The 52,935-nt window shown below is 45.7% G+C and overlaps 1 protein-coding gene across 2 annotated transcripts; it reads left to right on the forward strand.

Moving 5' to 3' along the window:
- The first annotated feature begins 3,721 nt into the window (after positions 1-3,721).
- On the forward strand, positions 3,722-52,295 carry CD276 (CD276 molecule). Of its 2 annotated transcripts, none has more exons than XM_083413193.1 (8): positions 3,722-4,053; positions 22,639-22,763; positions 30,299-30,649; positions 33,424-33,720; positions 43,574-43,714; positions 45,154-45,192; positions 48,500-48,535; positions 49,140-52,295. In XM_083413193.1, the coding sequence occupies exons 2-8, from the start codon at positions 22,715-22,717 to the stop codon at positions 49,160-49,162; spliced, it is 936 nt and encodes a 311-aa protein (XP_083269319.1). In that variant the 5' UTR covers positions 3,722-4,053; positions 22,639-22,714; the 3' UTR covers positions 49,163-52,295. The 2 variants fall into 2 exon arrangements, with proteins under 2 accessions (XP_083269319.1, XP_083269320.1); XM_083413194.1 differs by having other exon boundaries at positions 3,839-4,053; positions 45,158-45,192.
- Positions 52,296-52,935: the final 640 nt, after the last annotated feature.

Below are 52,935 nucleotides of genomic sequence, written 5' to 3' on the forward strand. Positions count from 1 at the left end.
ATGGTCACTAATGTTAAAAACAATATCACATCTCTGTAATCTACTAAAAAGCAAACAAACCTAGCACTGAAAAGATGTCAGCGATGGTGCCAGGTGGACCTCACTGGGGAGAGAATTCCACAAATGGGGAGCCACAATCTGGGAGCTTCTGCATGGAGCCCTTTCCCACCCCAGCATTACAGTAGACTGGCCTTTTGGTGAGCTTTGAGAAATGCTGTGTCTGAATAGCAAGCCACAGATTTCAGTAAAGCAAAGAGCTATCTGTGCAGTAGATGGGGATAAAGGGGCCTATTTTGATTCTGCATAGGTCAACTGGCAAAGAGGGGAACCACAGTCCAGCCAATGGGAGCCTCCGCAGGGAGGAATCCTTGTGAGATCATTTCAGAAAAAGGCCTTCCTTACTCACTCATCAGCAGGAGACAATAGCAGGCTAACAGCTTCTTTGTCTGCATACCAGGCTTCCTGCTTACTTTCTGCAGCTGTTCCTAGGAGACAGATTTTTCAGCAGCCTCCCTGTCCTCTCTTCCCAACCAGAAAAAGAAAATAATAAAAGGCATGAATAGGGTGTTTCAAAATCAGATCATCGCAAAATAATTATTTTATTTTATTTTATTAAATTGTGCAGCACATTCAGTTCTGCTCCCAGAATCACTACAGCAATGCCACAAATATATTCCACCGTGATTGTCTTTCTATTGCAAATCAGGGAAGGGCCAATTTTGACAGATCATGAGTTACAACAGCTCTGCAATGCAGACCCTTGTCATTCTCTCCATATTGCTGGTTCGTGAGCTTGAGAAACAGTGGTTTATTGTCTACTATACATTTTGAGAAGTGGTTTGTACATTTGCTCCTGATAGGTTCAGCCTCCTCTGAAGGGTTCCCAATGTGGGTGTGGCAGGCTTTGTCATCGTTTGGACACCAGCCACCATTTTGAATTAAGATGGCAGACTCAAGCATCACTATGGTGTGACTTTGCCTGATTTTTTGGGCACCATTTTGAATTCCAGCAAAATCACATGCATTTTCTTCAGGGCAAACATGTTTAACCTTTGTTACAGTAAAATCTGGGTGTGAGGCTGCTCTGCCACCCAGCTCGTCGGACTAAGTCCGTGGGTCCCTGCGGAGGAAAATGAGCTCAGACGGAGACAGGAGCAAACTGCAGAAGATCCAAGTTTATTGCACAACAGGTTGAAGGCGAGATTGAACAGCGAGAAAGGGGTGACATGAACTTTTGAAATTTCCCTCCATGTCCCAGAATACAGTACAAAATACATCCCAGTTACATCATGAATACATTAAGAAGAGGTTGGGTTACACAGATTACATCATGAATACATTAAGAAGAGGTTGGGTCACACAGGATTAACATATGGAGGAGGGAGGGGGGAATATGCAGAGCTGGAGATATGCGCAGATAAGCACATCCTGAGCACCGGTGATGAGAAGACAATGGTCCATGTATGCATGGTCTGCCACCTGGCCTTGCCCAGAGGAAAGGCTTGGCAGAGTGATTTGACAGGATTAGGGTCTTGACACCTTGCTTGAGGGATTATGGAGGACAGGGGAGGTGTCATGGAGTCCTAGAGAAATTGAGCAAATTGGCACATTGATTTTCTATGAATTTTATAGATCTTAGTCCCTTTTGACATTGACAATTGGAAATAAATGGATATATTGTAGCGAAGAAGGAGGTGAAGAAGACATGCCCCCCCTTCAGTATCACCTTGTAGCATTGAGTCGATACCATGTATCATACTGTTTCCTCTGACAATCCAATACAGAAAACTGTGGAAACTTCACAAATAATCACCAAAACTCAACGGCTTGACTGATTTCCTTGGTTCCAATGGCTAATGACTCCTCTGGAAAAGGGGAATCCAGGTCTCCCCCCGCCTCCATAATCCCTTAGGCATAAGGTCACATACTCCTTGCCCTTCCATAAAGTGCAACCTTAGCCTCACAATAGGAGGCAGAAAGCACATAACCCAGACAGAAATCTGGGACAGGATGGTGGATTGAATCCTGAAAGCCTTGCACCTAGGGAGCATGTGTAAACACATTTATTGTTCTTTGGGGAAGAGGGTACTTAAAAGGTGTTGGGACCTGGGCTAATTGACAGGGGTGGGTGATGGTCTCATGTTTCTACATGGCAAATACTCCTACTTTGTGACATATTTGTGATTGAACCCTGTTGCAACAAATAAAGATCAGGTCTACTGACCGCTGTTTTGCTTCTTTGACTTGGCTGGAGACACCTTCTTTTGCTGACCGGAGACACCCGCAGTGGTGGCACCCCGACAAGCTGGGCAGCGGAGGAAATTCGCACCCCAGGATTTTTCCTTATCAGGGCATATACGCTCATTTTCCTTTCAGAAGGAATGCACTCATACCATAAATTACAAACCGTCGAATCATGAAATAGACAATCGAATCAATTGCGAACTATCAAAGAGGAAGCGCAAATCAATAAATGCACATTAAACAAGAAACAGCCAATGGCAGACGAATGTACACAGCTATTGGGCTGGGAGTTCCATGTGGAAGACAAAACTCCATGTGGTTGAGGGAATGTTCTTTCATATGTGGTGGACTTGTAAAAGGGTAAAGGAGTATTGGGAAATGATCCATAATGAATTGAAAAAAATGTTTAAAAGTACTTTCCCTGAAAAACCAGAGTCCTTTCTGTTGGGGATAATTCTGACTGAAATCCGAAGGTGTCAAAAAAGGTTATCTATGTACGCCACTACTGTGTCCCATGTTTTGTTAGCTCAAAATGGAAAACAAGCCAGGTCCGAGCCAAAGAAGAATGGCAACTTAAGTTGACAGAATATGCGCAGCTTGCAGACTTAAGATACAGAATAAGAGAACAAGGAGAACATATGATTAGAGAAGATTGGAAAATGTTTACTGAATATATGGGAATTAACTGTGTGCAGCTGAAAACGCTGGCAGCATTAAGATAAATTCAACAGTGTAAATAAGTTTTGATGGATGTAAATAATGGAACGGTAGAGTTTCTGTAAAATATGCAGGGATTTATGATATGTAAAATGAACCATGGAAAGAGAAGAAGGGAAGTCATGGATATTTTAAGAATGTAAAAATGAGTACAGTATCTTAAATTGTAAAACAGAAAACTTAATAAAAATTATATACAAAAAAGAAGACGACATCATTCCAGTTGTCCTATCACGGGGCACCACCAGGGCCAGATTTAGGTTTGATGAGGCCCTGAGCTGAAGGTAATGGGGCCCTTTATATGTCCAGCTGTCCTTTGTCAACAACAAATTGTCACTGTTTTTTTGTGTTGAATATATGCTATATGGTAATTTACGGACCTAATAGGTATCTAAAGCCATTTGCACATGCAGAATGTTGGCACTCTATATATTGAAATGAGCAAACCAGGGATATTTTAGGGAGCAGGCGGGGCCCATGACTGACATCATAGGAGCCTACAACACAAAACACCGTTGCTGTATGTAGGTTTTATTTTATTTTATTTTAATCTTACATTTTGGAAATGCACATCCAGTTTTTTCTCCCTTTAAATTTTTTTGGGGGGTTTGCCAAGAGAGTGGGGCCCTAAGCTATAGCTTGTTTAGCTTACACGTAAATCTGGCACTGGACACTCCGTGGCATCTTCCAGCCTTGCAGCCGGTTGGACTAGATGACCCCCCGGAACCCCTTCCCATAATCGGATTCCCCGATTCCATTCGCACGGCGGCAGCCACATGGCGCTCCGGCCCCGAATCAACCCGGAAGCCAGGGGGGCTCGCGCTCCTCTCCCCGCCTCTCCCTGCCCAGGCTCGCTCCCGCGGCCTCCTCCTCCTCCTCCTTCCCCCGGCCGGGAGCCGCGCACCGACCTCTGCCCGCCGGAGGGAGCTGGGGGCGACGGGTGCTGGGGCGGGCCGGGTAGGAAGACGGTCCCGGGCCGGCGGCGAGACCCGCCCTGCGCCTAGGGCGCAGCAGAACCCAGGGCGAGCCGGAGAAACGGCGCGCCTTTGTCCGAAAGCGGAGTCGCTCCCGGGAAGGACGGACTCTGGCCGAGTAAGTGCCTGCTTGGCTGTTGGGCTGAATGGGGGGAGAGAGAGGGAGCGACACCCAGGCGAAAAGAGGCAGACAATCCGCCTTTTCTTTCCTTCTTTCGGCCCCTCTTCCCTTCCTCCAAAAGCGTTGCCAAAAGGATCTTGGATTCCTGCAAAACCTTTCGTTTTTTCTGGGCGTCCTCACTTGGACGCGCGCGCGCTCTTGCACTGAGTTGCCTTTTTAAAATGCTTTTAAAGATTTTCTATCTTTCTTTCTCTCTCTCTCTCTCCAGTGTGACCCACAGGGGTGCCAACTCGAATAAAATATTGGGGAGGGGGAGAGAAGAGAAGCCGTGCCCCACATATTGTAATCGATTACAAGGCGCACACTCCCATTGGAATGGCAGTGTCCATTAACTTGGGGGAGACCCCCCTCAAATATTTTATTGGGGGGGGGGGCAAAGGAACATTGGCCGCTAGGAATTGGCTCAGAGAGAGAGAGGGGGGGGGGTCTACAATGCTACCCATACCCAGAGCATACTCATTGAAGTGAAGGAACTTGGCAAAGTTAGGTTCCTTGATTTCAATAGTTCTACTTTAGGCAGGTCTTAGATGGGATGCCAGCCAGATTATGTTATATATGCCATTTGCCAGCTGCTTAGGATACCTCTTTAAAAAAGGAGAACTCTGTCATCTGTCAATGTCCTTAAATATTTTGCTTCTTCTGTGTTGATAAGGACTGTTCCGCCTCATCTTTTTTGTATCTTCTGGCCAACAGTTGAGATTGGCCAATACATAGTGGTTTGTTTGTAGTGCTTTATGTGATTGGTTGTATTGTTTATAAACCAATAAAGATTGAATTGGAAGGGGGGGGGGAGAGAGAATGGCCAATACAGAGGGCACTCCTATGCCTTCTTAAATTAACTCTGTAGGATACAGTTGGGTCTACTTCTGAGTAAAGTAGCTGTATTGTCCAGCCACCCTTCCCTTGTAGGTGAGTGGTGCTTTAGATCAAGAAAGATCTATCTCTTTGCCAGCATTGCTGCTCTGATCAATTATTTTTTAACAAACTAAAATGGACCTGTGGCACACAGGGATTGACTGAAAAGAAATGGTGGCAGTGCTGGTCGAAATATGGATTTGTGGTTTTGTGTTTGAACTATGAGTCCTTCCGGACGAGGTTTGCTGACTGATGGGGAAGTTAGATGACATTCTATCATGCAATAGTAATCTCATGCTTCCCAGAGCATCCCCCCATCTCGTCACTTCCCTTATCACAGAAGGTCTGAATATATATATATATATATATATATATGGAAGAAGGTTTGTTGTGCAAAAGCTCCAATTGTGCAACCTGAACATTTTTCTTTTTGGTGGGGTGGGGACTCTGCAATCATGTAGTCCAAGTGTTTCCTAAATTGTGGTACGGATTGTTGAACTGTTTCTTTAAATCTAAAGGTTCATCATTGTTTCACCCAATGTGTATACCTTTAAGGGGCCGGAGCAAGGGCCAGAGTAAACTAATGAGATCCAGCCTTGCAGCTGTGAGGCATAGCAGGTGCTGCTGAGTTGCATTGATTAAGCTGTGTTGGGAATTGGCCACAGTATATAAGGAGCAGCACCTAGCTCTGCCATTTTACCCTGGGGGATGGGTTGGTGGTTGGGTCATGTTTGTTTGTAGATGTATTTAGTGTTTAAGGAGTTTTTGTTTTTCTTATTAAAACCTTGTTTAAGTTATTTTTGAGTCCCTTCTTTTTAATGCAAGCTCTCCCCAGCAAGCTCTCTGCGCTACTATACTGCGAAAAGCCAACATCTTTGGTTATGGGCCCAGCTGCTGAGTGGATGACTGCATATTTTTGGACTCTGAGAAAGGTTTGAAAACTCCTTCTCCTGTTAGCGTAGTTTTTGTGGGTCTGGAAGAGTTTCAGAATGGTTGACCGGGTTCCTGAAGCGGAGAAGGCTCTAGTCTTCCCACAGCTAACAGATGAGAACTATAGTTTATGGTCTTTTCGGGTGGAGGCGCTTTTGACCTCTAGAGATGTATGGACCTATGTAACTAAAGACCCTCCTGACCCTGTAACTGATGCTTGGTCGAAAGGAGATGCAAAAGCCAGGGCGATAATTAATTTGGCAGTCAGCGACCAGCAAGTAGTTTATATAAGGAATAAGAAAACTGCCAAAGAAATGTGGGACAGTCTTGCAGCAGTGCATGTTAGAAAAGAGTCAGCATCTGCATTGACGTATTTCAAGCAGTTGTACCAGACGAAGTTGCAGCCCGGTGGTGATTTGGCAGCACACTTGAGACGTCTGGAGGCAATACGCTGCGAATTAATTCGAAGGGACATGGAGATACCTGATATTCAGTATGTTTTTATCATCCTTTGTTCCCTTAATGAGGACTTTGATGGTATAGCTAGCCAGATATCTGCCGTTCCACCAGCACAATTAACTGTGGAAGGGGTAACGGCAAGATTAATGGGCGAGCTGGACAGAAGGGAGGCTTGTGCCATAAGCACTCCTATTTCCAGAAGTAATGAGGGATGCCACATGCAAGCTGGTGGTGATACGACTGCGTTTAAAGCTGCAAAGCGTTGTTGGTTCTGCAATAAGCAGGGACATTTTGCAAAGGACTGCAGATTCAAAAGAAAGCAAGGTACTCCCAAGTCTGTTTCTGTTCATCGGTCACGGTCGTCAGCCCAGCAGCCGACATCGTACCGTAAAGACAGAAACGAGCCGCGAGCTTTTCATGCTCGGACAACAGGTCGTAAAATTAAAGGTGCCAAGTGGAATTATTTTATTGTTGACTCAGGTGCATCTCAGCATTTCTGCAACGATCGAAGCTTGTTTATTTCTTTCGAAGAGGAAATTGGTAATGTACATTTAGCCAATTCACAAGTCTTGCAGTCGCTTGGCAGGGGTACTGTTAAACTTGACTCTTTAAACATTACGATAGCTAACTGCATTTACTGCCCATCAGTGGACAATTTATTATCAGTAAGGTGTTTTGCTCGTCAAGGCATAACTGTGCGTTTCTTAAATTCAATGTGTGAGTTTTTTGAGGGGAACAAACGTCTATTGTATGCCCGGGAATCTGATGGTTTATATAGACTGTATTTTCGCACCTACTCCCAATCACCTATAAATTGCAGAGCAGCACAGTCAAGCCAGGGGTTGAGGAATGTAAGGCCACATTCCGGGTGTGTCCATGAGGCGCACAGAATTCTAGGACACCTGAATTTTGCTGATGTAATTAAGACAAAGAATATTGTTAATGGCCTCAACTTAAAACCATGTAAATTCTTTATGCAATGTCTATCCTGTTGCAAAAATAAGATCAAGGTTGCACGCAAGGGTAGGTGCTCAGATAGGAAAGTAACTGAGCCATTTGAGCGTGTACATTGTGATTTAGTTGGGCCACTCCCACCATCATTAGGAGGTTCTAAGTACTGGCTTACTCTAATAGACCAGTATAGTAGATATTGTTGGACTTATGCAATAGCTGAGAAATCCCAAGCATTTGAGAAGTACAAAGTTTTTTGCAACTGGGTAAAAACGCACTTTAACAAACCAATTAAGAACCTGTTTTCTGACCGGGGTGGGGAATTTGTTTCTGAGGATTTTGAGAAATTCCTGGAAGCGCAGGGGACTACTCATGAGTTATCTTGCCCCCGAAGTCCCTGGCAAAATGGGCTTGTTGAAGTTGTGCAGCGTGACCTGCAGGCAGGGGTTAAAACGTATCTGCATGATGCTAATCTGCCCAAAGATTTTTGGGCTGAAGCGCTCAATGCGTTTTGCTTTGTTAAAAATCGCAGTTATCATTCTGGTTTAGATGTCACCCCCTATGAGAAGTTGTTTAAAAAACGCCCTAATCTGAAATACCTACGCATTTGGGGTTCAGATGTAATTATGCATTATCCCGCTAAGCAGAAATTGGGTGAGCGTAGTGTTCAGGGAAAATTAATGGGCTACCAGCAGGGGGCGTACAGAATTTACATACCAGCAACTGGCAAATTTCATATTACCAGAAGCATGATACAAACTGTAAATTGGGATGGAGTTGCTGTTTTCCAAGATGCTGATGGCATAGATAATACTGAGGAAGAAGAGGAAGAGGAAGCAGGAGCAGCAGCAGCAGGAAATGGTGCTTCTGAGTTAATGGGAGAAGACAAAAAGCCTGTTGAATCTGATAATTTGTTTGATGATTTAAAGTTACAGGCACCCGAGGGGAGGTTAGATTCTCTTGAGTTTTCTGACCGTGAGCTTAACCTACAGGCATCTCTTCAGTCTGACAATGATGGTTTACAACCTGAAACTAGTAGTTCACTTAGTCCTGTTAAGTCTGAGGAGTCTGACTCTCCTTCCGGACTGAGACGTTCAGATAGAAAGAGGCAGAAGCCACAACGATTTGCAGATGAACATTTTAATACTGTGTATGCCAATAAGGCGGTTTTTGAGCCAAAAAGCTACAATGATGTTCAGAATTTACCTAAGCACCAAGCTGTAAATTGGTATAAAGCTATGAACTCTGAGATAGCTTCTTTAAAAGAGCATAACACTTGGTCTCTTGTACCACAAACCCCAGATATGAGACTTATAGATTCAAAATGGGTTTATAGAGCTAAAATGAATGACAAAAATGAAGTTGTAAGGTACAAGGCAAGATTAGTCGCTAGAGCTTTTCAGCAAATTCCAGGTGAAGATTACGATTTGTGTTAAAATAATTGCAGGGGAGTGTCTGGTATGGTGTTTTGTTATAATGGTTGTCCTTTTGAATGGAAGTCCCAGACACAAACCATTATTTGTCTCTCCACAACAGAGAGTGAATTATGTGCATGCGTACAGGCCACTCATGATATAGAATGGTATATGCAAGTATTTGCTGACCTACAGATGCAAGTAACACTACCAGTAAAAGTTTACCTTGATTCCCAGAGTGGACTCGCTATCCTATGTTCAGAAACCAATACGCAGCGCACTAGAGTCTTAAGATTACGTTTGCAGTTTGTAAAGAAACTAATTACTGATGAAACGGTTGCATTTGAATATATTCCAGGTAACAATCAAATTGCAGACATCTTTACTAAAGCACTTCCAAAGGTTACACATGAAAAACATGTACAAAGTATGCTGTATGTTTTTGTTCCACAATGATGAACCGCAGGGGAAATGTTGAACTGTTTCTTTAAATCTAAAGGTTCATCATTGTTTCACCCAATGTGTATACCTTTAAGGGGCCGGAGCAAGGGCCAGAGTAAACTAATGAGATCCAGCCTTGCAGCTGTGAGGCATAGCAGGTGCTGCTGAGTTGCATTGATTAAGCTGTGTTGGGAATTGGCCACAGTATATAAGGAGCAGCACCTAGCTCTGCCATTTTACCCTGGGGGATGGGTTGGTGGTTGGGTCATGTTTGTTTGTAGATGTATTTAGTGTTTAAGGAGTTTTTGTTTTTCTTATTAAAACCTTGTTTAAGTTATTTTTGAGTCCCTTCTTTTTAATGCAAGCTCTCCCCAGCAAGCTCTCTGCGCTACTATACTGCGAAAAGCCAACACGGATGCCCCCAAGCGTATGCAAAAGAGTTTTAAATGGTACAGGGTATTTGCCCCGAAGGGACGCGGGTGGCGCTGTGGGTAAAAGCCTCAGTGCCTAGGGCTTGCCGATCGAAAGGTCGGCGGTTCGAATCCCCGCGGCGGGGTGCGCTCCCGTTGTTCGGTCCCAGTGCCTGCCAACCTAGCAGTTCGAAAGCACTCCCGGGTGCAAGTAGATAAATAGGGACCGCTTACTAGTGGGAAGGTAAACGGCGTTTCCGTGTGCTGCGCTGGCTCGCCAGAGCAGTGATGTCACGCTGGCCACGTGACCCGGAAGTGTCTCCGGACAGCGCTGGCCCCCGGCCTCTTGAGTGAGATGGGCGCACAACCCTAGAGTCTGTCAAGACTGGCCCGTATGGGCAGGGGTACCTTTACCTTTGCCTTTATTTGCCCTAGTCTAGATAAAATAATGTCATTAAAACTACCCCCAAATTAACTTTGCTTGAGAAGGCGTATGCAGGTAAGACTAAACCTTCAAAAGACGTATGTAACTACCTCAAGTTTGGGAAAGATTGCTGTCGCTCTTTGGACTTTTGAAACAGGCGTCATTTGTTTCTGCATGGCAGGGATGTCCAACTGGTCGATCGTGATCTACTGGTCGATCATGGGGTGTCCCTGGTTGATCCCGGTCAATCGCTCCACAACTTTGATGAAGCTTCCCCCCTGAAAAGCTCAACAACTCTTGTCAATCCAATAGGTAGATCACTGCCAGTTTTTTTAAATAGTGGGAGTAGATTGCAGTCTCTTGAAAGTTGGACGTGCCTGCTGTATGGCATTTGCCAAGTTCTTCCCCATCCCCAGTTTGAGGATCTGAAACAAGTATGTCGTCACTTCTTGGGGATGACTAAACAACTGCTCATCAGTCGTTCCCAAGCTTTTATTTTTCCAGTTGCCGCTTGAAAATTGCTTAACAGTTTTTTAGCCTGTTGTAGCAATTGTAATGTGCTAGATGGTGTGGGATTTTAAAAATTGTTTGCTTCTTTTATTTTGAATTCCAGAGAATTTGGATCACAGTACAACAAAAATACAGTATAGGAAACAAAAGAAGCAGTAAGAATACAATTAAAAATCAGCAAGACTATTCAATCACAAATCCACAGAAATGCTATGGACCACATGAAGGAAGCTCACAGGCCACTGGTGGTTCATGGACCACAGTTTGGAAACCGCCGCTTTAAAACCTTTTTGACTTTAATCCCAACAGCCACACACGCCCCTAAACTGTGCACACATATTTTTGCAACCCCAACAAAGCATGCAAATTAAAGCTGCAGCCCTACACATAATTGTGTCTCATTAATTTCTGCTGATTTCAAGGTATTTATTTTTGCGTATATAGAGCATTTTCACCCCACCCTTCAGCTGAAAAGGCTCCCAGAGTGGCTTGCAGAAGATCAGTAACATACAAGTTTTTTTGCCCATAGGTTAGCGGTCTAAGAGATGCAACACAAAAGAAAAAGGGGATGGGGAGGGAAGAGGAAGATGAACAAACTCCAGTGGCAATTATTATGTGGCAGTTCTTATAAAAAGCCAGCTTGGGTGGAACAGTTCAGGAAGAAGAGAAGCCCCAATGGAATTGGCCCCCTAGCCTACTTGGTTGAGTGAGCTTCTCATTTTTTCTTCTTGCTACGGCCATGCAGAATGGCAGCTACCATTGTAGGTGTATGGAAGGACTTTGAGCTCAGTGTTTAAGCACCCACTTCACTTGCAGTCCTAGGTTAAATCCATTTCCTCAACTCCAAGAAGATAGTGCAGGTGTTGTGAACGACTTGCTTTGGCCAAAACATGGAAAAGATGTTGCTAACCAATACAGGGCATGGCATATATAGGATAACAAATTAGGATTAAATGCTAGTTTGGAGACCCTACAATTTTAAAAGGCCAAGGGTGTGACCACCTGCGCAATGGGTGGATGAACTATAATAAGAATAAGAATAAGAATAAGAATTAAAAAAAAATTATACCCTGCCCACCTGGCTGGGTTTCCCCAGCCACTCTGGGCGGCTCCCAACAGAATTAAAAGCACAATAAAACACCAGACATTAAAATCTTCGCTAAGCAGGGTTACCTTAGGATGTCTTCTAAAAGTCAGATAGTTGTTTATTTCCTTGACATCTAATGGGATGTCCCACAGGGTGGGCCCCACTTGTTTGCATCAAGCAAACGACAGAGAATGCCGGAGAGAATTTGAAGAGACGTCTATCCAAAGATGGACGTGAAACGCTGTCGAAGAGGAATAAATATGCTTCCCACATCTGAAACAGAGTCAGCGTTGCATAGTGGCTAGCTCAGTCTTCCCCATTCTGGTACCTCCCAAGTATTGTTGGACTTCCATCAGACCCAGCCAACAAGATCACTGGTTGAGGATGACGGGATTTGCAGTTGGAAACATCTGAAGGTACCTGAAGGGGGAACCCTGGGCTAGCAAGTGTATTGATGAGTGTGGTGTTGACAATGCTGTAGACGACAGACCTGAAGAACTGGGTACCACTTTGGAAGATGTTTCAGATGCTGCTCAATGGATTTAAGAGCTCTGTTGCTGGCTAATGCAATAGGCTGTACTGTTGGGAACCACAAGAGCTGGTTTGTGACCCCCCCAGTCCAGCCTACAGAGGAGAGCAACCAGCTCTTCACTTGGTTACAGTGATGAACACCCTTCCCCCCATTCAATTACTGATAGAAGCATCATATTTCGTTAGTATTTTGGAGAATCGGGCCTCGAGAGTGTAGTGCTGCCTGGAAGATGTAGATGGTTGCAAGAGTGCTGGGAAGTTTTAATTGTGGCCCTGGGCTTTCAGCCAGAGTCGTGGTGTTCCAGGATGACTGATGCTCAGGGCAAGTCAACATTAAATTGTGGGTGCTCTAGAAACAGTCTCCTCTCCCGCTTTAATAAAATGCCTTATACGAAGTCAGACCTCTGGCCCATCTACTCCACACCAGGCCTTAAGAACATTAGGCCAAATTCACCCCCCCCCAATCTTCTCTATCTGGACCTCTGATTAGGGCTTCACCCCTTCTTCCTAGGATAAACATTTCACCCTGAGAAATTTTGCACCCAAAGAGGTTCTCTGTGTGCGGATGGCCTGGCTGGAATGTATCCATGAACTCTGATAATCGGGGTGGATTTGATTTAAATCACGATTTAAATCACTAGTGACTCAGACTTGATTTAAATCATTTTCTCTTTTTACAGAAAGACCATTCTGCTGGTACAATCTTAATATTTACAACCAGATGAAGGTTTCATTTTTGGAATAATAAATTTTCAGAGTAGTTCTTATATCAAAAACTACTGATTTGGTTATACTATTAGAAATACATAGATAATTATGAAACTATTGTGAGGTTTAATAAGTTAACTGTTTATATTTGGACAACTTTTCTGCTATACTTTATTGGAAAGAGAAAAATAATCGTTTCCTGAATAACAGTTTCCTTAAAATCCAACTTAGACTGAGTTTCAGCACACATGAAAAACTTATTTCCTGATGAACAGCCTTTGGACTATAATGTAACTTAAATAGGAAACTTATCTTTAGAAAGATTTTTTCCTTCAAAAGCATTTTATTTTGAAAATCTGATTTAAATTTTTAAAAATCTGATTTTTTTAAATAAAAAAAAATCATTGATTTTTATCCAGCCTGCCAATAATAGAATAATAGAACTATGACGTTGGAAGGGACCACCTAAGGTCATCTGTTCAAACCCCCTGCAATGCAGGAATCTCAGCTAAAGCATCCATGACAGATGCCTCTTTGCTTGTTTGGATGAAGGCCAGAGGTTTATGTAAAACTGTACAGAGGTTTAATCTGTTGCTCCATGCACTTTCGCCTTTGGCCATGCCCGCCGCTGAACCCTGGAAATTTACTCAGAAGGCAACACAGCCCCCATTCTACAAATGTATTCCCACCAGTGGCTGTATAGAGTTTCAGGCTCTATAGAGTTTTCCCCATCTGTGGCTGGAGATGTGAGGCATTGACCCTGAAACCTTTTATAATAATAATAATTTGTTAATTATTCCCCGCCCATCAGGCTGGGCTTCCCCAGCCACTCTGGGTGGCTTCCAACAAAATATGAAAATACCGTAATACATCAAACATTAAAAGCTTTCCTAAACAGGGCTGCCTTCAGATGTCTTCTAAAAGTCTGGTAGTTGTTGTTCTCTTTGACATCTGGTGGGAGGGCGTTCCACAGGGTGGGTGCCACTACTGAGAAGGCCCTCTGCCTGGTTCCCTGTAGCTTTGCTTCTCGCAGCGAGGGAACTGCCAGAAGGCCCTCGGAGCTGGACCTCAGTGTCCGGGTAGAATGATGGGGGTGGAGATGCTCCTTCAGGTATACTGGACCGAGGCTGTTTAGGACTTTAAAGGTCAGCACCAACACTTTGAATTGTGCTCAGAAACGTACTGGGAGCCAATGCAGGTCTTTCAAGACCGGTGTTATGTGGTCTCGGCGGCCGCTCCCAGTCACCAGTCTAGCTGCAGCATTCTGGATTCTGCCCATCTTCTGCTACTCCCAAGAAGATCTGTGTCTGCAACAGGATTTTCCTTTGATTTGAGTAGTGCTGCTGCAGCTTCCTGCCTTGTTTCTTTCTCGAGTCCATCTCCTTGTCGGCTGAAAGAAACAGAACTTCCGCCACGTGCATGAAGGGAAGGAGTGAAGGAAGTTTGAAGGCACTTCCTCAGCTGAGTGGAACACAGCTGGGTGGGCAATGACAAAAATATAGCTGGCTTGGTAGGGAGTTCTCGCTCTTTTTGAGAAGGGACACCTGGGAGGATAGCTTCAAAGAGATCACTTGTTCTTTAGAGGTGGGGAACTTGTGGCTCTCCAGATGTTGTTGAGCTACTGTTCCCATCATCTCAGACCATTGGCCCTGCTGCCTGGGTCAGATGGGAACTGGAGTACAGCCAATCTCAATTTAGGGCCCTATTCAATTCAGCAAAGCCCAGTAACAAACTCACAAGAATGGATGCTTTTGAATTATGGTGCTGGAGGAGACTCTTGAGAGTCCCATGGACTGCAAGAAGATCAAACCTATCCATTCTTAAGGAAATCAGCCCTGAGTGCTCACTGGAAGGACAGATCCTGAAGCTGAGGCTCCAATACTTTGGCCACCTCATGCGAAGAGAAGACTCCCTAGAAAAGACCTTGTTGTTGGGAAAGATGGAGGGCACAAGGAGAAGGGGACGACAGAGGACGAGATGGTTGGACAGTGTTCTCGAAGCTACCAGCATGAGTCTGACCAAACTGCGGGAGGCAGTGGAAGACAGGAGTGCCTGGCGTTCTCTGGTCCATGGGGTCATGAAGAGTTGGACACGACTAAATGACTAAACAAGTAACAAACTCACAACCAGCGTAGGTATCATTCGGGTCCTTGGGCTAATGCCCCTGAAAAGCCCAGCAATTGCCTTCTCCTTCAGCTTGTTCTGTGCCCTGTCATTTTCTCACATTTTCAAGGCAAAATCGATTTGTGACTTTTCCAATAGGTTGCATCCCTATTTGTTTCCCTGGAGGATCTGAAGCACACACGCACAAATTCGATCTCTCCTTGCGGCTTTCAGTAGAAGCCTCCAGCAATAACTTCTTCCGCCTTTAAAAAAACCAAAAAACTGAAGACCAGTTCTTGGAGTTAGGTAATATGCTGTCTTATAATTTTATATAGCTGAATTTAATTCCTCACACCCCTCTGCTTTATGACCAGTTCTAGGAGAGCTTGGGACACGGGTTGAGTTGTGGGTTAAATCACAGAGCCTAGGGCTTGCCGATCAGAAGGTCGGCGGTTCGAATCCCCACGACGGGGTGAGCTCCCGTTGCTTGGGCCCTGCTCCTCCCAACCTAGCAGTTTGAAAGCACGTCAAAGTGCAAGTAGATAAATAGGTACCGCTCCAGCGGGAAGGTAAACGGCGTTTCCGTGCGCTGCTCTGGTTCACCAGAAGCAGCTTAGTCATGCTGGCCACATGACCTGGAAGCTGTACACCGGCTCCCTCAGCCAATAAAGCGAGATGAGCACCGCAACCCCAGAGTCATCTGCGACTGGACCTAATGGTCAGGGGTCCCTTTACCTTTACCTTTTTAGGAGAGCTTGCTGCCCTTTCCTTAGCCTTCTGGTTGTGTTGTCGGTAGAGTTACATGTCTAGTGTGTTGAGGGCATGGCGATGACTTCATCCAGCAACCCTCAAGCATTTCAGACTTGACAATTACAGTGGTGTGTTGGCGCGGAAAGGCAAAACCAGGAGAACTCTTGGAGGAAGAGGCTGCATCATCACATGGCTTAAAATACAAACACAGACAAGCTTTTATAAATAGATAGTTCCAGGGTTTATATAAAAATAAATACACACGCCACAATGAGAATGATAATTAGAGTGCCAGGAATTTGTGGGGAAAGGGCAGTGGCTAGAATTAGGCAAGTCTTTGATAGCTGTCTGTGTTTTGTAGAATGTCTAAGGCGTGGCTAGGCAAACTAAGGCCCGGGGGCCGGATCCAGCCTAATCGCCTTCTCAATCTGGCCCGCAGACAGTCCATGAATCAGCATGTTTTTACATAAGTAGAATGTGTGCTTTTATTTAAAATGCATCTTGGTCTGAAAGCAACATTGACCACCTTTCTTAGGTTTTAACATAATACCACCTACATTTCTTTAGGGGAAGATACCAGAATATACCTTGTAATTTAAAATTGCATACCTCTGGGTCTGATGCATTACTTCTTCTTTTTTATGTCCTGTTAATGTGCCTGTTTGCATAGCCCTGATTACTGGTTTGTATTAGCAAGTAAATTAATGATTTATTGGTTGAATGACAACAAGTATGCTAATTGAGACAACAGCTTCCACAATTTCTGGCATAGATGTTTAATGAAAGCCATACTCTTGATTTGCCATCTGGATCAACCCAGAGAATAAACTTGGGATTTTCTGTATTGGAAATACATCTAAAAAAGAAAAAAAAAATGTTTTAAGGTTTCTGTTACTGTATGTATTCTGTTTCTGATTTTTATTCTGTTTGGCTCAAGGCTAAAGCAGCTAAAGTTGATTGACATTCTATGCCCTTTTAAAATGTGGGGCTTTTTGGGGAGGGGTTGTTGTTTTTATATGCATTATATATTTTGTGGTTTTATATTTTGATTTTGTTCTGTGAACCACCATGGGAGTGCCCTGAGACATTACAGAAGAAAAGAAACTCTCATCCTGTATGATGGTAGCATTTGTGTGGCTGCTGGCCCATGAACTGGTCTGTGGTTTAGTCACAGAATCACAGAATTGTAGAGTTGGAATGACCCCAAGAGGAATCCCAACTAAAGAGTCCCTGACAGATGGCCGTACAATCTCAGTTTATAAACCCCAAGGAAGGAGAGTCCACAACCTCCCAAGGGAGACCGTTCCACTGTCAAACAGCTCTTACTGTCAGAAAGTTGTTCCTGGTGTTTAGTTAGAATCTCCTTTTTGTAATTTGAGCCCATAGATTCAGGTCCTAGTCTCCAGAGCAGGATAAAACAAGCCTGTTTTTCCACATGGCAGCCTTTTAGATATTTGGCTATCAGATCTCCTCTTAGTATTCTTTTTTCCAGGGTAAACATACCCAACTTCCTCAACCAATTTCTCATAAGGCTTGGTTTCCAGACCCTTGATAATCCTGGCCATCCTCCAAATGTAAATGTTCCGGCTTGTCAATAACCTTCTTGGATTTGTGGCACCCAGAACTGGACACAGGACTCCAGGTGTGGTCTGACCAAGATGGGATAGATAGGTACTATGTAATTCCCTTGATCTGGATACTAGACTTCTGTTGATTAGACCCCTAGAACCTTTTCACATGCACTACTGTCAAGCCAAGGGACACGGATGGCCCTGTGGGTTAAACCACAGAGCCTAGGACTTGCCGATCAGAAGGTCGGCGGTTCGAATCCCCGCAACAGGGTGAGCTCCTGTTGCTCGGTCCCTGCTCCTGCCAACCTAGCAGTTCGAAGGCACGTCAAAGTGCAAGTAGATAAATAGGTACCACTCCGGCGGGAAGGTATACGGCGTTTCCGTGCGCTGCTCTGGTTCGCCAGAAGCAGCTTAGTCATGCTGGCCACATGACCTGGAAGCTGTACGCCGGCTCCCTCGGCCAATAAAGCGAGATGAGCGCCACAACCCCAGAGTCGGCCACGACTGGACCTAATGGTCAGGGGTCCTTTTACCTTTACCTTACTGTCAAGCCAGGATTTCCTCATCCTATATTTGTGCATCTGATTTTTCCTTTGTAAGTATAACCTTTGTCCCGACTGAAATTCATTTTGTTAGTTCTCCATTCTGTTAAGGTGGTCTTGAATCCTCTCCCAGTTTGGTGCCACCCACAAATTTGATTAGCGTTTTACAAAAAAGCATTACAACGTTTGGGCAAATTGCAAGCTTTAAATTAAATAAAAATAAGACCAAGCTGTTAGTTAAAAATTTACCAAAACCAGACAAAACAGAACTATATCAGACCATAGAAATAGAGATTCATAAGAAAGTTAAATATCTAGGAATTTGGCTTACAACCAAGGATATTAATATTTTCAAAGACAATTATGAAAAGATTTGGAACGAAATAAAAAGGAATCTAGAGATATGGGGTAGAATGAATTTATAATTATTAGGAAGAATTGCAGCAATTAAGATGAACGCATTGCCAAAAATGTTGTTCTGGTTTCAGTCAATACAAAAAAGCATTGCACTGTAAACATCCGTAGAACTAGTGTGATATTGTTGTTGTTTAGTCGTTTAGTCGTGTCCGACTCTTCGTGACCCCCTGAACCAGAGCAGGCCAGGCACTCCTGTCTTCCACTGCCTCCCGTGGTTTGGTCAAACTCATGCTGGTAGGTTCGAGAACACTGTCCAACCATCTCGTCCTCTGCCGTCCCCTTCTCCTTGTGCCTTCCATCTTTCCCAACATCAGGGTCTTTTCCAGGGAGTCTTCTCTTCTCGTAAGATGGCCAAAGTATTGGAGCCTCAGCTTCAGGATCTGGCCTTCCAGTGAGCACTCAGGGCTGATTTCCTTAAGAAGGGATAGGTTTGATCTTCTTGCAGTCCATGGGACTCTCAAGAGTCTCCTCCAGCACCATAATTCAAAAGCATCAATTCTTCGGCCATCAGCCTTCTTTATGGTCCAGCTCTCACTTCCATACATCACTACTGGGAAAACCATAGCTTTAACTATATGGACTTTTGTTGGCAAGGTGATGTCTCTGCTTTTTAAGATGCTGTCTAGGTTTGTCATTGCTTTCTAGTGTGATATAATGGTTATTGAAGCATCAGACTAGAACCTGGGAGACCAGGGTTCATATCCCCACTCACTTATGAAGCTGACTGGGTGTCCTTGGGCTAGTCATTGCCTCTCAGCCTAACCTACCTCACAGGTTTGTCATGAGGATTACATGAGGAAGGGGGGGGGGACCAGGCATGACACCTTGAGCACCTTGGAGGAAAAAAGGTGGGCTATAAATGCAACAAACAAACAGATAATAAAATGCACATTAAAACAGTCCCTTCGGTCAGGCACACTGAGCATCCTTTGCAAATTGCACAGAACTGGGGGAACATTCCCAGCTGAGTTTCAGCAAGCGGAAGCCTGGCACACAACTTATTGTGAGACAAATGAATCTCCTCACTGTTTGGATGCTTCCTCCGCCGCCACAATATCCTCTCTGCCCCCCCCCCCCTTGAAGAAACCTCCACAGCAAATGGGAGGAAGAGCAGCCCAGCTGCAGCTACTTCCTGAGCTGGTAGCTCCTTCCATACTTTTCTGTCTCCAGAGCCCCCAGGAATAGGATGCCTGCAACTGTTTTCAAAAAGTATTTGCAGTGACAACTGGGTACAGTGGTATCTTGGGTTAAGAACTTAATTCGTTCTGGAGGTCCGTTCTTAACCTGAAACTATGGATGGATTTCCTCCTAAATTGATTTTAGAACTTTGAATTTATTGTTATTCACACTTTTATACTGTATTTTTTGCTGTTTTTTGTTGTATCACAATTAAGTGTTTTAAATTTGTTGTTAGCCGCTCTGAGCCCGGTTTTCTGAACCGGAAAGGGCAGGGTATAAATAATTTATTATTATTATTATTATTATTATTATTATTATTATTAACCCAAGGTACCACTTTAGCTAATGGGGCCTCCTGCTGCCGCCACACGATTTCTGTTCTCATCCTGAAGCAGCGTTCTTAACCCGAGGTACTATTTCTGGGTTAGCGGAGTCTGTAACCTGAAGTGTCTGTAACCCGAGGTACCACTGTATTAGACCCATCAAGGTCTGCTAAATAATGGCCAGGTATTTAAAGCACTATTTTAGTAGAACAAGGGGGGGGGGGGGAGAGAACGACTTTGGGGCTTTAAAAAGCCCAAGTTAGTTAACAGTTACCCCCCCCCCCAGTGTTGGAGTTGAATTCTCAAGCATTGTAAACCAGGGGTGCCCAAACTTTTTTCAAAGAGGGCCAGATTTGATGATGTGAACATGTGTGAGGGCTGACAAAGTTTTACAATTTTACCCAGAAGTTGTTGAGCTTTTTTAAGGATTTAACCCCAAAGTTGCTGAGCTTTTTAAAAACAATTTTACAGAACATATACTGTCACGGGGGCCTCATTAGGCCCCCATAACGGGCCTTGGCCATGCCTGTTGTAAACAATTCCATATAACTTAACAACATAATGCAAATACAAGATGTAAGTGGGAACATGGTCTAGAGAATGAATCATTCTTTCCATTTATCTCGGAAATTCAGGAAATAGCACGCATGCTTACAAATTCTGAAATGGAATGAAGAAAACAGGCACACCAAGGAAAGTAGTCTGTTTTCAAAAACTAGGCTTGGTTATAGTGCAGGGGAGGCGAAAATGTATTTTATTTAGATCTAGGGGTCTTTGGAGACCATATCAGAAGGTGGTGGCCTCTCTTTCCGAAGGTTCGTTGGCCATCTATCAGGGACTCCTTAGTTGTGATTCCTGCTTTGCAGTGGGTTGGACTAGATGACCCTTGGGTTCCCTTCCTGTCACGGCTGAAATGGCCGCTGTTTCTTTAATGCTTAAAAAAGCTGGGTCAGCATGAGTCAGCGGCCTGCACCGGGTTGTATATATAGAGTGAGAAATGTTGGGTTGGGTTGGTTGGTTGGTGAAAGCTGATAGTGGTGATGTGTGTACAGTTGGTCAGTCGCTTTTGCAGAAAGACTTTTAAGAATAAAAGCAGAAAGTACTCTGCAGGGATACTCTTCTGGTAGACTCTTTTATGCCGACAAGGGTCCGAGGACCAGGCTGAGGCAACAAAGGGACGTCAGAACCCTTTTGCTTTTTACAAACACTGACACTTCCAACTCTGCAGTTCTATGACTCTATCATTGGTATACTCCGTAAGCCATTTAAAAGCCTATTTTGGCATTAAGCAGGATAGAAATTCCATTAGTAGTAATAATGTGTGCCTTACTGGTCTTTTGGCAATCTCCGACACAGCCGACGGGTCTTGCAAAGAGAGACTTTGTTTTGAGCTGATGGACTATATGGAAATGGCGGAAATGACTGGCAGAATCCGAGACCAGGGAGAAGAGTCGATGGAGGAAGATTGGAAAAAATTTAAAGTGTATTTACAGAAATATTGCAAAATTAATGAATGTTAGAAGAATATTGGAATGAAGCTACATGGTTCTAGCAGAAGTGTTATTAAGAATTATATGAAAACTAATTATCAATGTGTCAAAGTGGAAAATTTAAGGTTAAATTATGTTAGGATAAATTAGAGAATAAAAATTGAAGAAGAGGGAAAGGATTTGTTGAACCAGCTAATTTGAACTAGAATACAAAAAGGGAGGTGCGAGGAAGTCGAGGAAATAAGTAAATGAAAGATATAGATCTGAAACGTGGATGCGTGTTTAAATGTCTCTGTTTTCTTTTTTGTTGTATTGTTGTATTGTATCTTTTTATTGTTGATGTATTGTCTGTTGAATTTATGTATTGTTTTTCTCTACTTTTCTTCTTTTTATAACTATAAAACACTTAATAAATATTATTTTTAAAAAAGAGAGACTTTGTTTTGTTTCAGAGTCCTTGTTTTGTATAGTGATGCTGACTTGGCAAGGCTTGGGATGCTGCAAGGCCACGTCTTCCACCACCCCTGACCATTGGCCCTGCTGGCTGTAGCTGATGAGAGTTAGATCCTGACAGTATCTGGAGGTCCACCGGCTTCCCAGCCCTACTTTGCAGAGAGAAGCTCCCTGCCCCAAAGAGATTCCAATCTAAAATCCGAAAGGGTCATTGGGACCGCAGAGGGATAAGCAGAGGCAGGATGTGTGATTATTAGTGGAAACATGATAAGAATTTGAGATTTTAGGATTTAAGGGTATAAGATTTAAGGTTTTTCTTTTTCTCTTTATATTAGATAGGAGTATGGTTAGTTTTTTAGATATTGATGGGAGGATAAGGTTTAAATGGATTAAGATAAATAAGAGAGTAAGCAGTGAAAGATGGAAAGAATTTGCTGATTTAATTATTAACTGGAATACAAAAAGGGAGGTGGGAGGAGGTCGAGGAAACAAGTCATGGAAGGATGGAATTGTGCAAAATGGAAGGGTTTTTTTTTCTTTAAATGTTTTTGTTTTTTCTCCTATTGGTGGGGTGGAGGTGTGGTTTTTATGTACTTTTTAATCTTTCTCTATCTTTGTTTCTCTTTTTATTTTTATTGTATTTTGTCCTTTTCAAATTTTTCTGTATTTGTTAAAATTGGAATAAATATCATTTAAAAAAAAAAAGGATGTGTGATTATTTCAGGAGTGCTGAAGCTGTGACCCTCCCTATGTTGTTGGACTACAACTCCTCTCATCCCTGACCATTGGACCTGCTGGCTTGGACCCTGGGGAGTTGGAGTCCAGCTGCATCACAGAGCGACAGGTTCCTCAGGTGTGCTTTGCCCCATCTTCTCTAGAAGTCCCTGAGGGTTATCAAAAGGACTAATCCAGAGATGGAATTGTCTTTTGAGGAGCTCATGGCTGATTTTTTTTGTTCCTTTTTTTCTCCTAGGAAGGTGTGAAGATTTGCTCTCCCTAAAATTGCATCCCAGCGCTCCGTCCCGAAGGGAACAAACATTGCAAGAAAGATGTGCTTCCAGTTGTGGATCGCTGGTCTTCTGCTGTCAGCCCTGGCTGGTAAGGAGTTGGGATGCTTGTGGGTTTCGCCTCTGCAAGATTCTGTCCTGCATTCAGGGGCCTCTGATTTTCAGGAGTGAGACCCAGACCTTTACACGTATTTCAAAATATTTCCAGGATTTTGCAGGCTGGAAGAGAGGGGAAATTGAGGTTTCCTGACCATGCCCTGCTCTCTTTAGTCTTAGGTTTGTCCGCTGGTTCACAGGTGGCCAGGGATGAGAGAATCTCTCATCTGAGACCCTGGACAATGGCTGCCAGAGTAAAAAGTACATTGGTACCTTGGTTCTCAAACGCTGAAAACCTGAAAGTAAGTGTTCCAGTTTTCGGACGTTTTTCCGAAACCGAACGTCCGATGCGGCTGTCGGCTATTGTTTCCGGGGCGCCTGCACCAATTGCCTTGGTTTTTGAACATTTTGGAAGTCAAAAAGACATCCGGAACAGATTAAGTTTGGTGCTTTTGTTTTGCTATTTATTTTGCGTTTTTGTTTTTGAGGCTTTTTTGGTTAATTTGTTTTTGTGACTGTGCGGAACCCACTTCAGCTACTGAGTGATTGATTGTATGACTGTGGAAATGGATAAAAAAACCCCATCCAAACAATGACCATCATCAGTGCAGGTAAGAATTTTTGTTTTTGTTTTTATCATCTACAATACTCTCTTATTTATTTTATAGTGCAGTACATTGATTATTGCTTTCATTTTATGGATCAATGGTCTCATTAGTCTTTATGTTAAATTGCTGTTTTAGGGGTTGTTTTTAAAAGTCTGGAACGGATTAATCCATTTTGAATTGCTTTCTGTGGGAAAGTGTGCCTTGGTTTTGGAACGCTTTGGTTCTGGAACAGACTTCTGGAACGGATTAAGTTTGAGAACCAAGGTACCACTGTACTGAGTTAGGTGGCTTATGAGCCTGATTCAGTGCAAAATAGCATCATACATTAACTCAGGACTGAGGAACTCCAGGCAAAGGTACTAAGTGTGGTTTGCAGCCTTCTGCACGCAGAGGAGATGCTCTAACCCAGGGGTCAGCAAACTTAACGCGCCTCGGGCCGGTGTCTCCAGCACCGATTGTGCGGCGGGCCGGTGGGCGGGGGAGCACATGCCCATACGTGTGTGCATATGCTATTTCCGGCGCAATTCTGGGTTGGAGGAGCACTGGAAATAGCTTGTGCGCATGTGCATGGGCCTCCTCTGACCCAGATGTGTACTGGAAATAATGCTTGCGCATGCACAAATAATGCTTGCGCATGTGCACAAGCTATTTCCGGTGCTCCTCCAACCCGGAAGTGGGCAGCCGCGCAGCGCATCGCCGGTAAGAGTGGGCGGTGGCAGTGGGTGGCGGGGGTCACCGCAGGCTGGATAAACGAGTCCCTTGGGCCTTATCTGGCCCGTGGGCCTTAGTTTGGGGACCCCTGCTCTAACCACTTAGCAACAGCCCATCCCTCATTTTCTCCCTGCCCAGGGAGGAAGGTTTTGCAGGTAGCTGAACAGAAAGCTCAGAAAGCCAAAGGGGCAGCCCTCTTCTCTGGAGTTTATGCTGGCTTGGGAGACATCTGGAGGCAGAGATTTAGGCGGAAGCAGGAGGGGCCGAGAGCGAGACTTGGCAACGTCCCCTGCATGCTCTCTGCTTGTACGCTGGTTTTGACCTTTAAAGCCCTTCACGGCCTAGGACCCTCGTACCTACGGGACTGCCTTTCCCGGTATGCCCCACGGAGAGCCTCAAGGTCCATAAATAGCAACACCCTAGAGGTCCCGGCCCCAAAGGAAATTAGATTAGCCTCAACCAGAGCCAGGGCCTTTTTAGCACTGGCTCCGTCCTGGTGGAACCCTCTGTCTCATGACACCAGGGCCCTGCGGGATCTGATTTCTTTCCGCAGGGCCTGTAAGACAGAGTTGTTCCGCCTGGCCTTTGGCTTGGAGTCAATCTGATTCCCTCCCCCTCTTTCTTTTTTCCTTTCTCATCCTGTGAAGAGGCTGCATCTTAATGTCTTAATGTTGTATTTTAATCTTGTTTTTTAAGTTGTATTTTAATCAACTTGTTTTTATTATTGGTTGTTAGCTGGTATTGGCTGGGCAGGGCGGGGTATAAATAAAATTTATTATTATTATTATTATTATTATTATTATTAAAAATCTGGCTTCACTTCGAGTCTCCGAGTCTCCCTTCTGACCTGCTGATGATCCAGCCCTGGCGCTCAGGGGTAGATCATCTGCTTTGTATGCAGAAGGCCCCAAGTCCGATCCCTGGAGATCTCCAGGTAGGGCTGGGGGAGACAGCCTTCCCGAACCCTGGAGAGATGCTGCCAGTCCGTGCAGGCAGCACTGAACCAGGTGGACCAATGGTCTGAGTCAGCAGAAGGCAGCTTCTGATATTCAGTTAGCTGTATGACTGGGTTTTTATGTAAATTGGGATCTGTCCGGGATTCACACACACAGGAGTAGCTGTACTCTGCAATGAGGTTCAGTCCTCAGATAGAGAACTGTTCCCCATCATTTTCTTTCATGATGCTCAGCATCTTGATAGATAATGCGCTGCTCAGGTTCCTTTTGCAGCGACTGGATTCATAAAATCAGAGCAAGGGTGACATCTAGTGTGCGAATGGAGGAACTTCCAGTCTCCCTCTCTTCCCGCTACATAATAAGGCGACTGGGGGAAGTCAAACTCCTCGGAATTGCTTAGAAACAATAACAAGCCTGTTTAGTAATAAGCACTATGGTTAGTCAGATGCCTGTGCTTCCTTCCTCGCAATCCTGCTCACCAGGCAACCTGAAAGGGTTCCCTGTAATTTCAGATTAATCAATCACGGTTTCTTAGAGAAATATTTCTTTATTTGGATGTATTTACATAGGCAGTTAAGGGATGCGGGTGGCGCTGTGGGTTAAACCACAGAGCCTAGGGCTTGCTGATCAGAAGGTTGGCGGTTCGAATCCCCGCAACGGGGTGAGCTCCCGTTGTTCGGTCCCAGCTCCTGTCAACCTAGCAGTTCGAAAGCACAAAAGCGCAAATAGATAAATAGGTACCGCTCTGGTGGGAAGGTAAACGGCATTTCTGTGCACTGCTCTGGTTTGCCAGAAGTGGCTTAGTCATGCTGGCCACATGACCCGGAAGCTGTACACCTGCTCCCTCAGCCAATAAAGCGAGATGAGCGCCGCAACCCCAGAGTTGGTCACGACTGGACCTAACGGTCAGGGGTCCCTTTACCTTTACATAGGCAGTTGCTTCTGAACTCATCAGTTTTGCTGGAGAACATGCCTCTGCTTTGGGTCATGCAGTGCATGATTAAACTATGGAATTAATTATCACAAGGTGCATTTCTCTTTCCAATGCAGCAATATCGGTCTTTTGGTCGTAATAAGGGCACAGAGAATCCATTTATGTTGTCCAGTTGTCAAATCCCATGTAGAGGGTATATAGTTCAAAATAAGAATATCCTCTGAAAATATTAGCTTTTTCGCACAGTCATATTTATATAATCCACTACATTCTCCCAAGACTTAGTTAGTGCAGGACATTGTAAAAACCTGTTTTAAAAAAGCATTCTTATTACAGCTCCAATAAAATGTTGTTTTAGACAGTCCTTTTCTATACAAACCTAGTGGAGTCCAATAATTCTACAAATTGTTTTTTGTTGTAGAAGTTATAATTTAAGGTCCAATTAAAACCATCGCCCATTGTCTAGGCAATCCTGGTTGACAGGTAAAGTATACATCCTTTGCTCCACCCACTTTCACCTCCGGCCCTGCCCACTCCCAGCATGTGGCCCCCAAAAGGTTGCCCAGAAAGAAATGCATCCTTTGTCCTGAAAAAGGTTCCTAGCCTCTGCTGCAGTGCTTTTACTCAGATGGCACAATTAGATGAATTCCCAGAGGATAGCTTTGTTGGTTAGAACATGGTGCTGATAACGCCAAGATTGCAGGTTCGATCCCCATATGGGACAGCTGAATAATAATAATAATAATAATAATAATAATAATAATAATAATAATTTATTATTTGTACCCCGCCCATCTGGCTGGGTTTCCCCAGCCACTCTGGGTGGCTTCCAACAAGGATGAAAAATACACTAAAATGTCACATATTAAAAACTTCCCTGAACAGGGCTGCCTTCAGATGTCTTCTGAATGTCAGGTAGTTGTTTATCGCTTTGACATCTGATGGGAGGGCGTTCCACAGGGCAGGTGCCACTACTGAGAAGGCCCTCTGCCTGGTTCCCTGTAACTTGGCTTCTCACAGCGAGGGAACCGCCAGAAGGCCCTCGGTGCTGGACCTCAGTGTCCGGGCAGAACGATGGAGGTGGAGACGCTCCTTCAGGTATACTGGACCGAGGCCGTTTAGGGCTTTAGAGGTCAGCACCAACACTTTGAATTGTGCTCGGAAACGTACTGGGAGCCAATGTAGGTCTTTCAAGACCGGTGTTATTTGCAGGGGGTTGGACTGGATGACCCTCAGGGTCTTTTTCAAGTCTGCAATTCTAGGATTCTAGGTCAGTGTATGGCTTTTAACCGCGATGGCTGAATAGAGACTCTGTGTACCACTGAACACCTGTTTCTCTGTGTGAGTGTGCATAGAGGGCAAGGTGGGATTCCTAGAGGACTCTGTTTGCCCCCAGTGGGAAACGGGATGGTGCCCTTGCACAGGCCTTCCATCGACCCAGCATATCTCTTCCTTAGTTTTTGTCTGGCACTGTCCTTTATTCAGGCTTCCTCTCCATCTGGTACAGAAAAGAGAGGGCAGATACATCCTGCAAAAGAAACCTCGAGCCTTTCCTTGTTGCTGTCACCCGTACTTGATTGATGGAAGGTGGCTGTGGGCTTTGCACCTGCAATTAATGCTATTGTCTGTCTAGTCCCCATGCTGATTCGTTAAAAAAAAAAAAACAGGAAAAAGTTGCAACACCTCCTGCTGGACAGCAGGGTGCAGCAGTGCTCCGCCATGGCTCCTGGCTCGTTTTGGTTTCAGTGCTGTGTTCTGGAGCTGAAAGGGTCATACTGTTTGCTCAATATCAATGCAAGCAGGTTTGGGAAGCCCAGATGATAAGACCCCCCTCTTGGGCTTACTGGTGTGGTCCAAAGGAATGCAGAGCAATGCATCTGGCACCAGCTTGAATCATAGAATTATAGAGTTGGAAGAGACCACAAGGGCCATCGAGTCCAACCCCCTGCCAAGCAGGAAACACCATCAGAGCATTCCTGACATATGGTTGTCAAGCCTCTGCTTAAAGACCTCCAAAGAAGGAGACTCCACCACACTCCTTGGCAGCAAATTCCACTGTCGAACAGCTCTTACTGTCAGGAAGTTCTTCCTAATGTTTAGGTGGAATCTTCTTTCTTGTAGTTCGGATCCATTGCTCCGTGTCCGCTTCTCTGGAGCAGCAGAAAACAACCTTTCTCCCTCCTCTATGTGACATCCTTTTATATATTTGAACATGGCTATCATATCACCCCTGAACCTCCTCTTCTCCAGGCTAAACATGCCCAGCTCCCTTAGCCGTTCCTCATAAGGCATCGTTTCCAGGCCTTTGACCATTTTGGTTGCCCTCCTCTGGACACGTTCCAGTTTGTCAGTGTCCTTCTTGAACTGTGGTGCCCAGAACTGGACACAGTACTCCAGGTGAGGTCTGACCAGAGCAGAATACAGTGGCACTATTACTTCCCTCGATCTAGATGCTATACTCCTATTGATGCAGCTCAGAATTGCATTGGCTTTTTTAGCTGCCGCGTCACACTGTTGGCTCATGTCAAGTTTGTGGTCAACCAAGACTCCTAGATCCTTTTCACATGTACTGCTCTCAAGCCAGGTGTCACCCAGCTTGGCTGCAGAAGTTGCCGGAAGGAGGCGTACGAGGCACCATCCAACTGTTTTAGAGACTCCACTATGGATTTGTGTAGGTCTTAATCCTTACCCTTTTCTTCTCCTGAATATATCTCACAAAGCAGCGGAGGTTTAGGACCAGAGTTTTCCTTCTCCTAGATGGACTACCTTCCCAGGTTCATGAGCCTCATCAGCCCCTCACTTGCCCCTGCAGCATGTGACCGTTGGATCTTGACCGTTGGACCTGCTATTGATCTTGTCCGCTTAATCCACTAGAGCAGGCACCCCCAAACTTAGCCCTCCAGATGTTTTGGGACTACAATCCCCATCGTCCCTGACCACTGGTACTGTTAGCTAGGGATGATGGGAGTTGTAGTCCCAAAACATTTGCAGGGCTGAGTTTGGGTATGCCTGCACTAGAGCCTGTCTTCACATTCAGAAGAAGTCCCTATCTCACCGAGGGCTGGAGACCCATTGGCCACCCTTAGCTGATTTTGCCATCCATTCCTGGGTGTGGCCGCTGTCGCATGCTGACAGCTTCTGGAAGCCACAGGCAAGAGCTGAGTGCAGGGTGGGGGACCAAAGGTGGACAAACCACCCCAGAAGGAGCACGATTGGGCTCCTTTGCTCTCCTTTGCCCCTCACCCTGCCAAGTGAGGATAATAATAATAATAATAATAATAATTTATACCCCACCCATCTGGGTGGCTCCCAACAGAATATTAAAAACACAATAAAACATCAAACCTTAAAAACTTCCCTAAACAGGGCTGCATTCAGATGTCTTTTAAAAGTAGGATAGTTGTTTATTTCCTTGACATCTGATGGGAGGGCATTCCACAGGGTGGGTGCCACCACCAAGAGGCCCTCTGCCTGGTTCCCTGTAACCTCACTTCTCGCAGGGAGGGAACTGCCAGAAGGCCCTCGGCGCTGGGCCTCAGGGTCCAGGCTGAATGATGGGGGTAGAGACACTTCTTCAGGTACAACTTTGGCTTGCGGAGTGAGTGCAAGCTGTGGTTGGCATCCAACAGCATACTGTGGTTTGCACAAACCAGGACGTAGCCAATACAGTGGTGCCTCGCAAGACGAAATTAATTCATTCCGCGAGTTTTTTCGTTATGCGAGTTTTTTCGTCTTGCGAAGCACCACTGCATTTAAAGACTGACAATGGCGGGGAGGGGCAGGGAGAAGCAGGACAGCTGCCGCAGCCGGTACCTCAGACTCACCCGCGCGTTGTGGCCACCGTGCGACACGGCTGCTGGAGGGCGGCGGGGCTCAGGAGCGCGACTCCAGGGAGAGAGAGGCGCTGGCGGCAACGGCTCCCTGAGGGGAGCGCGCGAGGGGGGTGGGCAGCGACACGAGGCAGCAACCGTCAGCGGGAAGGTGGGAGGGAGCCGGAGGAGCAGGGAAGCGAGCGTGCGTGCAGTGCGCGTCACCATGACACGAGAGGCAGGGCCGTTTCGTCTAGCGAAGCAAGTCCTTAGGGAAATCCGTCTTGCGAAGCACCTCAGAAAACGAAAAACCCTTTCGTCTTGCGAGTTTTTCGTCTTCCGAGGCATTCGTCTTGCGGGGTACCACTGTACAGTCAATTCAGCCAAGAGAGGAGGCCGTGAGCGAGGGCACGAGGCTTGTTCTAGGGCTTGGTGTTTGTGTGGCCTTTCCTTTTGCTGCCGAATTCTCACTGCTGTGTGTCTTCTCTCCCCGCTTGCCTCCTCACAACCAGGAGCTGTCGAAATCGTGGTCCCCGACGATCCGGTGGTCACCCTCTTTGGCCGCGACGCGACTTTGTGCTGCTCCTTCTCCCCAGACGCCAACTTCAGCCTGGATGAGCTCAGCCTCATCTGGCAGCTGACGGACACCAAGCGGCTGGTGCACAGCTTTGCGCAAGGCCAGGACCAACTGGCCAACCAAGGGAGGAGCTACACCAACCGCACGGCTCTCTTCTACGACCAGCTGCCCAGGGGCAACGTCTCTCTGCTGCTGCGCCGCGTCCGGATTGCGGATGAGGGAAGCTTCACGTGCTTCGTCAAAGTCCAGGGCTACAGCAGCGCGGCCGTCACGCTGCAGGTGGCAGGTGAGAGGGAGGGCAGCAGGGCTCCCCAGGGGCCATCGACCACCCTCCCTCAGGAAGTCCATAGGCCAGCGGTTCTCTTTTTTTATATATATAATATTTTATTAAGTTTTTTGCACAAAAAATAAGAGAAAAAACAACAGAAAAAACAGAAAAATACAAAATTACAAAAGCACAAAACACCAAAAGGCATAAAAAAAGAAAAAGAAAAAGAAATAATAACAGTTACATCTTCATAATATTTCTTGCATTTACTTATTTCCCCGACTTCCCCACACCTCCCTTCACTGTATTCCAAATCATATATTTAATCAGCAAATCCCTTCCCTCTTTCTTAATTGATCTTTGTCATAATTTTAGTATCTTAATATATCTTAATCTCCTTGGTATCTTGAAATATTGTATCTTTTAATTTTACAACTTTTTACTAATAACCTTTTACATTCAATCTGATGTCATTCTAACATTCATTGATCTTATAGTATTTCTGTAGATAATCTTTGAATTTCTTCCAATCTTCTTCCACCATCTCTTCTCCCTGGTCTCTGATTCTGCCAGTCATTTTGGCCAATTCCATATAGTCCATTACTTTCATCTGCCATTCTTCCAGAGTGGGTAACTCTTGTGTCTTCCAATGCTGTGCGATGAGTATTCTTGCTGCTGTTGTGGCATAGGTCAGCGGTTCTCAAGCTTTCCCCCCCGGGGACACCCTTTCAGAATAAACATTTGCTCATGACGCAACAACATTTCTGCCGATAAGAAATGCATTGTAAAAGAAGCAGAAACAGGCCCTAGCATTGCTCGATTTGTAACACAGGACACAACTACTTTATAATATGATCACGGGACATGTAGAAAGTATAAAACCATACAGCTACATATTCTGCAAATAAAAAATAATATTATTTGGATACTATACTGTACTATGCCCAGTATACCTGAAGGAGCGTCTCCACCCCCATCGTTCTGCCCGGACACTGAGGACCTCCTACGAGGGCCTTCTGGCGGTTCCCTCACTGTGAGAAATGAGGTTACAGAGAACCAGGCAGAGGGCCTCCTTTTTTAAAAATAATTTTTATTTACAGGCCAATCAAATCACATTAATTCCAAATCACATTAGTTCCAAATTATACAGCCAAATTTTTAAAATTTTGTTGAGGGTACCCATACTTCGAGCTGTGAAAGGGATCCAAACATCACTCTTGCTGCTGCTTTAATTACACAGTTCTGTCCAGATAGTCTTTTTGTTATTTTCCTCATCTTCTTGTTGTTATCATATATTCCTTTCTTTGTGATCTCTGATAATCTTCACAAGCGGGTTGAAAACAAACATATCCTGTGTGGATTTTACACTCCAAGAGCCATATCACATAAAGGACAGACGCCATTTCCACACCTCCGTAAAGAACCTTCCCACAGTCTGTCCGTTGATATCCACAGGCCTGCCAATCTGTATCTCAGGGGGCCCTGCCAGGTCAAATTCACATTCCGATAACCATACATTCACATTCCGATGACCATGGGCATTCTTGGTGGTGGCTCCCGCCCTGTGGAACGCCCTCCCATCAGATGTCAAGGAAATAAGCAACTATTTGACTTTTAGAAGACAACCCTGTTTAGGGAAGTTTTTAATGTTTGATGTCTTATTGTGTTTTCAATATTCTGTTGGGAGCCACCCAGAGTGGCTTGGGAAACCCAGCCAGATGGGCGGGGTATAAATAATAAATTACTACTACTACTACTACTACTATTATTATTATTATTATTATGCTATACCACACTGAAATGTTTAAATGTTGATTGTCCTGGTCTGGGCAGAGAAGGAATGATGGAGACCGTCTCCCTATCCTGACCCTTCCAGGGAGGAGGAAGAAGAAGACAGGATAGATTTACAACAGGGGGTTGAGGGAGGTAGCAGCTCAGAGGCAGATGAGGGGGAAAGCTGGGAAATCATGGGAGAGCTGGAACAAAACCCAGCTCACATGTTGTCATTAGAAAGCATTCCATACCTTCCACTTCCCAGAAGCTGATGAGCCTTAAAAGTAGGAGAGCAAAGAGCTCAAAGACAGAGGAAACGTAGCAACACCCATAGAAGTGGGAAGTGGGAGAGACAGGGGTGGAGATTCACTTGGGACAACGCCATTATCCAAGAGGCTGGGTTCTAGAGCCTCTCTTTGTAAAGATTGAAATAAAAAAGGACAGTAAGAAACTTTTCCTTGTCTTTATACTTTCCTGGGCAACCAGCCGGGAGCTGCTGACAGCATCCTGACAGGTACATCACGCACTTTGAGAACCATTGCTAAAGGCTGAGTCCTGGTCCACCTCCCTCGTCTTGCATTTACTCCCTTACATTTCTTCATCAATTTGCAATTCTTTAAAGAGAAAAAAGATCACAAAGATTCCTTAGCATTCCAGTGAAACTTCTTTGCTAATATATGCATTTTTTTGCAAGCAATATAATGCATTTCGAATACAGTGGTACCTCGGGATGCGAACGGGATCCGTTCCGGAGCCCCGTTCACAGCCTGAATAGAACGTAAGACACGCGTGCACGGGTCGCCTTTTGCCGCTTCCGCGCATGCGCGTGACGTCATTTTGAGCGTCTGCGCATGCGCGAGTGGAGCGCAATCCGAAATCGCTCAACCTAAAGCACATTCAATCCAAGGTATGACTGTAATGTGAGGTTTTTTTAATGTTACCTTTGTTGATATATGATAAGGGATGTACTTATTAAATTTGCGGGCTGAACAGCATTCCACCTCCTCCTCATCTTCCAGCCTTCTACTCCAAGCCCAACTTGAACCTGGAGCCCAACAAGAACCTGAAGCCGGGAGACCTGGTCACGGTGATATGCCACACCTTTTCCGGCTACCCTGAGGCGACGGTGCTGTGGCAAGATGGCCGCGGCAACAACATAACAGAGAACATCACCACCTCCCAGGTGGCCAACGAGGAGGGCCTCTTCGACGTGCGGAGCATCCTGCGGGTGGTGCTGGAGCCCAACAGCACCTACAGCTGCTTAGTGAGGAACCCTTTGCTGCGGCAGGAGACCCACGCCTCTGTCACCATCACAGGTCAGCTGGGTGGGAGCAGGGAGGGGAGGATGGCTGGGGGCTGGCATGCCGCTGGGGGGCTCCGTGTGAGAAAGGTCTGGCTGTTGCTCAGGAAAGGCATAGGATCAAGACCAGGTGGGGAAAGGGCAGCAAAGAACCTGCATATTTTACAGAAACTATACCATTCAGTATTCCATTATTACATCGATCAAAACTTATTTAGACTCTGCAGGGATGATCTCTTATTTTTGCCGTCAGCTTTGCCATCCCTGCAGAGTCTATTATTTTTCACTTGAAAACCCATATTTCTTTCGTTGGAACTTCTTTAGAAACCTCAATGAATGAGCTTCAAAACCTTCAATGAAAGACAGCCTACCAGCTTCCGAGGTGGTCAGTACCACTGTTGGACAGCTCTTATTGTCAGAAAGTTCTTCCTAATGTTTGGTTGGCTAGTGGCCCATCTAGTCTCACGCCCAGTTTGGATAGACAGGTGCTTGTAAAGAAACTAGCCAAATCTGCAAACATAAAATTTATAGCAAGTGCTCTGCATAGTTCTGTCTCTGCCCCTATCCACCACCTGCTTGTGGCTGTCAGGAGCTCAGCCTACACTCGAGGAGGACCATGGTAGAGACACATGCCCAACTGGCATGTTCTCTCCCTCCTGGTCGATCGTTCGGGAGCTTCAAAAGCTTTCTTCAGCCCAAACATCACAGCGACCGATGCCACACTTAGGGATCCGTAGAGTTTGCGCATCATGCGTGACAGACCTCAGCAACTCAGCATTTGGGCTAATCTACTTTATTTACATATACACACACGCGGAGAACTGCAACATGGCTCCCTCTCTTTCTAACATCAGACAGCAAAGAGAAAAAGAACAAAGGACAATAGTCCCACTTCACGGAACACAGTAACACAAACATCCTGTCTTTGTCACTTCCCACTCTGTGGAGTCAAAACGTATACTGTCATGTGATAGACAACAATCCCATGACTGCAATCGTGGAGCAGGAATTCTAACAGTGGCCCCTGGAAAGTTATCTAGAAGAGAGTGTGGCCCCTGGACTGAAAAGGTTTCCCCACCCCAACTTTCACCCTGCCTTTGATTTGAAAGCTGAAGAGGTGACCTCTCTCCCTGACTTCCTTGCACCCTGGCACAGGAGGGATTTTTTTTTTTTTTGGGGGGGGTGTCTTTTGTGTTCCCTCCCATGATCCAAGACAGAATTTCTGAACAGGTCCCTGCCCTGTTGCCTGATCCAAGCCCTCGTTGATCTGCATTATTTGGGCTGTGGTTAACTCGGTGCTCAAAATATCCTGGCTGGCTGTTGGCAGGCACTCGGGAGCGGATGTTTGATGGCTCTTGCAGGGCTCTGGGATGCTGCTGCCGCTGCTGCCTGGTGACAAGCTCCAGGAATACGAGCACAGGAGAGGGAGATGCTGAAACAACTCATAAATAATGGCAGCAGGGACACTTTATTAAGCGCTGTTTATTGTACAGGACGCTCCTTCGGCAGGGCTGCTTCTCTGGCCATTAATGTCTTGATTCTGTGTAAGAGTTTTCGGTGCTGTTTATTCCAGCCAGCCTTAGTGGGGACGGAGGCTCCTAGAACTTTTGCAGTGAAAGGGATGGTTTGAAGGTGGGAGAAAGTGGAGAGGAGAAAGGGCTGAGTGCAGGGTATCTTGTAGTTCTGGACCAAATACTGTCATCCGGGTACATATGGAAGGAGTGGGGTTATTTGTTGTTCGACTTTCCATTCTTCTCATCCCTGACCCTGGCTGGGGCTGATGGAAGTTGGAATCGATCTGTTGACCTGGGTGATATGTTAGTACAGTGGTGCCCCACAAGACGAATACCTCGCAAGACGGAAAACCCGCTAGACGAAGAGGTTTTCCGTTTTGAAGGTGCTTCGCAGGACGAATTTGCTATGGGCTTGCTTCGCAAGACGAAAATGTCTTGCGATTCCTGGGGTGTTTTTTTCGCTCCCCACCCCCTTTTTCTAAGGCACTAAGCTGCTAATAGCCTTTTAGCAGCTAATCCGCTAATCCCTTAAGCCTTTAATAGCCGCTAATAGCCGCTAAACCGCTAATAGCGCTAATCCGCTAATGGGCTTGCTTCGCAAGACGAAAAAACCGCTAGACGAAGAGACTCACGGAACGGATTCTTTTCGTCTTGCGAGGCACCACTGTAAATTGTCTGAAACTGGTATGGTGTTCATGTCATGATACCAGTTTTAGACATTTTGAGCTGGCAGTGCATTGTGGTGGCCGGGGAGCCGTGTTCAATTTGCCTGCAGACGGCAAAGGCGCAGGCAGGCAGGCAGAGGTGCGAGCCAGGGAGGGCTTGCTCAGTAGGGCTTGGCAATGTATCTTGGCTGCTTCTTCCTCCTCTATGTTGGGGTGGAAGAAGCAGCTGAGATACATTGCAGACATCGCAACATATTAGCATATCTCGGTGTTTAGCTACTGATATATCGATGCGGAAAACCAGATATTGCCCAGCCCTAACCATCTGGGGGACCATGGATTTCTCACCACTGGTGGTCAAGAAACTAATGTGCATGCACACTGCTCATTTCCATTAGTCCAGCCAGAATACTGGGCCTGAGGCAGCTGCCTCACTTTGTCTAATGATAGAGCTGGTCCTGCTTTGAGAGCTGGTGGGAGGGAGCAAAGTTTCAGAAACTGAGCATGACCACTGAGAAGGCCCTATCCTTAACCCTTGTCCCCGTCCTGTTTTTGTGGTTCTGCCAACCTCTGAATTGCCTCAAGGATGCTGATAAACCACCACCACTTCCACCAGACTATTTCTTATCAGTCTTGGTTTTATATATATAAAAGATTTCTTGGTTTACAAATTATCAGTCTTGTTTTGATTACAGCCTTGTTGGCACTCGCTGCTGTTAGAAGGACTTATGGCCAGGACTTTGAATTGTGCATCATCATCATCATCATCAATTGAATTTGCTAGTTGCTTTATCTTGCCCAGGGCAACCCAAAGTGACTTCCAATTAACCAAAACCCAACCCCCCTCCCCCAACCGCCACATAAATACATTAAAACCAAGATGAGAATGAAATACTTTAAGCAGACCCTGTCCACTTCAAAAAGCCCACAGATAGTTAAAGGCCAAAGCCTGGTTATAAAGGATAGTTTTTGCCTGGTGCCTAAATATATATAATGACGGTGCCAGGCGAACCTCCCTGGAGAGAGCATTCCACAGACGGGGAGCCACTGCAGAAAAGGCCCCGTTCTCATGTTGCCACCCTCTGGATCTCTCATGGAGGAGGCAAATGAAGACGATCCTCAGATGACGATCGTAGGGTCCTAGTCGGTTCATATGGGGAGAGGTGGTCCTTCAGGTTTCGTGATCCTGAAATGGATTAGAAGCCAGCAAACCTGTTCCATGTTGTTGGCTGCATGGAATTATCTCAGGAGTTCAGAACTTCCAAAAGAGAGGCTTTCCCCTCTGGCTCTGTTAGCACAGCATATGGAGGAACTATGTACCAGCTTGAGGATGATTCCTGACTCTAGCTGCAGTCGCCGCTGAGACTCGCTCTGTTCTTCCCCCCTCTTGACAAATATAACTTGTAAGTTCTGAGAGACAGGGGCCTGTCTCTTTTGCTTATGCTGAGCACTGTGCATTGATGCTCTCTCTATTCCCTAACCTAGTGCCTTCCATATGTTAACTGAGCTACAACCTCCCATCTTCCCGGACTGCTGTCCATGCCGGTTGGGGCTGATGGGAGTTGAAATCCAACAATATCCAGATGGCGCCAGCTTGGGGGAGCCTGCCTTCTCTAAGTGATAGAATCATAGAATTGTAGCGTTGGAAGGGACCCTGAGGGTCATCTAGTCCAACCCCCTACAATGCAGGAATCTCGACTGAAGCATCCATGACAGATCACCATCCAACCTCTGCTTTAAAACCTCAAAGGAAGGAGATTCCACAACCTCTGGGGGGAGACCTTTCTTTGGCTCAGATCACAGCCGACTGCTTAGTATAGCATCTTGGATTTTAGACAGATGTTGTCTACCCCTTATAACTTTTCAGAGGCCAAGCATGCCTGTGCTTGTCTTCTCTTTTAAAAAGGGTCTCTTTTATTATATTGCCCTGTGCTAAACCTTCTTGGGTTTCAGGTTAGGATCAATATGGCAGTTCAGTCCTGCCTATATTTGCTTAGAACAGCTGTTCTCAACTTGTGGGTCCCCAGATGTTGTTGGACTACAGCTCCCATCATCCCTGAGCTTGGGCCTTGCTAGCTAGGGGTGATGGGAGTTGTAGTTCAACAACATCTGGGGACCCACAGGTTGAGAAAGGCTGGCTTAGAACAACCTTCCCCCAACTTTTGACAACAACTCCCACCATCCTAGACTGTTGTCCATACATGGGAGTTGGAGTCAAAAACATCTGGAGGGTCTGGTTGGGGAAGCAGGTCTTACAGTTTTCCAGGTAAATATGTTTAGGATTGCAGTTTTTGCAATAGAAAACGTGGATTGGTGTGATTTACTCCTTGGTAGGTATATATAGGATTGCAGCCTTACATCTTTGACAGAAGTTCGATCTCCCTGTGAAATTCTGTTCACATGACTTCCCCCTGGTTCTTCCTTGTGGCTTCCAGTTGTTGTCACGCCATCTCAACTTTTATAGACACCCTGAAGCTCTTTGTAACCTTGTTCACTTGCAGGTAACATTAATTAGTGTTTAATTATCCTTGGCACAGCAATTGCTGGCTTGTGAAGGAGGGTCCCTCAAGGAACATAAACCTTTTGGCTAAATGCATGGCGCCACTTGAATGGCGATGGAGAATGGCTGGGCCTTGCTACACCTGACAAAACACCTTTTCTTGGGTGCAGCCTAAACAGTATGGCAGGCACGGCTGTTAAAGAGATGCTTATGGTAGCCCTGTATCGCAAAGGTGCAATTGTGTGTGTATGTGTGTGTTTGCATTTGTCCTGGAACTCTATATGAAATTCTGTACCTCTCACATTCTGCAACCTGAAAACTTCAATTCTGCGATGGGAATACGTTTTATGTAAACTTAGCAGCATCACAGATTTGTTTAACCTCTGTGTGTTTTTTAAAAAACAGTTTTACTGTGGTTCTTAGTTTAAAGGTAAAGGGACTCCTGACCATTAGGTCCAGTCATGGCTGACTCTGGGGTTGCGGCGCTCATCTTGCTTTATTGGCCAAGGGAGCCAGCGTACAGCTTCCAGGTCATGTGGCCAGCATGACTAAGCTGCTTCTGGCGAACCAGAGCAGCGCACGAAAATGCCGTTTACCTTCCCGCTGGAGCGGTACCTATTTATCTACTTGCACTTTGACGTGCTTTTGAACTGCTAGGTTGGCAGGAGCTGGGACCGAGGAACGGGAGCTCACCCCGTCACGGGGATTCAAACCGCCGACCTTCTGATCGGCAAGTCCTAGGCTCTGTGGTTTAACCCACAGCACCACCCGCGTCCCTGGTTCTTAGTTTAGCTGCCTTCTAAATATCTGAACCAGGAGATGGTTGGGCTGAGCCATGGCCTGCCTTAGGGGCTGGTGGTGAGAAAGGAAGGGCACTCTGCACATATTTAAAGGCATTTCCTCCTTCTCTTTTGCCTTTAATTTTATTTTACAAAAGTGCCAAAGATACCTTGGCAAACACACAAAACATCAGGATACTCTCAGAACAATATATGTGCACATGAGCTGGAGGGATTATATTTTGTCCTTGTATCTGTCAATGGACACCAGAAATCTCCAGCCCTATTTGAAAGCTATACCTTGGTGCAAGACCAATGCTTGGTCCATGACCAATGAGTAGTCATGCCCTGAACACCAGATGTGCTCACTAGCCTTCTCTTAGCACCCACCCCTTATTTGTGGACGCCAGTGGGTAGGGCTAATCTGTACTTTTGAATAGGAGAGAGGTGGCAAACAGTCTCCACCCCCATCGTCCAGCCCGGACACTGCGGTCCAGCACCGAGGGCCTTCTGGTGGTTCCCTTGCTGTGGGAAGTGAGGTTACAGGGAACCAGGCAGAGGGCCTTCTTGGTAGTGGCGCCTGCCCTGTGGAATGCCCTCCCAGCAGTTGTCAAGGCAATAAACAACTATTTTACTTTTGAAAGACAGCTGAAGGCGGCCCTGTTTAGGGAAGTTTTTAATATCTGATGCTGTATTATTTTTAATATTCAGTTGGAAGCTGCCTGGAGTGGCTGGGGAAACTCAGCCAGATGGGCAGTGTATAATTGATAAATTATTATTATATTATTATTATTATTGTAAGCCTGAAGGCCACGTTCCCTTCTGAGCATGCCAGTGGTGTGAGATGCAAAAGTGGGCAGAGTCATGCATCTAAGTTCAACATCTCTAAAACAGCCTGTCTTCCACTTGTGCACTGCCCTCCCTCTCCCCATCCTGACAAGCAAGAGGCAATATCAGAGTTCCAGGACTTGTTCCAGCCAGGCAAAAGCATTCCAGGAGGATGCAAAGCAGGGCTGGTGAGCGGTGTAGCCTGGGGAGAGTCTGGAGGGCCCGGAAGAGGACGGCTGCACTTGGTGGAAATATTGGTGCATATGAGTTTGCACAGTTCCAGTCCTTCTTCCCTTGCCCTCTTCTTGGCGTACATGGAATTGCTGTCTTTGCAGAGACTGGTCCTGTTTTAAAGTGCCTTTAGCTGAGACTCCCTTCCCTAGCAAAGTGTGACAATCAGCATCTATTTGAATTTATTAGCATAATTATTTAAAGGTTAATGAAGTGTTTTACGGGGTAATTTCAACCTGCTGTTTCCTTGCCTTCCCTGGTGTATCCGCTGGCCCTGTAGAAAGGCAGCAATTGGAAGCACCCGCTCGCATCGTTTGGCCCCTAACTCCCACAATCTGAGCGAACCGTTGTCATTCCGTCAGCTCTTATCGGGCGGGGGATTTGGGCTCCTGAACGTGGAAAAGTACATGGCCAACTCCAGTTTTGCAGGGAGTGTCCCCTTATTCTCCACTTCTGCTGATTCTGCCTCTTCCACCCCAGCAGCCCTTTAATGAAACTTAAGAAGCACATTCATCAAAATTCTGGACATCACAATCTGTGTGCAAAGCTTATCTATTCCATTTGTAGCATTTGAATTTTCTTGGTTTCTCCTGCTCTGGAGGGTAGGACTTGAACCAGAGTGACACCAGAATTATCAGGCAGGACAGTGACCTTGATAGTCTTCAACTTGCTCAGTTAGTTTCAATATACCGTACTTTTCAGTGTATAAGACTATGTTTTTTTCTTTAAAAATCTGCCTAGGGTGGACGTTTGTTTGATTGCTGCCAAGGCAGTCAGCAGCTGTTGTGCGTGTTATTGGTTGCTGCATCAGTGGGTGGTGTTGATTGGCTGACACTCCTGCAGTTGGGGGGGGGGCAATTGGCAGCTTCTTCCAGCGATGGGACAGAAGGGAGGCGGACTTATTGACGCGTGCAGGTGAGCGATTTTCGGCAGTTCCCCCTAAAAAAAGCTCAACAACCCTGGACGATACTCCACAAAAAAGCTGAACAACTCTGTGCTCTCTCTCCCCATTTTATTAAATTTGAGTCCCCACAAATAGGGCGCGTCTTATACATGGCAGCGTCTTATAGACGGAAAAGTACGGTAGTTTCATCTCGCTCAGTTGAAATATCTGGCAGGCTTTGTGGGCTTCTCAGGCGATGGCTGGGTTTAAAAATGAGGGTGGCAGAAAACAGGGGGACATCCCAACAGAATGACAATAATTTATTTATATGCTGCCCATCTGGCTAGGTTGCCCACAAAGGAGCCCACAGTTTCTGGTGAAGCAGATTGGTGGTGATCATTACCTTGTAGGCCAGTGCAGAACATTGTCAAGTACAGTGGTGCTCCGCAAGACGAATGCCTCGCAAGACGGAAAACCCGCTAGACGAAAGGGTTTTCCGTTTTTCAATACGCTTCGCAGGACAAATTTCTCTATGGGCTTGCTTCGCAAGACAAAAATGTCTTGTGATTTTTTTCCGCTCCCCACCCCCTTTTTCTAAGGCACTAAGCTGCTAATAGCCTTTTAGCAGCTAATCCGCTAATCCCTTAAGCCTTTAATAGGCGCTAAACCGTTAATACCGCTAATCCGCTAATAGGGTTGCTTCGCAAGACAAAAAAACCGCTAGACGAAGAGACTCGCGGAACGGATTCTTTTCGTCTTGCGAGGCACCACTGTACATTTTCTTAAAAGCTATAATTAAGGAAGCAGCCGTTCTTGTCCTGCTGCCTATTTAGCATGCAACTGAGTGCCCATGTGGGTTTGATGGTGATACTGGAGAGCTGTGGAGAAATCGGCAGGACTTTTGCGAGGAAACTACCCCCAGTTCCGATGGAGCCCAAATCTATCAGCTACATACTGGAACTTCCCTTTGAAAGTAGCAAAGCAGTTAATATAGATTTTAATAACTGGTAAAAACTCTGGAAGAGCGATCGGACGTTTACAGCATGTTATTCCTTGAAGGAGAACTACTTGAAAATGATCTACAGGTGGTATTTAACTCAGAGTAGGCTTGCTAAGGGGGACGCGGGTAGCGCTGTGGGTTAAACCACAGAGCCTAGGACTTGCAGATCAGAAGATTGGCGGTTCGAATCCCCGCAACAGGGTGAGCTCCCGTTGCTCGGTCCCTGCTCCTGCCAACCTAGCAGTTCGAAAGCACGTCAAAGTGCAAGTAGATAAATAGGTACCGCTCCAGCGGGAAGGTAAACGGCGTTTCCGTGCGCTGCTCTGGTTCGCTAGAAGTGACTTGGTCATGCTGGCCACATGACACGGAAGCTGTACGCCGGCTCCCTCGGCCAGTAAAGCGAGATGAGCGTCACAACCCCAGAGTCGGTCACGACTGGACCTAATGGTCAGGGGTCCCTTTACCTTTACCTTTTAGGCTTGCTAAGATGTTTAAGACTGAATCAGATAAGTGCTGGAGATGCAATGAGGTAGAGGGAATGTTCTTTCATATGTGGGAGACCAGTAAAAGGGTAAAACAGTATTGGGAAATAATTTACAATGAATTGAAAAAAAATGTATAAAAAGCACTTTTCAAAACAACAACAGATCTCTTTTCGTTGGGGATAATTCAGATGGAAATTCCTAGGTGTCAAAAAGGGTTATTTGTGTATGCCACTACAAGGGCCCGTGTTTTGTTAGCCCCAAAATGGAAAACAAGCAAGGTCCCAACTAAAGAAGAATGGCAGCTTAAATTGTTGGAATATGCACAACTTGTGGATCTGACTTATAGAGTAAGAGGACAAGAAGAACCTTTGTTTAAAGAAGATTGGAAAATGTTTATTGAATATATGGGGGGAAGTTGTGTACACTAGAAAACGTTGGCAGCATTAAGATAAATTCAACAGTGTAAATAAGTTTTGAAGGATGCAGTAATGGAATACTGAATTGTATAGTTTATGTTTATGCAGGGATTTATGTTATGCAAAATGAACAATGGAAAGAGCAGAAGGGAAGTCATTGATATTTTAAGGTTGTTTAAATGAATATTCTAAATTGTAAAACAGAAAATTTAATAAAAATTATAGGTAGATGATAGATAGATAGATATAGATGGATAGATACAGTAGATAGATTAGATAGATAGATAGATAGATAGATAGATGATAGATAGATAGATGATAGATAGATAGATGGATAGAAGCAAAGCATAACATCTTGCACAAATTTTGCGGGAATATTTCCATACATCTTGAATGGGGTGCCTGTTAGGATCTCCTTGTCTAAAGTGAAATCTGGTATGTGTGCAGATGACCTTGCGGTACCCCAGTGGATTTACCTGTTTCCCTTCAGAGACATTTCCCTCCTTTGCTTCCCATCAATGGCATTGACAGAGACTTTACCATGTTCTCCCTGTTTTCTCCTTTCCAGGTCAACACCTCCTGTTTCCTGCTGTGGCACTCTGGGTCACAGTAGGATTGGCCATCTGCCTTGTCATCCTCCTGGTTGCCCTGGCGTATGTGTGCCAGAAGAAAATTCGCCAGAGCTGCAAAGAAGAGAGAGAGAGAGCTGGTATACATAAATATAATCAAAGTGAAAGAATGTCTTTGTGCAAGTCCCCATTGGAGGGTTTGTAGCGCTGCGTCACAAACCTGGGTTTGCATGAAGTCAGGGCAGGGGAGGGGAGCAAAAGTGACAGCGTGGCCTGGGACCAAGAAGGAAGAGAAACCAAGAAAATCTATAATCATCATCATCATCATCATCATCATCATCCTACTGAAAAAGAGGGATGCGGGTGGCGCTGTGGGTTAAACCACAGAGCCTAGGACTTGCCGATCAGAAGGTCGGCGGTTCGAATCCCCAAGACGGGGTGAGCTCCCGTTGCTCAGTCCCTGCTTCTGCCAACCTAGCAGTTCAAAAGCATGTCAAAGTGCAAGTAGATAAATAGGTACCACTCCAGCGGGAAAGTAACCGGCATTTCCGTGTGCTGCTCTGGTTCGCCAGAAGCGGCTTAGTCTGCTGGCCACATGACCCGGAAGCTGTACACCGGCTCCCTCGGCCAATAAATCGAGATGGCGCCGCAACCCCAGAGTCTGCCACGACTGGAGCTAATGGTCAGGGGTCCCTTTACCTTTACCTTACTGAAAAAGAAAAAAAACGGAGAAAAAAGAAGAAGGAAGAGACACAGAAATTGTGGTTTAAAACAACGGGAGAAGTTTGAGTAAAGTACTATGGGGTATTTGAGGGTGCCACATCCTTTATCTCCCGCACATGAGACAGCTGAGGAATGGAAGATGCAGAAGTTCTGAGTACAGCAAATTGGGAAAGATGCTGAAAGGAGAAAGAAAGAGGATGTTTTAAACAACAGCAGGGGTTTGAGTAAAGCAGGGATGGAAGGACACCGAGAGGGGGAAATGGTGATTTTTAAAAGTGGCAGATGTTTAATAAGAGCGAGCAGGGGATGGAAGTGGCAATTTAAAGCAAGTTTTTAGTATAGCGAGAAGGGAGTTTGGAAAGGCTCTGTTGTGTTAGCTTCTTGGTGTTAGTTTCTGAGTTGTACCCATCTCTGCCTTTTCTCATTGCTAAAAGTGGCTTGTTTGCTTGTTAAAAAACAACCCCTCAATGTTTCTGTAGTGTGGACCAGCTTTCTCCTGCCTGGTGTTACTAGACTACAACTCCAGTGCTGTTTTTCTGGGGGGAAAGAGGTGCCGGAACTTACAATGAACGCTTCCCTTAATCTCTTATAATGGCAATGACGCTCATCTGAGAGGTGTTCTGGCTGGAAAAAAAGCCCTGCCATTACCCCGATCATTGGCAGGGTCTGATGGGAGTTGGAGTCCTACAACAACAGGAAGACCATATGTTCTCCATCCTTGATCTGAATCTTAATAGTATCAGTGAGTCCAGTACTACACAGCTCCACCTGGCCTGGTAACGGGGATATTTAACCACTGGATGGCAGTGTTTGGTTTTTATTTTTTAACCTTCCTTTTTGCACTTTTTGTTTCCAGCAAGAGAGGAACAGGATGAAGGAGAAGGATCCAAGACAGGTTAGTCGGATTTTGTATCTTTCTGGCAGCCCCAGAGCAAGAACTCTGGGCTGGGTCATGTGCTAACAACCGTAGCTTGCCAATTTGCGCATCCTGGCCAACGTGAATCTGCGCATGGGGAGAGCAGCCTGTTTCTGATTGTATGTTCTGGGCTGAAAAGTCTAAAAAATAATACAGTGGTATCCTGGCTCTCAACGCCTTGGTACTCAAACAACTTGGAACCCAAACACTGCAAACCCGGAAGTAAGTGTTCCTGTTTGCGAACATTTTTCGGAAGCCGAATGTGCTCTGTTTTGAGTGTTATGCTGATGATTTGAGTGTTACGATTCTGATTTGAGTGCCACACTTCCGTTTTGAGTGCTGCGCTGAGGTCTGCTTGTTTTTGCTATTTATGTTGCGTTTTTGTTTTTGCGGCTTTTTTGTTTTGTTTTTGTGACTCTGTGGAAACCAGTTCAGCTACTGATTGATTGACTGTGTGGCTGCAGTGCATGGTTTATTGCTTTCATTTTATGGATCAGTGGTCTCGTTAGATAGTAAAATTCATGTTAAATTGCTGTTTTAGGCATTGTTTTGAAAAATCTGGAACGAATTAATCCATTTTGCATTACTTTCTATGGGAAAACGCGCCTTGGTTTTGGAACGCTTTGGTTTTGGAATGGACTTCCGGAACGGATTAAGTTTGAGAACTAAGGGACCACAGTAGTAGCAGAGCACTAGATTGGGTCAATATTATTCCTGCTGTTCAGGATAGGGATTCTGTTGAATTTGAAGCTGGAGCAGCCCTATATTTTTCCTTCTATTTTCAGCGTTTGGGCTAGGGGTGCTGTTGCATATGTGGCCAGAATGGCACGACATGTACAGCTTTCTTCCAACACGGAGTGCTTTGAGAGCATCACCACCATGGTTGCATGCCTAACTTGGGTGCCACCAGGAAGGGCTGTAGCTCAGTGGTAGAGCTCAGGCTTTGCATGCAGGAGGTCCCAGGTTCAATCCCCAGCATCTCCAAGTACACCTCTTTATTTTGCCTTTGACTGCTGAGATATATACGACCTCATCTGCACAATGCATTTAAAGCAATATCGTGCCACTTTAAAGAGCTGGGGCTTCTCCTGAAGAATCATGGGAATCGGCTTGTTAAGGGTACTGTCAGTTCACCCTTATTCCTCCCCCACCGAACTACAACTCCCAGAATGGTGTAACCATCAACCCCTGTTCCCAGGGAATTTCCGAGAACTGTAGCTCTGGGAATAGGGGTTTCGTAACAACTCTCAACACCTTTTGCAAACTACAGTTCCCAGGAGTTTTTTTGGGGGGGAACCAGGACTGTTTAGAGTGTTATGATACTGCTTTAAGTGTGTGGTGCAGATGGGGCCTATTTTAGGATGCACACTATTCTTCTGACGTAAATTTAACAGATTTTAATAGCGCCTCTTTATATGATTGTAGCCCACACTTGTTAAGGAAAACTTAGAAATCCTATAAATCAGGGACGTCCAACTCCCAATAGACTGGGATCTACTCACAGTATTAAAAAAATCTGGCAGTGATGTACCCATTGTGGTAAAAAGACTGGCAGTGATCTACCCAAAGTTGTGGAGCTTTTTTTAGTAAGCCAAAGTTTTTTTGTTTTTTGCTTTTTTTTAGCAGATTGTGCTATAAAAGCACAATAAATAAGTGTGAGTGGGGGGGGGGCTGTGTCTGAACCCTGTAGAGCTTTTGCCAGCCAATACCGATCTAGATGGAGCAGGGGTCTGACTCTGTCCAAGTCAGTTTCTTATGTCCCTCCCACCCACCGATATTGACTTGGAGCAGAGAATTCCCTGATGTGCTGCAGCAAGCTCTCAGCCACGCAGGCCTCTGATAAACTGGATTATCATTTTAATAAAGTGTGATAGCTGCACTCGGCTGTAATCAAATGGATTAATTATAAGCCTGGTGATTCCCTTTATCTGCTTCTGAGCACAGCAATAGACACATTGCACATAGATTGCCTGGTTTCTAATCTTTCCTTGAGAGTGCGGAGGCTTCAGGCATCATCGTCTACCTGTGTGACTGCGGTATTCCGGGGGGGGGGGGGGGAAGGGGAGGGAAGCAGGCAGTGAGGTTTGCAGATTTATCCCCCTCCTTTTGAGAAGTAGTCCTGTTGTGCTTCACATCCACATTAGGCAGCGGAGCACAAGGATGCAAATTGAGGGTCCATAGCTCTGTCAATTCTCTGGTTAGAAGGATCTTCAGGTAGCAGGCGGAGGGAAAGACCTCTAACTGGGAGCTGCTGCCAACCAGAGCAGGAAGCAGTGGGCCAATGGGGCAAATAGTCTGCCCCAGTGGGAGGCAGCTTTCTATGTTCCTACCGGATTCCATTTTGAAACCTTAGCTTCTCGTTCGACTCCTGTGCACCACGCAATTCATTACCTCGAATCACAGGCACGGCGTTGCCCCCAAGATTGGGGGGCGGGGGCGGGCGTGTATGTGATGTCACCCGTGTATGTGATGTGTGTGTGAGATGTCGCATGATGTCAGTACGTTTCTGAGCACAATTCAAAGTGTTGGTGCTGACCTTTAAAGCCCTAAACGGCCTCTGTCCAGTATATCTGAAGGAGCGTCTCCACCCCCATCGTTCTGCCCGGACACTGAGGTCCAGCACCGAGGGCCTTCTGGCGGTTCCCTCACTGCAAGAAGCCAAGTTACAGGGAACCAGACAGAGGGCCTTCTCGGTAGTGGCACCCTCCCTGTGGAACGCCCTCCCACCAGATGTCAAAGAGAACAACAACTACCAGACTTTTAGATGACATCTGAAGGCAGCCCTGTTTAGGGAAGCTTTTAATGTTTGGTGTATTACAGTATTTTAATATTTTTTTGGAAGCCGCCCAGAGTGGCTGGGGAAGCCCAGCCAGATGGGCGGGGTATAAATAATAAATTATTATTATATTATTATCTGTGTCTTCCAACGCCATGGAGACCAAACTGGTGCATCCTAGCGGAAGGCTGCCCTGGCCTGGGTGGTGTCAGGAGACCCCTTTCCACTTTCTCCACCCCACAGATAGTTTTGTGCCCCTCTATCCTGCACTTTTCTGAACCTTTTCCAGCTCTAAAGCAGCCTTTCTGAGTTGGGTCTGGGGAGGGAGGGAGTCTGCTGTCTCTCTGGAGGGGGGTAAGACACACACGTTTGGGCTCCGCAAGAGTTGTAGACAGAAAGTCATATTCTCCACGATTCATGCTAGTCTGTTCAGTACATTTGCTCAGCGTTACGCCCTAGGGCCTAATAATCTCATGTGCTGTGCTCTCTCTTTCTCTTTCCCCCCGACAGCTTTGCAGCCTCTGAAGAACACGGAAAACAAAGAAGGTAAAGGAAAGTCTCCCCTCAGTGGTTGCTACCCGTGTGTTGAGCTGCTTTGAAGTGAAAAGCAGCACGTTGCAGCCAATGTGCAGATTGTCACTTCCACAGGTCAAGCACGATATGCGCACCATGGCAGAGCTAATAACCCCCAGATCTTTGACCTCCTTCTTTGCCTCCTCTTGATGGTGGTGGTGATTGCCCTCTCTGCCCCACTTGATGCCAGAGTGAGAGCAGGAGGCATTGCCCTCTGTCTGAATTGGCTTCAGTTGTCATTGCAAAGCCAACTCAGAGTGAGAACGTATTTTGGGTAAAAAGAAAGGAAGTGCCCACACAATGGAGCCCTGTTGCAGAACCGACTTTGTGTGTGATATTGGGGGGGGGGCTGTCTGAAACCTGCAAATACAGCAGTAAAGTTGGGTAGAACCTTCCCCCTTCCCTCATTCCTCCCCTGATCTCTCTCTCATCTCCCTTATCAACTACATGGCCCCGTAACTGCTTCACCTTGTAATGGGACTGCAGGAGAAAATGCATACATCTCCCCTCTTTTTTCAGTTTGGTCACTTACCCATTTTCCGCGTGGTTTCATTTCCTCCCTTCCTTTTCTTTCCAGACATTGGAGAAGAAATTGACTGACCAGAATCGGAAGGGAAATGCAGTTGTGCTACCACGAGGCTCACATGGCAGGCTGTGATCCTGCTCCTCCATCAATGGACTGCCGAAAATGTGACAGACACAGCATGAACAGAGACTTTTCACCTGGCGCCTGCTGCAGTTTGCCGATTTTGGCCATGACCAATTGCCTTCTCCCCCCCCTACCTTCTCCACAAAGACACAACCCTGAACTCTCTCTGTCCCCGTGAGACTCTCCTCTTCCCATTAGAAGCAGATCGTCGCTTACTGATGACATCCTCCCACCGCCAACCTCCCAGGACTGGGATGCTCCAAGTTCCCATTTCATAGCCTTACTGGGACGCTCCAAGAGTTCAACCACCAGTGATCCTGTCAACTGATACAAAGGGAAAGGGAACGACTTTCTGCTTGAATGAGAGTAATTTGGACAAACCATGTGTACTGTAAAGAAAAGGGGAGAACTCACAGATCAACTTGCCACTCTAGCAGAGGAGATCATGGCACTCAAAGCTGTTTTGAGGGTCAGTTTTCAGTTGGATTTGCTTGTAGGCATGCCACCTGTCCAATTTTAGATTAGCACAGCTGGAGTTGTGTTGTGTTCTCTCTTATGTTTGCTGGAGGCTGGGAAATGACCATTGACTTTATAACAGGGGCAGGGAGCCCCTTTCAAGCTGAGGGCCGCACATGGCCCTGCTGGATAGGGCTAGGAGCAAAAGTGGGAAGGGCAATGAATGTAAAATTTAACTTTGTAGGCTAGCTTCACATGCACCTCCATGGCCTTCATCTAGAGAGGGAGGCACAGTCAGAGTTCCAGGGCACATTTCAGCCAGGCAAAAACACACCAGTTAGATGAGAAGCAGGGACACTAGGGGTGTAATGTGGAGAGTCCTGGGGGCCAAATAAAAATGACCGCAGGGCCACATTCAGCTCCCAAGCCTGAGGTTCCCTATCCCTGCTTTTTAACCTAACGGCAATAGCTGCCAAGAAGCAGGAAGGGCCCTTCAGTCAGCAGTGTAATGTACACATGCTTGACAAACAGAAAGTCAGTCACAGTCCTTGATGGCTCCACCTAGAAGAGTGTTGTCAGGAAGCACTGCTAGGGAAGATCTCTGCGGTAGGTCCTAGAGATTTGGATCCCATTTGGAATCAGCAGTGCTGGGCTGGGTGGACCAATAATTGACTCAATGTGGGACAGCCTCCTATTTTCCTAACTGAACATAACTAAGAGATGCACAAGAAAGCATTATCTTTTTTGAAAAGAAAAATCATTTAAGGCGAATTGCTCTTTGAGGTCTCTTGGAAGAAGAGGATAAGATTCAGCACCAAGTCCTGCTGGATGAAGCCATAGGCCCACCTCAGAGCCAACCAAAGGCCTGTGGGGAGCAGAGCAACCACAGCACTCTCCCCACATGTGAGTCTCAGCAGGTGTTTCTCAGAGGCTAAGTCCTTGTGGCACTGCAGGTAGAAGCATAGCTATCACAGCCAGTAGCCCTTGAGAGGCTTCTCCATGAATTTATCCAATTGTCTCTTAAAGCCTTTCAGGTTGGTGGCCATCGCTCCGTCTCGTGGGAACGAACTCCATAGTGTGCTGTGTCAAAGTCCCTCCTTTTGCCTGTCCTGAATTTTCCAATATTAGCTGAATGATGGCCTCGAGTTTCTAGTATTATCTTTGTGAAGCTCGCCTTCAGGTGTTGGTCTCTTCTCCCTCTCAGCCTTCCTTCCACAGCTGGAAAACAATCACAAGCAAAATGGGTAGCCTCTTTCCTGAGCTGAAATAGGAATGTGGCACTGGCAGTGCCTTTACTCAAACGACGGCCCCACTTGCTGAATGGGGCTTACTCTCAGCCAAGTCCGCATAGCATTTCAGAAATCTTCTCCCCTTTGCACCTCCCAACTCAAACTGAAAACCTTTATTCTGTGGAACGGGAATGTTTCAGAATTGAGCGCGCTTCTGTTCCGGTAATGTTTCCCGTGCCTGGGGCAAAAAGGCCTATTGTGAGGTTCCCGAAGGTGCTCATATGATTTTAGAGCCCACTGCAACCTCCAGCTGCTGTTTGCCATGTCTGGGAGCAAATCCACAACTGTGGGGGTGAGTGGAATTTGCAGGGATCTCTTAATATTAGATGCAAACAAAGGGAAAACTATATGGCAGAGAAACCACTTTGGCCCAGCAATTGGGCTGCTTCTTCTTCCTCTTTTGAGAGAGAGAGAATTCCCAGTCACTGTTGACAATGGAAGACTTTGGAGCCATGTTTTAAGATTCTGCTTTTGGTTTGAGCATCGCAACACAACAGGGTATGGTGTTTTGTATGCACCAAGGTAGCCTTATTTTGCCTTGTTCTTGCTTTCCTCCCAGTTAACCACCTGGTTCACTGGAGTTAAATTTCTTTGTTTTTTTCCGAGAGAGGCAAAAAGAGAGCATTCAGTTCTGTCTCTTTGGTGTTTTTTAATATATAAAAATACTGAACTGAAAATGGATGGCTAGTCATGGTACTAGCGAGGGGGAATCTGCTGGTCAGATGGCTCTCTCTACCCCATAAGCTGAACCAAAGAGTAAACTTGGCTTTACTGCATTTCTGATTAGATTTCCACCCAACATAGTCTACATTACTTAGCATGTTATTTGCAAATCTGCAGAGATCTGGTTTAATGGGGAGGGCAGGGTTGCAGTCTCCCTTTTTATCCCAACCCCCAAAGCCAGGGTAGCCGCCATGGTTCTTTCCAAGGGTTTGGAACTACAGTTCCCATTGGCCCCAGCCAGTGCGCTCAAGAATGATGGGAGTTGTAGTACAGCAACACCTAGTACGGCAACACCTAGGAGTACAGCTGGGAGACACTGAACACTTCAGAAGTAGAGTAGGTATTAGAAAGTTTGGGATAAGGGTTGAGGCAGCGAGGGTGTGCAGTCTCTGTTGAACTGTGGGCCGCTAGATGCCTCATTCTCACACTTCTTGCTTTCTAAGTCTAATATTTTCTGGGGATTTTCCTCTCACTCAAAAGGGCTTGGAAACTTGCTGTGTTTTTTTTTAAATAAAAAAGTACATTTGAACTTTTTAAATTAATTAGCTATTTAAAATGTTAGAATTTGGAGTCCTTAGTGCCTTTGGAGATCTAATAAACATTTGGTTCTTTTGGGCGAATGTTTCCTTTGTGCATAGTAGAAGTGTAAGATTATTATTATTATTATTAATACCCCGCCCTCCCCAGCCAAGGCTGGGCTCAGGGCGGCTAACAAGCAATAATAAAAACAAGTTGAACTTAAAAACAAGATTAAAATACAACATTAAAATATTGAAACATTAAAATATTAAAATGTAGCCTCATTGCAGGAGGAGAAGGAAAGGAAAAAAGAAAGAAGGGGAGGGAATCAAATTGGCTCCAAGCCAAAGGCCAGGCGGAACAACTCTGTCTTACAGGCCCTGCGGAAAGAAATCAGATCCTGCAGGGCCCTGGTCTCATGAGACTGAGCGTTCTACCAGGCCGGGGCCAGTGTTGGAAAAGCCCTGGCTCTGGTTGAAGCTAATCTAACTTCCTTACGGCCTGGGACCACTAGGGTGTTGCTATTTATGGACCTTAGGGTCCTCCGCAGGGCATATTGGGAGAGGTGGTCCCGTAGGTACGAGGGTCCTAGGCCGTGAAGGGCGTTAAAGGTCAAAAGCAGCACCTTAAATCTGACCCTGTACTCCACCGGGAGCCAGTGCAGCTTGAAAAGCACTGGGTGAATATGCTCCCGTGGCAGAGACCATGTGAGGAGACTTGCTGCAGCATTCTGTACC

This window comes from Podarcis tiliguerta (genome assembly GCF_965153285.1).
Source record: "Podarcis tiliguerta genome assembly, chromosome: 14".
In the NCBI taxonomy this organism is placed as follows: domain Eukaryota; kingdom Metazoa; phylum Chordata; class Lepidosauria; order Squamata; family Lacertidae; genus Podarcis; species Podarcis tiliguerta.

What these genes read in the sequence shown, in the direction of transcription:
- CD276 (XM_083413193.1), top strand. Translation starts at nt 22,715, where the DNA reads ATGTGCTTCCAGTTGTGGATCGCTGGTCTTCTGCTGTCAGCCCTGGCT. An exon ending in TCTGCTGTCAGCCCTGGCTG is followed by an intron (nt 22,764 to 30,298) that starts GTAAGGAGTTGG and finishes CCTCACAACCAG; the next exon opens with GAGCTGTCGAAATCGTGGTC. An exon ending in GAACACGGAAAACAAAGAAG is followed by an intron (nt 48,536 to 49,139) that starts GTAAAGGAAAGT and finishes TTTTCTTTCCAG; the next exon opens with ACATTGGAGAAGAAATTGAC.